Here is a 72089-nt window from a genome sequence, read left to right as displayed (position 1 = left end):
CTTCTATTTTCCCTTATCCGCATAACACTCATAAGCGTAATGCCTATATTTGTGACAATTGAAACATTCGATACTTCTTTTATCCTTCTTCTGATAACTCTTCTCTGTTCTTCCATACTTCTCCACTGATACATACTTATCATCATGATCATCCTTAGTATTATCAGCTTTCCAACTTCCTTTTGTACATTTTCCTTTCCACTTTTGTTTCTTCTTCTCGCCATTTCTTGAATGGTGCACCTTCAGGGCCTGTTCATCATTCTTGACAGAATTCCTATCAATCATTCTCATTTCATGGGTTTCTAGCGAACTCTAAAGTTCTTCAATCTTCATCTTGAAAAGATCTTTAGACTCTTCTATCGCAACCACTATATAGTCAAACTTTTGTGGTAGAGATCTCATAATTTTCTCTATGATCATAAGATCGTTGATGGATTCCCCACACCCTTTCATTTGATTCGTTATGGTCAGTATTTTGTTGAAATACTCACCAACCCAATCGCTGTCCTCCATTTGCAGTAACTCATACTGCCTTCTAAGGATTTGAAGCTTCACCTTCTTGATCTTCTCCCCTCCTACATGACAACGAACCAGTATACTCCAGGCTTCTCTGGCAATAACCGCGTTCTGAATCTTCTCAAAGTGGACATCATCAACGCATTAATGAATGATGAATAATGCCTTGTTGTCCTTCTTCTTGATTGCAGCTTTCTAATCTTATGTAGCACCAAGATCAAGCTCTTGGCCGTCTCCTTCAATAACTTCACACACATCTTGAAACTTGAATAGCACTCTCATTTGTGTGCTCCATCTATTCTAGTTTTTCTCTATGAGTATTGGAAGATTAGCTGTTGAAATGTCACTTCCCGGTCTTCTTCAAACACGTAGGCTTCAAGAACCTCCCTCTGCTTCAACCACTTACCACCCGCACTGTATTTGTGATTTCTAAAGCACCACAGGTCTCTCCTCTGGATACCAATTCTATTGGAGAATTGGAAGAGAGAATGAATTGAAGAAGTATGTGTATGTTGTATTATTGATATTGCAAATGTTGTAGTTTATATACAGAGCATATATATTGTATCAGGAACAAAAAGCTCATAACCGAAAACTACCAAACTAACAGTTTTGACTTGTTACAACCAATATATTGATGGGTAAACTTATTGCGTAAGAAGAGTTATATTGAAAATTAATAAATTTAAAAATTGTTTGTATATAAGTATTTTATGACAAAGTAACATGTGAATTAAATTAATGTTATATAAGATAATAGAAGAGAAATGATACAAATAGTTGTAAGAATAAAATGACATAAAATGTGTACATGGTACATATGTTTAATTTTATGGCATGAAACATAGAAAATGGGTTTTCAGAAAAGAAGCTAGAAGGCGTTGCTGCAAAAAACAAAGACATCCACAAATTTTGGTCTAACACTTTAAGAACAATTATTGATAGATCGACCTCCACAATCGAACAATGCCCATGTCACTGTATCTAGGTTCTTCTATAGCACAACTCCTAGAATTCTAGAATCATCAATTCACACATGCTTCTTTGACTTAGTTTAAACCTACAAAATCAATTTATAAATTTATAAAGTAAAGTTTATACCTAGTATCTGGTTAGATCACCATCCAACACGTCTTTTTTATTATTTATTATGGTTGAAACACAATAGTCACTTACAGAACATAACGTTACTCAGTTACCTTTACACGCCAGTCGCATGTAATGGTCCATTAGTTTTTGTGTTTGACAATAGTTGCTTTTTATCGCCACCAAGTGCAATTATTAAAATATTCACTCCTCTCTTTTCATAAATCGCCCACTCTATTGTATATCACATTTGATTTTAGATTCTGAAACATCCCATTGCATAAAACCACAACATCGAGTGTTTTATATTCTATCTCCAACTTCTTTAACACCTAGTTCCGAGTAAAATAAAATAATCAGTCATTGCAAAGCACCATCTAATCATGATCATTCAACTTTCTTTTCTTGTTCATTAAAAAATAGTTTATTAATTCGCTCTCAGTTTATCCAAAAATATCGTGAATCGCATTTACAATACTGTAGTTTAATTTATTTCAATACAGTGTGAATAAATACGTGGACCAAAGTCATGGTTGGTCATGTTAAATGGCTAATAAATGTGTCCATGCCCTTGGCATGAACTACATAGTTTGAAATTAAATTGATTTTTTTCACTGCGTTCGTAATTTTTCTAAGAAAAGAAGGGAATAAAAGAAATCCGCAATCCACACCAAATTGAAAGGCATGGTTGAACCAAAGCTTAGAAAGTTTATACGTAGTAGTCGTATTCAGAATGATTATGACATGTGTTGTGAAGTTGGTTTAACAACGTGTCACGTATCTAAAACCTTGACGGTGCCAACAAAACTCCACCACTTAATTTATTGTCCTTCTCTTTCACTGTCTCACACAACCCATGAAATCTTTGAAAATTCTCATCAAATTAGTTCCTATTGTTTAAAACTTAAAGTACATCCTTCTTAAATATAAAGTGTTATAAATTTAACATTTTGTTATTAGAAAATTCTCAATATAAGTAAATATGTGTCATTAGAGTTTGAACACACATATCATAACAAATATAATGTATATTGTTATAATCGGAATTTCTCAAGAGTATCTAAGTGAAGGAAATTCTTAAGAGTTAAATTATTGTATTTTAAGAAAACTTTGAATTCCAATAAAATTATACTTCAATTATTATATTATAATATATTATTCGTAAATATTTTAAAAATATTTTATAATATCTAATTAGTATATACATATATAAAATCATAAATATTGTTATTGTTTAGAAATCAAAGTATAAATTTAAATATATCTTTATCTTTTAATCCGTTTCTTAAAATATTAAATTATAATATTTCAAAACTAATAATTCTATACAATTTTATATATAGTAATTAATCGTAAGAATATTATTTTCATACACTTTATATTAAAGTTGAATTTCTAATATGCATTTTTTAATTAAAACACTTTTTGATATAATTATAATATTTATTATTTCTTTCTCACCGAAAATGTTTACAGCATTCAAGAATTAGGTAACACGAATACATGGTTACTGTTTTTATATTGTTTTTATATTGTCGGTAGGAGTATTTCTAATTCTCAAATAACTTGTTATAATTTTTCATGTACGATTAATCTACAAAATTGTTTATTGGTGTCAAACCACTGTAAAAGATATTTTAATACTTAAGTCAGAACATAATCTCAAACCATTATAAAAGATATTCTAATACTTAAATCAGAATATGTTCGAACGCAAGGATATTAAATGTTGTAATGTATGTATATAAAAAGTCATACCTTAAACCTTTATTTATGATAGTTGTTATGAGTTTTTATCTTTTTTTGAGCTTAATTATGACCTAATTACACATTAATCAATATTAGTTGGTTGATTCATAGTTATCATTGACTAAGTGTTAATCTGACCTTTATTTTACAACTGATCAGCCAAGTCGAGAGATAAATAATGAGAGGTTAAAGCCAATAGGTCGAGGCCGACTGATCGAAACCGAGAGGTTAAGGTCAACAGGATGAGGCTGAGCTGTCAAGATTGAAAAGTCAATAGAGAAATTAAGGCCAATATTGTGAGATCGACTAGTGTCTGAAACGTTGGCCGAGCTGAGATGTCGAAATTGAAAAGTTGGTCGAGAGATTAAGGCCGACTTGTTAAGCCGTCAGCCGAGTCAAGAGATCAAAACCAAGAGAATGTCAAGATTAAAAAAGTCGATAGTGACATTTAAGACGATAGGTCAAGACTTGAGAATTTAAAATTGAAAGGTTAAGGCTGATTGGCCAAGCCACCAAATTGGGCCGTGACATCGAAATCGAAAGGTCGAGGCTAATATGATGAGGCCAAGATGGCAATACTGAAAAGTGAACAAGGCTAACTGGTTGAGCCAAGATGTCAAGACTAAAAAGTCAACCGAAAAATCGAGGCTGATAGGTGGGAATGACTGACCGAGTGAGAGAATGAGGCCAACGAGGTTGAGTTGACAAGATTGAAAATTTGACAAAACTAGCCTAGATAAACTATCATGACTGAAAAGTGGACAAAGAAATCAAGGTCAAGAGATTAGGCTGATGGACAAAGTCAACAGAACGAGGTCGAGCTGTCAAGACTGAAAAGTCGATAGAAAATTGAGATTGGGAGGATGAGGCAAATCGATTGAGCCAATAGGATAAGGTCAGCCGAACTAAGTGGCTGACCTAGAGGTTGAAGCCAATTACCTTTTCTACCATAGTGTTGCTTTTCCTTGGGTTACCATGAGATTAAAATAATGCTCGCTCAACCCCACAGTGAATGCTAAAACGTTTCTATAGGGCTAGTTGGATAGTCCCAACTCCCAAATAACTTGTCCTTTGTTGCTCCTATCTTTTGTTTGGTTGTTCTCCAATATCGTTCATTTGTCCGAAATTGCTTGAAGGGTATCTACAGAAGGCACTCTGATGTTTAAGTCAGAAGGCGTCAAAAGGCATCCGAACGTAAGGGTATTAAATGTTAGGGTTAAATATGTTTTTAGTCCATAAACTATCAAGCGAATTTGTTTTTAGTCCCTCTTTCAAAGTAAGGTACACTTTAGTCCTCCTCCTTAAGGAAACCTTAATTTTTGGCCCTCCAAAACTAATACCGTTAAAAACCAGCTGATGTGACTAACGTCTGGCCACGTGTGTTCACAACTTTCCTTCGTATCTCTTGCCACATTGCATTGCATGTTTGATGACATGTGTTAAGTGATTTTTTTACACGAATGAAATTAGGATTGTTGTACTTAGAAAATTAGGGATTTTTATATGCGAATGAAATTGGGGTTCTTACACTTAAAATTAGTAACAACTCTCTTGCAACTAGTTAGGGTTCATGTTCCTTCCCTCAATTTGCTTTCGCGATTGTTGTGGCTCTAGTTTGTGCATTGTGTGTCAAAGAAAGTGTCAAAGAAAGGCGATTCGAAGAACAAGGTAATTATCTAGTTTTGGTTTACTGTGGCTTGTTTGATGTGCATTGTGTGTGTAAATTTTTCATTTTACCATGTAGGAAGAAATGATTTTTGATGTTTCTCTCTATCACATGGGGAAGTTCATGAAGAATAAGGAAATAAAATATGTGGAAGGAGAAATACATGTTATAAAAGGAATTGATCCCAACATGTGGTCTTACTTTGAAGTAGTGGGATTTGTTAGAGAATTCAAGTATGATGCAGACTTCAAGCTATGGTGGAAGGGGTCGAAACAAAAGGCCATGAACAACCTCAGAATACTCAAAGATGACAGTGAAGCAATGTTGTTGGCTAACTATACAGAGGAAAATAACGATGAGGTTGAAGTCTATGTCCAACATCTCCAACCCAGTCAGCCAGTTGAAATTAACTTTCTTAGTTTTGGTGAAGAAGCACATGATGTACACATACAGGAGATGGAGGAAGAGGTTATTGAGGAAGAACAACATGGTTATGTTGTTGAAGAAGATGACATAGTGGATGAAGAAGATGTATATGTTGGTGGGATGGAGGGGAATGTGGAAGTAGAAGACGTCCTAATGGCTGGCGAAGAGGAAGAGGGGAATGTTGAGGGAGAAAATGTAGAGAGGGGTGAGGAACAACCTTATGTTCATGAGGAAGAGGAAGAGGAAGAGGAAGAGCAAGAGGAAGATGAAGAGGAAGATCAAGAGCAAGAGGAAGAGGGCAATGTGGTTGAGGGAGAAGTGTTGGAAAATGTGGATGACAGTGAAGAGGAAAGAATGGAAAATGATTATGATGGGTTTAGGATGGAGAATGAGAGGGTGGAGGAAGAGAGAAGAAATATTAATCTTGTTTTGGATAGGTGGAGTATAATGAAAAAGAGGAAGAAAACTGTTAGAAGAAGAATCCAAGATAGTGAGGGGTCATTTATGATTAACGAAGAATTTGGAGAGTATGAGATAAATGAAGATTACAATACAGATGAGTTGTCTTCAAATGTGGATAGTGATGAGGCTGTCAGTGAGAATAAGAGGCAGTTTCCAAAGTATAGAGCAGATGATATGACCAAGAGCTTCAAATTTAAATTGGGGATGGAGTTTAAGTCTTTGAAAGATTTTAAAAGTGCGCTACAGGAGCATAACGTTTTAAATTGAAAAGAAGTGAAGTTTGTGAAGAATGATTTGAAGAGAGTGAGGGCAGTTTGTAAAAAGGGATGTGGTTTTGTAATTATGGCTAGTAAGGTAGGAGGTAGCCAACCCGGCCCACCACGGGTTTAACCTGCATGAGCCGGGTTTAAATGAGCCGGGTTGAAATCTAACCCGCATAAAAAAATTCAATTTTTTCAAACCGAACCCGGCCCGAACCCGTGGTGGGCCGGGTTGGCCTGCGGGTTGTGACCCATTTTGACGGCTCTAGGGTAGATGGTTGTCATTTGAAGACAACATATGGAGGTCAGTTATTAGTGGCCGTAGGAAGACACCCTAATGACCAATATTTCCCACTAGCTTTTGCTATGGTAGAAAATGAATGCAAAGAGACATGGAAGTGGTTTTTGACACTACTGCTTGATGATATTGGGGGCATAGATTGTCAACGTTGGATCTTTATTTCGGATCAGCAAAAGGTAACTTGGTGTAATTTACTTTCGTTTCAAATTTCATTTGATCATGTACTAATGGATGATGTCATTTGCTTGCAGGGATTAATGACAATATTTGAAGAGATCTTGAATGGGGTGGAGCACAAGCTGTGTTTAAGGCATTTTTACAACAACTACAAGAAGAAATTTGGTGGAGGCCTGCTCATTAAAGACCTTATGATGAGGGCTGCCAAGGCAACATACTTTCAGGAGTGGGAAAAAAAATGGTTGAGTTAAAGAATGTGAATACTGATGATTATAATTGGTTAATGACAATACCAACTAAATCTTGGTGTAAACATGCTTTTAGTTCTTATCCTAGATGTGATGTGTTGATGAATAACTTGTCGGAGTCATTTAATAGTACCATTTTACTAGAAAGAGACAAACCTATAATTACAATGATGGAATGGATTAGGTCATACATTATGAGTAGGTTTGCAACACTTAGAGAAAAAGTTAACACATATTCTGGTGATGTTATGCCTAAACTGAGAAAAAGGCTGGATAGGGAAGTTGAAAAGACTGGGAATTGGCTTCCAGTTTGGGTAAGAGGTTCACAATTTGAAGTTACTCATGACTTTACAATGGACAAGTTTGTAGTTGATCTAAGTAATCACACTTGTACTTGTTACTTTTGGGATTTGGTAGGAATACCTTGTAGACATGTTGTTGCTGCCATTCATTACAAATTAGAAAAAATCCAAAACATTATGTTCATCCTTATTACAAGAAAGATGCTTATCAAACTTGTTATGCACCTATTATAATTCCTATCAATGGACAACAACTTTGGCCTACATCTGACTCTACACCACTACTACCACCCACTTATAAAACACCTCCTAGGAGGCCAAAAAAATTAAGAAGACGACAAGCTGATGAATATGTTAGCCATTCAAAATTGTCCAAGAAAAATATTGGTATGAAGTGTAGCAGGTGTAATGAATATGGACACAACGTAAGAAGTTATAAAAAGGGGCAAAAAAGCAAGGTAATTATTCATCCTTGTCAACACCCAATTTCGTCCGGGTAAGTAAATATTTAAAAATAATAAAGAATAAGAGAATAATAATTAATGGTGGATAAAAAGGGATAAAATAATAATTTTAATACCAAACACAATATTTTTTGAAATGTTAGTTTAATATGGTAATAATTTGAATTGATATTATGCTAATAATTATACAAAATAATTAAAATAGTATATTAATATAATTTGTTGCGTCAGTCGCTTTTAAAGAGGAAAATATGATTTTCTGACAATAATGATAATTAATGTTTTGAATATTATTTAATTTGTTTTCTGGTAACCAAGACCATTTATTTTCCTATTTTGTTTTATTGTCAATTAATTCACAATTAAGGCAAGATTTCCATAATATTATAATGTGTGTATATAAATATGCACTCTGTCATAGACCAAAAGGGGAACGAAAAAAAGAGAGAGAAATATTTTGAAATAATAGAGATAGCAAGAGTACTGAAGAATATAGAGAAAAGTAAGTTCTCAGGTTAGAGGAACTCTGCCAAAAGAGACTACCAAGGGAGAACTGGGGGAATACTGAAAGCTAAAAAGGTATGTCATCTCTACACCATTCTTTTGCTTTTTTATTGTACTCTGAAGTTTTTACTAAAGGTATTATTTTTCCTACACACAAATAATGTTTTTTAAAAATCATAATTTTTTTTATAAGTATGCGTCGGCCTATGGCCGGTTTCTTTCTTTTTCCATCATTCTTAAATAAAAGAATACAAGATCTTTAAAACCAAAAACAATGTCAATCTTGTTAAACCAAATCTTTGTCGGGTTCGCTTTTCAAAAATCTAAATCAATCCATAATAATTTTTAAACAAACTCACAAACCTTTTTCTAGATAAAGAACTACGTGATCCTGATTGTCCATCATAAATGGATATACGTAGGAGCAAGGTCAATCCTTGTCGGGTTCATAAAACAAAAAATATTTTTTTGTTTCTTAATAGTTTCTTTATATTATTTTTTTAGGGAAAATTAAACATTTAAAAAAAAACCACGTCAACTTTTTACATTTAATTAAAGGTACTGCCTTTGGGCAGACGCGATAGGGTACTAACACCTTCCTTACGCGTAACCGATTCCCGAACTTAAAATCTAGTTTCGCAGACCATGTCTTTATTTTTTGGTTTTTCATAGTTTTTCCATAATAAATTATGGTGGCGACTCCACAAATCTATTTCTCAAACCCGTTTGTTTTTCGGGTCGCCGTCCCGTCGCGATCTCGGTTGCGACAATCCTGATGTTATTTATATTTTCATTAATTGAAAACTATTTAAATTCTAACTACCTTCTTTCACAGAACACAAAGGGAGCATCTGGAAGAACATCTGCAACAACTTGAAAATCATCTGGAGGAACATCAACAAGACAAACATCAACTGCTAGACCATCAGGGAAGGTAGCTGCAACACATGGAGAGGCTCAATCAAGCTCACAAGGTTGAAGAACACCAGGAAGGGGAGCTGGCACAGATGCAAGGGCTGCATCAACATCACAAACTGGAGGAGGAAGAAGATCATCTACAAGACTGGCTACACAAATTGTAGGGTCTCAAGCTAGTAGCAATTGGAATTGTAGTGTAGCCATGTGACTTTTTGTAAAGAAGTATTGAATGTACTGAATGTGACCCACTTAGACAGACCATTTGTAGTGGGCAAAATATTTTGGACCACTTTTTTGTCTTGTAGTAGCACATGCAGTGTTAATTGAAGTAGGTTGGGACCACTTTTTGTACCACTTTATATTATTGCATGAAATGTTCAATTTTAATGTTCAGGGACCACTACAATGACCACTACGATTACTTTTTTGTTGCTGAGTTTTTATACATCACAGTCCACACACCTCTCTTCAACTTAAATACATCACAGTCCAACACCTCTCTACTGCACCATGTTCATTCTGTGTGATTCCAGAATCAGTCTTTCATTGTTGTGTTTTCAGTTTGGTGATGGTAAGCCTTATAATTGTAGGTTATTTCTGTGCATTCAAACTTCTTGAGTCATTTTTAATAGTGCTTAATCCTTTCATTCATTGAGACCTCATTTTCCTACTGTCATGAACTATTTTATTGCATAATTTCCCATACCAAGGTCTAATCTGGGTTGATGATGTTTTTGTGCTATTTGAAACCTTTAACAACTTTAAAATGATGTTTAAAAGTTGCAATCATTGTTCATTTAGTCATATCTTGGCCTATTCTGAAGTTGAATTCTCAAGTTCATTTCTCAACTTTAAAACATCTTTTCTCATATAGTTCATCATTGTTGAACATCTTATATCTGTGGTTCTATTGTATTTCTCATATTTCAAATATTGTCCTACACTTAATTTCAGTGATCAAAGTCTATTTCAATCTGTATGCTTAAAATTGGGTGGTACAGTTGGCTAATTTGAAGGAATAAGAGGTTTGACAAGTCAAATTTTGAGATACTGTGATCCTATCAAACAAATCATTGCAAAAAAGTTTATTTTCATGAATTAAACATGTTAAGATAAAGACAATTTGACCTATAATCATCCTCTGCATTTTGACTACCTAGACCACCAAATTTTAAGCCTATTGTTTTATGAAAAAGCTGCAAAATCAGTGTTTTTTGGTGTTAATTCTGGTTTGGTGCATTCTTGGTACAATGTGTTTGAGCTACTGTGACATCTGTTTTGGTGCATCCACAACCACAAACCTATACCTACTAAGCTAGGCTCATACGAAGTGAAAAGGGGTTGCAGTTGGAACAAGAAGAAGACTTTATACCAGTTTCATTTTCTGCTATTCCAGCAACTTAAAACTCTTGTTTTAGAAATCATTTGATAGCTTCCATATTTATTTCGCTAAGTGGCTTGGGAAAATTATCTTGAAGAAATTCCAAGTTCACATTTCAAATTTCAAAATCCTCTTTACTAATATACCACCAATTATATGTTTAAACTCATTTATTTCAAATCACAACAATAATCTTGATACAAATGCACATAACACAAACAAAATGTCATAATTGAATTCAACTTCAAAGTTCTGCTACATCACAACATTACCAATCTAATTACAATTTATCTTGAACACAAACATAATACATAACATCACTGTCAATGTCCATGACAATACAAAGAACACCAACATCATTTTGAATTTTTTCCTCTCTTGCTCTAATTTCCTCTTCAACTTATCCTTCTTCTTCCTTAGATCCAATACAACCTTTCCATACAGACTTCAACTTCTTCACTCTTCCTTTGTAAGCTTCCTTCAGTTTCATAATGTCCTTCATCAACCCATTCAAAGTAGTTACAGCTTGCATTACTCTCTAAAAGAAATTACAAATCAGTAATACAAACTTCATCACAATAAGTTAAGCATTTTTTGTCACTTACTACCCAATTTCTACATCTATAAAATAGTCTCCCTTTGTTCTTCAATGTAGTTTCCTTCAACACCAACAATCTTTCCCCACAACCACACATTTTTGAAGCTAAGTGAGAGGAGGATCCACATGTTTGGGACATTCCTGAACCAATGCTCCTTCGCTGCAACCAATTCCTCCATTGTCAGCTTTCATTTTCCTTCAAAAGTGATTTTGAAAGTAAATCAAGAAAGATACCTTTAGTCCCAACAAAAACCCTATATCCCAGATCCATCCATTTATTCAGACGAAAGAGAAATATGAACTTACGTGACCAACTACACCAATGCTCAAGAAGATGAAATCCAACCTTTTGCTCTTCAACCTCCTTTCCACCTTAAATGATGATCTCGTCTTTGCTCTTCACCCGTCACAATATACTTTGAAGCTAACTTTACCAATCAACCTAATAAACCAATATTCTCACTTTGCATTAAAAAATACCAACGTGGCAAGAGATACGAAGGAAAACTGTGAACACACGTGGCCAGACGTTAGCCACATCAGTTGGTTTTTAACGATGTTAGTTTTGGAGGACCAAAAGTTAAGGTTTCCTTAAGGAGGAGGACTAAAATGTACCTTACTTTGAAAGAGGGACTAAAAACAAATTCACTTGATAGTTTAGGGACTAAAAACATATTTAACCCTAAATGTTATGATGCATTACACTTTTATTTATAATAGTTGTTATGAGTTTTTATTTTTTTCTACCTTAATCAATATTAATTAGTTAATTCATAATTATTATTGACTAAATATTAATATGACTTTATTTTTCAACCCATCAATCTTACCGGTTAATCAAGATGATTGGTTTGCCAATATGTCAGAATAATTGACAAATATATATATATATATATATATATATATATATATATATATATATATATATATATATATATATATATATATATATATATAATAGAATTAGTAATAATGTGTGGAAGTTTTAAACAAAAATAGATGAACAAAACCAAAATTGTTTTAAAGAAGAACATCAGTATTGAGACAATGATATATAGTGTTAACAAAATCGATATATGGTGGAAATAAGGTCACGTTTTCGAATCTTCCAGTCTCCGTTTGTTGCTTTCCTTCACTTTCTTGAAGTCCTTGTTGATGTTCTCTTACTTCTCTTTGCACTTTTTCGTGTTTCGATTGTACCCGAGCTTCCTCATCAAGGATGAGATCTCCTCCCATAGAGGACCCTTTGGTCTGTTCTCCTGATACTTTGCATCCAGGTTCGTTTGGAGCAGTAGAAGGCGGCCAACTCGATGAGGAATGGGGGCCAACTTTCCTTATTCTGATTTGAAGAAGAAACCCTAAGAAGGGATCCTTATTCTGATTTGAAAAAAAAAAACTCTAAAAGGAATTTGGGCTAGGCCCAGTAGATTGAACAGAAAAATAAACCTAATTGAAAAGTTAGAAAAACAAAATTAAAAGATAAAATTGTAATTTCATTTTTCTAACAGATAGTAGATATTCGTAGATACGGATAATGTGATACCCAAACCTGATCCGTTAACAAGCAGATATTAAAATATCCGCTACCTGCTATCCGCAGATACTTCTTACCCACGAATACTAAATATCCGTAACGAATTTTATCTGCAGATATACATGCGGATACAGGTTTTTTTACCATCTAGTGTGCATGATATATTATCACGCATTGATTCTGAATGAAAATGAACCACAAATGGAAGCGGTCGTGTTCACAGACACTGCTCATGCATAGTTTTTATTAATTATTTGTCTTTACGTGCACTTTCTGTCTTTCATTATTTGTTGATATCTTCTTCGTTCATCATCACATTTTCAATTTCAGATAACAATATCTGACTTTGGTGCATTGGAAAAGAAAACTTCACAGCCATCAGTCATTCGATCATGGTCTCGTACTCCCATTTTATTATGATACGCAAAACAAAACCAAATTTCTAACTATTTGGTTGAGGTTGGTGCATGCATGATATCACATATATAAATATATATATATATATATATATATATATATATATATATATATATATATATATATATATATATATATATATATATATATATATATATATATATATATTGTCCATAAATGCGTCGTATTGGATCAAGTTATTGATTATTCTGTGTGGTTATGGGGTGAAGTGGTAGCTAACAAGGGACATTGGTGAGGCATGCATATAATTATTTTTTGTATTGTAGGCAATTAGGGAAGATTATTATCGACCACTTACGAAACACAATGCGTATATGTCGTGTTTTGACCGTAAAAGTATATCATGCATGCTAGTTCCTCTCAACTTCATCTATGTATAAGCAATTATAGGGAAAAAAGCTTCCCACCTTACACCATATAAAATTATACCTAAATGAAAACAAACCTAACTTTGAAAATGTAGATACTTTAATTAATATATATAATCATCAAAGTAATCTTTATTATGAATTCTTGATAAGTAACGAAGTCAATTAAATGTTCCTATCTTTTACAAAGTGTGAATATGTTAGAAAATTAGAATGATTAGTACTCTTAATTAAAACTTCATTATATTTTTAGCAATATGTAAAATGAATGTATGAATTGCAAATTTTACTCTTCACACAATTTTAGTAATTATAAAAAAGTCTAGTGTTATACTGACAATCAAAATTATTAATAATAACAAAAATATAATTATAAAGTAAAACTATCGATAATTAAAAATTCATTATTAAAAATGTTCATTAACAAATTTTATTGATAGATATAAAGATTTCTTGATAATTAAAATTCCGTCAGCTAATATCGTAGTTTGTTTTTTTTTCATTTTTTCTTTTTCCTTCTATTCTTCCTTTTCCTTTTCTTCTTTCTCCTCTACTTCCTCCTCCTCATTTCCTTCTTTCCCCTTCTTTTTCCCTTTTTTTCTCTTTTTTTTCTCATTATCTCTATTTAATTTATAATAAGTATTTTGTCACAGATTAATTTTATATCTATTGGAATTATTGATGAATTTTAAGAAATATAATTATCAACAGAATTAAAAAAATATTATCAACAGATTAATGAATTTTATCACCACATGATCAAAGCTAACCGAATATTTTGATATCTATTTTATTGACATAAGTATCTGTTAGTAATAAAAATTTTGAATTATCAATAAATTTTACTAATAGATACTTTCATTAGTAATTTTCTAAATTTTGTCGATAATTACAATTTTTTTATAATTTTTTTATCGATAAATTCTATTTTACCAACAATTTTTGTTGATAATATGAGATTTTCTTGATTCAACTTGTTACCAAATATTACCTACATTATTTGGTGTGTTTTATTTTGTTATATTTCTCGGTTACGTTAGACATGTTACATCAATTAGAATCATAATAAATGTTTCTCAACATGATATGTTTTAATAGTTTTCATTTTTAGTTTGATGGAGTCCATAACTCTTATATTTTATGTATATTACGACTTAACTAATGTAAAATAAAGAAAATAATATCTATAATATTTTTGTTGTTGTAGTGTTCACCTATAGACACAATTTGATCTTAGATAACGTATCATAAATTAAGATAATCATAAATATGTATGCATGCTTGATTTAATTCTTAAAAATTTAATTAAGAGGCTAACGAGTTGTTGGTTTGAATAATAACAAGTTTGAATCTCTTAAACGAGTAGTTAGAAGTTCTGAGCAAGTCCTCTTTAAGTTTTTTTTCCTTTTCCCAAAAAAATACATTATATTAAGAATACACTAGTGCAAAAACAGTCTATAACGTCACGCGTTCAACGTCCAACCACTGAAATAGTCAATGTTAAAAATGTCCAGTGACATTTTTGTAAATAAATGCAATTGTAGAACGTCGAAGTCCCATTCAATTCGACGTTATATGATGATAATTATTTAAACCAGCATGTCATTTTCTTTCTTCTTTCTTTTAAAGCACTAATAGTACGTCCAATCTTGTAGGGGTTCGACAAGCAAAAGAGTCACCCTTTTTAATTCTTTTTTCTTTTTTCTTTTAAACAACAAATAATACGTCGAATTCTGTAAGGGCTTCGACGTATTATTTGTCAGCTAAAAGCCAAAAAGTAACCCTTTTTAATTCTTTTTTTTCTTTTTTCTTTTAAACCACATAATACATCGAATTTTGGATGTATTATCTGTCAGCAAAAAGTTTTCCCTTTTAATTTAAGAAAGAGATTGAAAATTCATTAACTTTATCTTAGCGCGCGAGACCCTCTTCTCTTCTCAAACTTTTCTCGAATGAAGTTTGACAATCATCACATGTAATCTTTCTTTCATTTGATACAAATGCATGTTAATTAACTACTTTATGCATAATTTTCGTTTGTTTTGACCGATTATTTTCTTGTTATTGTCCTTCATAGGCGCATTCTGCTTTCTCTCTCACTGGTGGAAACACTTTATTCCGACGAACCCACCTTTTGAAGGTTAGTTTTCGTTTTCGTTTTCGTTTTAAAGAACTTATTTGTTGAACTTGTTTGTTGTTTTTTGTTGAACTTGTTTGTTGTCGTTATTTGGTTGAACTTGTTTGTTGTTGTTTGATTGAACTTGTTTGTTGTTTGTTATTGTTGTTTGTTGTTGATATCATACTATACGTTCATAATTCATGCTTTATAAAATACCAAAAACTGAAATTTTTTGTTTTTCTGCTTTTTAGGTGTCGTAGAGTTGTAAAAAAGTATTACAATTAATTAAAAAACAAAAAAATTGTTTAACGTCGAATATTAACAAAATTCGATGTCAATTTGATTAATGTCGAATTTTTTAAATTTGACGTCAATTTAACGTCTCCCGATATGATGTCGACCTAGAATTCGACGTGAAAGGCCAAAAAATAACAAAGATATACAATATTTTTGTATTAGTGATATAAAAATAAGGGTTTTAAATAAAATTGTTAGACAAATTTTACTATTTTTAAAAAGGTTTAATACATCATTTGGTCCCTACTTTTTGGGGTTTGGTTCAAAATGGTCCTACCTTTTGAAAAGGTTTAGTAAGGTCCCATATTTTGTCTAAAAATGTTCAACTCGTCCTTTTCGTGGACGCCGTTAAAAACATAACGGTGTTGATGCCACTGTGGCCAAATCTGAGTGAGGTGTTTTGTTGGATGATTACGTGGCACTATAAAGTGAAGTGTGAGTTTTTTTATTAAAATCAAAGAAAATTTCAATCTAAAACCCTAACGTTTTAAGAACCCTAAAGTGGAAATTAGAATCAGAAACCCTAAATTGGGGAAAAATCCCCAATCTTTTTATGCATTTTTGCCTTCCTTCCTTCTTCACCAACAGTGCGTCGTACATCGAACATGGCTAATCCTTTCACACTTTTAACCTAGTGATCCATGGGTTTTTCCTCTCTCTATCGTGGGTTTCATAAAACCCCAATCTTGATCCCTTTTCTGGTGCGTCGCCATGTTTTCTATCGTGGAGCTCTCGCCAGCAGTGGTGATCATTGGAAACATAATGATTTTTGGTTGCGTTCGAAGTGATGGTGGTTTTGATTCTGGTTTTCTTAGAGGTCTGGCGAGACACTTTATTTCTTCTTTTCCCTAACAGAAGCTCCCTTATACATTCACAGCGAAGCTCTGTTTCAAGCAGTGACGTTCCCTTGTTAGTGGTCTATGATGGAGTCGTGGTGGCTGTCTTCGAAAAGCACTTGCGACGATGACACCTTCGTAATGAAGGGTGGTCGTTCTTTCAACAACAATCACTCCGAACAACTTCGGGATGATTTACGATAGAGTCGCGATAGTGAAGCTCGTGAGCGACAACGACTCAAACGCATCTTTCTTCTCAAGATTTAGTGGATTTGCACAAGTGGGGTTGCTTGCAACAAAGTGATGGAGATCCTGATGAACAAATCTAGTTTTGGGTATAGTGGCCTTCGTTGTTCTGATTTGGCCACGTAATCATCCAAATTCGGTGAGTGTCACGTAATCATCCAATATAACACCTCACTCAGATTTGGCCACAGTGGCATCAATACCGTTATGTTTTTAACGACATTCACAGAAATGATCGAATTGAACATTTTTAAACAAAATATGAAGTTTTACTGAACTTTTTCAAAAAGTAGGAGCATTTTGAACTAAACCCCAAAAATAGGAATAAATGATAAACCTTTTAAAAATGACTTGGAAGAGAGCGTGAAAGAAGGACAAGGCAGGGCAGGAAAAACTAGACAACCCGATAGATCGTATATGAAAAACTATTTTTCTATATGTTTTCTCGTTAAATTTATTTAAAAAGATATCTCCTAGTTTGATAGTTGAATATTAATATAAAGATCATTCAAACAAAAGTTTGTTCTATATACATATATCTAAAAATAAAAAAATGCTAGCAATATGTCTTAAAATACTCGGTGGAACTTTTTCTTATAGCAAATTTGTCTAATTATTTCTTATACCTATAACGTAGAGTTATATTTTAACTCAATTTTTTTGAAAAGCTTTTAAAATGAAAAATAACTTTTTGCCTATTTTATTTTAGTCAAAGTAGTCATAATTTCAAGAGGTTATATAATTAGTCTTGAAATAAATTTTATCACAATTTTTAAAATAATATGAAAAATAGTTTGAAACTATCATTAATTCACATATCATAAATTTGTTGAACTTTGCAATAATTATTATATGGAAAAGTGAAAATAAGTGTTAGTTTTTTATTAGTTTATTTGATGATCTCAATTCCTCTAATATTTATTAAAATCTATATTTAAACCGTTCTTAATTATTAATATATTTTATATTCTTTTAACTAAGTTCGTCATTTTAGATTAATTTTATCAAATACTAAACTTGCACACATATTTTTTTTTCATTTATTTTGCAAACTACTTTGAACTAGTTGAATTTTGGTTTTTTATACATGTGTAGTGCTGTCAAAATATATTAGAACTCGCTAGTCAATATATCCTGAGGGACTTGCACAATACACAGTCCTTAAAATTGTTGTAAAAAGTTGACAGAATCACGAACAAAATTTTCTGAAGCGTGTAGAGTCACTATCCTTAAGGACTTATCCGCGGTGTATTGTCCCCCAGGATACAACAAGAACTTCTCAGAATATCTCTGGGGATCTCAGAACTAGCAAGGATCTCTAAAAAGAGTATAAAATAATTTTAGAAAAGGAAAGAGACAAAGGATGAAACTTAAAAGAGAAGAGAATGAGAGAAGATTGCTTTTGGTGTGTTTTGGATAGGAGGAACAACTCTCTATTTATAGAGCTAGGGAAGAATAAAATCAATAAAAGACAATAAAAGTCATTAAATATTTTGCAATTAAAGTTTTGATTTTGCAATAATCTAACATTATTACAACAATGGTCCACTTAGAACTCGGCTTGCTTGAGGTGAACCCATGGTAAGTTAACTTACTAATTCACCTAATTTAACTTAATTATTTATTATTTTGTGTTTCAATATTATTAGTTAACATTTTTTTTATTATGTTATAGATGAGGATAAAGAAAAAAATGTTTAAGGAGAGAAAAATAATATGAATTTATTCATTCAAGACTCTAATATTATAAATGGATAAGTGGTAAAAACTGATCAATTTTAAAAAATTATTTGTTCGCTTTTTATGTTTGCTTTTGGATTACATTTGTTTTTATTTTTGAATTGTCTTTAGAGTTTAACATTATTTTAGAGTGAAATTTATTTAGATTTGAGTTACAAAAAAATTATAATTTTTTTTAAATTTGAAAAAGAAATTATAATTGAGTAAGTCAATAAATCAATCCGTTTAACCCACTAACTTGTGGTGAACCGGACCGGATCAAATGTTTTTAATTCACTAATAAGTAAGATGTATTAGATTAGTTTATTAAGTAACCAACCTATAAGGAATAAGTTATGTTATTTGTTTTGACAATATATATATATAGAAATATTTTGTCCAAATACATGCAAAGAAAAATGATTGATCATGAGATAATTCATAAAAACTTTAAAAATCATAACAAATTCAATGTTAATATTATTTTATTGAATAGTCATAAATCATAATAACTTTAATACAAAATATTAAGTCATTATGACTTAGAACTTCACTATTTCATATAAAAAAATCACAATGTTAATATTTTGTATTAAAATCATTAGAAGTTATGAAAATTTAATAAAAAATATTAATATTGAAGTAGACATAATTTTTGTCAACTTTACTTTTTTAAATATTTATGAATAAGTTGTGTGAAATTTTAAAGTAATCATAAATCCATATAACTTCCTCTATAACCAATAATTTTTCTTTAACTTATTTATTTTTGTAATATCTAAACAAACTTATCCGCTTAAACTTTTAGTTTGTCATTTTTTATATTAGAAGATTGAACAATGGGGCAACTATTTTTGCTACTTCCAATAACTATTTTAAAAAGTTATATTATTTATAATTTATTATTAGATAAGGATGCAAAGTTATTTGCTCCATATTTATACGATGTTGCAGTTAAAGTTTATTTTGTAATTAATATTTAATAGCCAATAAAGATTTCAAAGATTTTAAGGAGTCAAAATTGATGATTTGGAGATTTTGATGATCTATATCCAACTTATTGCTATACATTTCTCCACTCTCAATTATCTAAAGAAATTTATTATGTTTCAGAATACATGCAGTCGCATATATCATCAATATACACATCTTTTGAATTTCAAGTATGATGAGAGTAAAGGCTTATTAACACAGGATACCATAGTGGTCCACATCAAACCTACTTGTGGTGTATATAATCGAGTTGAAATAAAATTAAATGTACTATAAAATTTGTTTTTGTTGTTAAAGTTATCATAAAATTTTATACTACAAGTGTTAAGGAAGAATTATGTTTATATTGTTTGATTTGATTTATTGAGAAAATTTAATAAGGCATGTCTGTTATAGTAACGTTGTAAAAGCATCATTAATTTTGTTTCGTTATAAATTGCAGGATGTGTTGTCAGTGGTGTGCATTGGTGGTCAAAATAGTTCCCATTAGTGGTTGGTATGGCGGTGGAGCTTTGCGCAGCGCATGTGGGAATGCTTCGCTTGCCATCTCCTACCGCTCCCTCTTCTGTAACGGTCATATTCTTTTAGCCGTTGGGTTCCTTTTTAAATTATTATATCTCAAATAATAAAACCCTTTTTTGTTACTTCTATTCATTGGTCACTTTTGAAACTACTTATTATACAAATTTTCTTTATCATCAAAACTAAACTACATTAATTAACTAAATCATAATGTAAATTATTAAAAATAGAGGATTAATAATAAAAAGAGACCTTTGTTCTGTAGGGTCCAAAAGCAACACCAGCGTTTTCCCACAATTTCATCTGACGGTTCAAATCGCATCACAGAATTGCAATCAAACAGTCTTATAAATACCTTCCTTTCTCCCTTTTACCAAAGTTCCCAGCACTCACAGACAGTAAGGTAGAGGCGAAGAAGGTAAGTTCAGAAAAAGAAAAAAAGAAGAATGGGTTATGTGTCTGTGAAAGCCGTTCTAGTCTCCACCGGGGTTTTATCAATGGCAATGGGTTTGAAACTCACACTCCCTTTGCTCTCGCATTTCTTCCTCACCCAAGCTCCACACGTGTGGACCTTCTTTCTCACCTGCTTCACTCCTCCCTACCTCTACATCCTCCTCAACTTCATCATCCTCACCATTCTCGCCTCTTCTAAGCTCAACAACCACCTCCACCACCACTCCCCGCCGGAAACCGCCCTCCTCCTCCCCTCCGACCCGCCTATTTACGACCGTCCTCTCCTCGCTGCCCAGCTACCCGCTCCTGACGCCGTCCACCTATCCCCCACCGCACAAACTGACTACACCGTATCTTCTGACGAATACCTTTACCAGACGAAACCGACGCTGAATCACGATGCGGTCAGCGAAGGCAACGCTTCTGCCGGTTGTGTTCGCGACGAGAACACGCCGGCGAAAGCGACGGTTCATGACGACGATGCTGCTGCCGTTCTTTCCCCCAGCCTGCTGAGAAAAGATTCATCGGACTTTTCCTTCGCAGATGAGAATGAGAAACCGCCTGTTTCTGCCAGATTCAGCCACCGGAAAGCGGTTAGATCCAGTCCAGAAGGTATCGTAATCCTTACTGCAAAGTGTTACTGTTTATCTCTGTTTTTTTTATTGAAATTGAAAAATAATGAGAAAAGGAAGAGTGAAATGAAGTGGTTTTGAAAGACTTTAAACAAAGCATGAAAGTTCGTTATATAGATTCTCTAATCGCATAATTAAGGTATATATTGGAGAACTATTACCTAAAGTGTGAGATGAAAATTCAATTCTAATTTGGAAATAGTTTGTATAGCTTGTTTGTTACAACAAGCTTATGATTAGAATTGAAATATTGTTGTATGATGACGTGTCTGAATTGGTTTTGGTTATGGTGTGGTGGTTCAGGGGGGAAGGTTGTGTCGTTGGGAGTAGCGAAGACGAAGAAGCAGGAGACGTTGGAGAGCACGTGGAGGACGATAACGGAGGGGCGAGCGATGCCGTTAACTAGGCATTTGAAGAAGGCAGAGACGTGGGAGACGCAGGGGACGCCGTTGAGGGATTTGAACGGTGGACCTGTGATGAAGAAATCAGAGACGTTTGCCGGGAGGGAGAAGAACGCGTCGACGAGGCTGCGGAAGGAGCCATCGTTGAGTCAGGACGAATTGAACCGGCGAGTGGAAGCGTTCATCAACAAGTTCAACGCGGAGATGAGGTTGCAGAGGCAGGAGTCGCTGAGGCAGTACAGGGAGATGATGAATCGAGAAGCTCACTGACACACAACACCGCATTTTGCTTTTCTTCACTCACTACTCCAATGATCCAATTTGGGGGAAAACGAAGAGAACAACATTACCTCAAAGAGCTTTTCAAACCAGAAACGATGATTGAGTTCGATGAATATAAAGCAGGGTGTGAATCATGGAAAATGTTTTGGGGATATTTTTCAATTTCCATGAATTGGATTATTATTTTTTTGGTTCTTTATTAGGTTAATAGTAAGGTTTCATCTTCTGCTTTTACTTGTGAGGTGATAATATAACCCAAAGGTTTTTAATTATTTTTAGCAGAACTGAAAGGTTTAATGAATGTTTTGTTTAACTATTTTCGTGTTATTTTATTTTCTGTTTAGTGTATTAAAACTCTATTATTATGCTTTAATGCTGTAAAAATATCTCATTCATTTTTAAGATTAAAATATTTAAAAAAAAACTACTAGTATAACAACTAAAAAATGTAGTATTTTTGGTATAAAAATTTGAAACGAGGAAAGAACTATTGGAGGTATTAGCCATCCATTTTCAGAATTTGGTTGCTGAGGATTATTATTTGAATTGAAATGGATGGATAATTATTTGAATTGGAAATTATGCTAATTTTGGAATTTACAAATATAATCAAATATCTCTTAATGTAAAATTGGTTATATATAAAAAACTGAAAATAGTTCTTACGTGAAATTTTGAATTATTTTAATATTCATTTTTTCAATGGTTTTAAATATATGTTAAATTTCATCAGCGTGGAAACTACGCTTCACTTAGAGTATGAAGTAGACACATGCATGCTGCCACGTATTTAATTTTATTTTTTTGAATTGAAATTAACTTCTTTTTTTATAAAATCCAGCATTTTTTTTTTATAAAATTCAACACTGCTTTTTAACACCATTACATTTGAAGGATTAAATTATTATTTTTGAAAAAAAAATCAAAATACTTTAAGATTTCACGTAACAGTTCAATAATAAAACCATATCTAGCCCAAAATATAATTAAATTTTTGCTTTCAAACCATTGTTTGACTTTAAGCAATGAAACGCAGGTTTGGACAGTTGTGTTGATGAGTAAAGAACAAACACATATTTATTAGTTTTTATTAAACGTGAAAAACTAAGATTATATGGATCACAATACACTTTTATATATCACATTAATGAATACAATTAATTCTCATCATTAATTCCTTTCAAGATTATCTTTTAATTAATAAGATAAGAAAAAATATATAATTATATAATATCTTACAAAAATAATCCTACAATTCTTTTTTAAATGTATCTTATACTTAAAAACCGAAGATAATGTTATGTATATAGACTACATATTATTGCATACATAAAATAAAACACATTGAAAACTAGTTTTATACGAAAAGCATAATTTATAAAAGGAAAATATCAATTTTTCTCTTTAGAGACAATCGTTTAATTAAAAAAACACACGCCTATAATAAAACATACATAAATAAGGTGTAAACAGTTATAAGTCATAACAAAGCAACATAACCTTCCATCAACTTGTTATAACCTATGTTACCTTCAATTATATAATTTTTTATCCATTCACAGTAAAAACAACGTTTACGTTAATAAAAACAACGTTTATATTAAGAAAAACGAAAAAAAATAAAAAAAAAATCAAATATTAGACTTCTCCTTAATAACTTAAATATTAGTTGTTAATTTATTATTGAGAAAGTCGAATCTACAATTTCCCACAATTAATCTCTTTCTCAAACATTTGAAACCAATCTCATATTATAAATGTTAGTGCAAAATTTGAATCTACGACATCTTTTATCCTCTTCGACTGTTTACCTATCAAACAAGAGAATGCTCTAAAAATATAAAATAAAAGCCTAAATCATTGAAAAAAACATAATCAAATTACTTTACAAATAAATGAAGAATTATATAAAAGGTAAATAACTAAACCATTTAGATATTGATATATATAATTATTATGGTAAAAGGAAAAAAAGATTTCTATAATGTAATTTTTCATGGGTAAGAGTAAGGAAGCGTATCAGAAATATGGTTTAGTACGATGCAATGAATGGTTGATGAGACAAGCTCTGTTTTTCAAAAGGCATGTCGCCATAATAGGAAGATCTAACAATGAGGTGTTGGCATATTGGATAAAGCATGGTTTTTGAAGAATGTTGAGATAAACTTGTAAATATTATTTTACCTTTGTCATTCACTAATTTCTTCAATATGATATAGAAAAGAAAAAAAGAAAAAAAGAAAAAATGAAAGCACAAGCAGAAAAAAACAAGGTTTGCCTCTTGGGTAGATGATAAAGCAGTAGCACACAAACACAAGCAGCCACATTATTGCTTACTTTGTTGGAAACTGGGAATTCTCCACATTGTTCTACTATGATGAAACTAGTTCTCATATTCAAAATTCACATCACATTATGGATTTACCCAATAAAACAAAGAAGAAAGAAAAGTTATGTCATGACATTGGTGTATGCAATTTGAACCTAACATGCTTCTACATTGTGTGACACTCAGGGCACTGATGAAGGGCGGGAGTCATCACCGGTGTAAGAGGTACGAAATGCAAGGGACACTGATAAGGAGCGGTTCCCGACAGGCTTCCAATAGAAGGGACACATAGATGAATCAAACATATACCGGAATGAGAGAGATCTAGAGACTGTATAGGTATGGAACTATACAATTGAAGGATAGCTTAAAGGAATTGATTCGGCTACTCATATCACCAAAATGCATTTATTTTTCGATAGCCTAATCCATAAAAACTTCATGGTTAAGCGTGTCTGCGAGTGAGAACAAAGCACGTTGAAAAGCCTAAACCTAAGCTGAGACACTTAGAAATTCTTGCATTTATTTCAGCGGTTTGGAAACCACTAAATGAATGGACTTGCATTTATTTCACAACAATTTACTTGTAAATGGATTTGAAAACCCTTTTATGATTAAGAAAAAATAATTAATTAAGTTTATACTTGAACTTTGAATCTTTATTAAATTTCTTTGTATATTAAATATTTATAATTTTTATATTTTTTAATTGAGTTCTTATAATTTAACTCATCTGTTAATTAAGTGGTGTGACTACTGTCTTGGGTTATTTTGTTTATGTAAATACGAGATTTTGTGATTAATATAATGTTTTAAAATAATAAGTAATTTTAATTGAAAATATATTGAAAACGAGAGTTTTATGTTCTCCGTGTTAGCATAAACTATTAAGGAAATTTCTTCATTATCATTTTAATAATATTGAATTTGTTGTTTAATATGTTTTTTTAATAAAAATAATAAAAATTATTCGTTTTATATTAACAACATAACTTCATATTTTTCATCACATTAGTAAGTATATAAGATAATTGGGACAAAACAAATAGCCATATGTAATTAGTGAAAAAAATTAAATGTCAAAATATAAATTTTTTAAATAATTTAACATATCAAATAAATTTAATATGATTTGAGTTAAAAATGTTTAAATTATAAAAAATTTAAAACTTAATTATTTTATTTTTGTTTTTTATATTTTCTGTTTTTACAAGAACGAAAACATATAATAAAAACTTTACAAGAATTTTTCCCCCTCATTTTTTAGTGTTCTAATATGAAATATTTCCAAGCTTATGTATAATCTCAAATAGAGAGAAGATGTGTTCGTAAAAGACACTCTGATACTCAAATGAAAAGTGTGGGTCAAATAACAATAAATGCTATAATAATGAATATGTTATTAATTACCTCGTGAATAATGTCATTTATATTAGAGTTTATGTGTTATTACATAGTTGAGCCTTGACCACATAGATGATTATCTTAATTAACTTGTTTAATGTTATGTTAATACGTTTTAACTCTTAACCTCTTCTGATTACAATTTATTCTTGCTAACCTTAAGTGTCATATCCATGTTGACATGATGTGGTGTTGTCGAGGAGATGTTGGTCATCCGCAATACAATTTGCGATAATATCATATGGTGGTAAGAAAGAAAGGAAAACAATTTTCACTAGTGCAGAAAAGGCTTTTTACGTCCGATATTTTGGCCTTATGACGTCCGGCGTACGCCAGACGTCTATGCGGTAGACGTCCCTCAGACGTCCGTCCTGCCACGACGGACGTTTATACGAACGTCCGCTCTTCCTGAGGACGGACGTCTATGTGAACGTCCGCTCTGCCTGAGGATGGACGTTTATATAAACGTCCGCTGCATCAGGACGGACGTTTATAGAAACGTCCGTGGCCTGAGGACGGACGTTTATATAAACGTCCGCTGCATCAGGACGGACGTCCACATAAACGTCCGCTGCTGTCTGAAGACGGACGTCATCCTCGCTGAGTTATTTTGGTGTAGCGCTGGGGGTGGGACGTCCGTATGTGCACAGACGGACGTCTATAGACGTCCGACTGTACACTAACAGACGTCTAGTGGGCGTTTTTTTTTTAAAAATTTGTTTGTTTTCTCAATAGAACCACACCTGAAAAACAGAAAAATGTCCCAGAACAATTCTCCAATAACATAAATATGCGTTTTATATAAACAAAATTCTACTTAATGTTCAATCCACTACCAAACTATTAACATAAAAATAAAACTAAAACCAAACAATGTTCAATCAAGAAGAAATATAACTATTCCTAACTCCATCTTTGTAAAAGATAAGCGGTCCACTCCTGCCTTATCTGGTTAATTGTGTCCTCTGCAATAGGCGATGTAGTCTTGAAGCGCTGCAAAATTCAACAAAGATTCATTATTGTTTCATATATAGTTGAAGATGATTTTAATTTGTAATGTATTGAAGGTATACATCATTACCTCATTCCAGTCATCTGTAATGACAGCTCGAATGATGGTCTTAATCCAACACATCACATAGAAGCCACATTCCCATGAATCTACCTGCTGGTTACACTAAAATAACAAACTAAATAGTTAAAAATTTAGATCATTCAATAACATAAATGAATTAGAAACTATAAATGACTTACAACCTTTGGATACAAAATTTGAACCAATTGACCACGAGATTTACCAATAACTCTGTACAGATTGAAAACACAAAGTATAATTAATATGACTATTTTATCATAAAAGTTGAAGGTTAACATCAAATTGAAGTCATTTTTTGGAGAAACACTTACCCTTGAAGCATGGTTCTCAAGTCATTTTTCATCTTCCTGTGCAACGAACAAAACCATATAATTTTACATTGTTTGGGAATGATAACCATCAGCTGCCAGTGAGACCTATCACGAAGGACAAATAGTTATTCAACTAATTAAGGAAACTATAATAATAAACTGACCACATATAAAAACACGTACCCGTCAATGTATGGCACAAGGTATATGTCTCTTTTGGACTCATCCATCCATGTTTGCAAATAATGTTGTCTGTTTTGAAGTGTGTTACCAGACGGTTGAATGGTCTGAGGTTCAACAAATCCGTACATGGAAGACCGACCTTGGTCTACAACGATTGTGTCCATGTACCTAAAACAACAAAGTTAAGTCGTTAGAAACTATATAAGAATGTAAATAAAAGTAATATCAAAGACCAAATTGACTAACTTACATGCACCACAACTGAATGATGGAAATATTCAACATCCTGTCTCCCTCAATCACCTCCAATGCATCAGAAAATGTGATATAAACTGGCACATGTGGGGGAAGACCAAATACCCTCAAATCCCAGTATAGTTGTAATGATGCTTTCTTCAATCTGGGTAATTTTGTCACTAACTTTGATATAGGATCATCCTCTGCTTCAGCCATGTCATCATCTTCATGTATGATTGTATCATGAATTGGCTGCTTCTGAGGACGTGTGAACTGAAGATAAGAATTTACGTCAAAGCTTTATAAACAATTATGTGAAGACAATTAACATAGAAATACTAAGGAAAAAGACATTATACCTGTGGAGTCGCGATGTGGGACATGATCAATGCTCTAGGCCAGGCAATAAATGTTCCTATGGCCTCCCCCACAAAGTTAATTTCTGGAGTGGGTACAGGCACCTGAGCCTGGGGATCCCGAACCTCGTCAATGGTCACACGCACGTGCTGGGGTAATATGGCAACACCATGAATGGTCTCCCCTCCCTCAAGCACTCGTCCGACAGCCACAATGCGTGGGGGATCCCCATCAACCAACAGCTCATATTGACCGCTATACTCATTGGGTTCTACAGCAGAGCATGATCCTCTAGTGCTGACACGAGGTGCTGTGGGAGTTTCATCGGCCCCCATGTGGCCTTGCGTCATGGAATGCAGCTTTTCTTCAAGCGCTCTTTGTATTTGTTTTTGTTCTTGTAGCTGCTCCATGAATCGTTGCTCCATTGATCTCATGCTTTGGTTGAGTCTTTCCTCCCACTGAAGATCCATCTGCCTCAGTGTCTCCTGACTCATTGATTGGGGGGTTTTCTGTGTAGGGCCAAAATAGTCACGAAGACCAATCGCCCCTGGAACTCCACGTACACGTCCTGGGTGCTCGGGCCTTCCAATGGCCGTTGTCAGAATGTCGTCCCTACCTTGGCCAACAAATGTCCCCTGAGTCTGCTGCTCAACCAACTCATCCTGCACATAAAAAAACCAAGTTACTTAGAAGACATGCTGTGATAGATACACAATCAAATAACTGCTTATAATTTGAACTTACAATTCTCTGTGAGATCAAGGCAGCTGAGGAAGATGTCATGTTCCCATCAGATTTAGTCCGAGCAGCCTTCCACAGCTCGTACCTAGCAGGTGCAGGTGCTAGGTCAGGCGACTCAAGTACTGAACCGAAATTTCATCAATCTTATCCTTAAACTCCAGTTGTCATGGTATTGCAAATTATGAAAATTAATTTTCTCAAACTGTCCAATCGGACAATTCAAAATTTAACACAAACGATTAAAAGATTAATCGTTTGTCTTAAATTTCAAACGGGAACTAAGTGTCACTCAATGTATGGCAATAACTAATACACAATAACACATACATGCATACACAAAATTTAACAGTCAAAAACATCCATACACTAATACACATTTCGCATTAATCGTTTAACACAATAACATAACTAATACACATTATAGTAAAAAACGTCCATACACAAAATCCACATACATGCATACACAAAATTTTCAACCAACAAGCTAACCTGAAAAGTAGATTCCAAATGAGAAGGAGGGAAGTGGAGGAGTAAACGGCCTAACACGCAGTCCAAAAAGAGTCAAGGAAGTCGCCCAAGAACACGCAAGAATCTGCAAAAAAACGGACCCAAAACAATTTTTAATCGGTTCAAATCAAAGACATTTCATCACAGAGCAATGTAATCGGATTAAATGTAATTTTAAACGGTCCAAAAGTGAGAAAACCAACCTCGAATATCAATGGCGCAGCAGCAGAGTCGCGAACGGCGGGGAAGAAGACGAACAGTGAATGGTCTCGGTTCGCGCTTCCCATTTTAATGATCATAGACGTCCGTCCCACGTGGGCCGGACGTCTATAATATTATAGACGTCCGGCCCACCACTAATATGACGTTGTAATGAATTTAAAATTGAATTTCGCGGGGCTTTACACGTCCGTTCAGATGGCGCTGACGTCTATAATTTTATCAACGTCCGTCTCAAGACGGACGTCTATAATTCTGATGAAAACCTAAACGATTCAACTACCCATGTCAGTCCTCTGAACGTCCGTTCTGAGGGGCGCGGACGTCTAAAATATTATAGACGTCCGCGCCCCTCAGAACGGACGTTCCGAGGACTGACAGAGTGGCTGGGGTAATAATTACTTAAAGTCCACTAAACGTCCGTTCTGGGTGGCGCGGACGTCTATAATATTATAGCCGTCCGCGCCCCTCAAAACGGACGTCTATAATGTTATAAACGTCCAGCTCGACCCAGGACGGACGTTCAGAGATTGACAACGGCAGCCTTTAAAACGTCCGTCCCTGTGACGGACGTCTATAATGTTATAAACGTCCAGCTCGACCCAGGACGGACGTTCAGTGATTGCCAACGGCAGCCTTTAAAACGTCCGTCCCTGTGACGGACGTCTATAATGTTATAAACGTCCAGCTCGACCCAGGACGGACGTTCAGTGATTGCCAACGGCAGCCTTTAAAACGTCCGTCCCTGTGACGGACGTCTATAATGTTATAAACGTCCAGCTCGACCCAGGACGGACGTTCAGAGATTGACAACGGCAGCCTTTAAAACGTCCGTCCTTGTGACGGACGTCTATAATGTTATAAACGTCCGTCTCGACCTAGGACGGACGTCTATAGTTCCACTTATTTACTATTATGCCACCGGTCAATTATATACGTTGGGGATTCGTTGGACGGACGTCTATTCGGGGACGTGAAAAACCGTTTCTGCACTAGTGTTTGTATTAAGTTGTAAAATGATTTTATTACAAAGATAAGAAAAAAAGGTTAAATTTATACACATGAAGAAAATGCAAAAAAGAAAAGAAAAACTAAAATAACATAATGTGAATTGCAGAATCTAGGAAGCCAATACATGACATATACATGAGTGCATCCACGTAATATCGTTCCTTAAACTAATGGTAGTTGAAGGAGTGACCATTAGTTAATCATGTAAAGGAGCAAAGGAGGAGTCAGATATAGATTTTGTCAAGATATCAACGACTTGTGAAGTATGTAAGACCCAAGAAAATTTAATGTTTGAAAGTAATGTTGTAACATGACTTATGTTTTTTTAATAAGAAAAGCACATGTTGTTCACAAGTGTGATGATTGGTGAGAGCTCTTTCTTGGCTAGAAGGAAAGGGGTTTGAACCTATACTATGGTGGACCTAGGAGGGTTTTAATGAAGTTTCGTTTCGTCGGTTTTTTTAATGCACAAGATTATTTAGATAGGAATAAGGGTCATAATCTTTTTTTTTTACATATCTCAATAGGATGGGAGCGAGGGTCCAAATATATAGGATTATAAGGAGATTTTATAGGGATCTTTTAGGAGGAGTGAACGGACGAGAAAATGGAGGTTACATGTAGCTATATATGGATATGTGAGGAAAACCTAGGAGGAAAAAAGGAAAAGAGAAAAAAGTGTCGTGAGAGAGAGTTGTGGTGAAAAGAAAGGGTTGGTGTGTGAGCTATTCTGTGCAAGGAAAAAAGGGCTAGGAGAAATCATCTAGTGCTTTGGATTGTCCGTGAACGGAGCTAGGATAAACCAAGGTAAAGGGGAGGCTAGACTAGTTTAATTATGGAAATTTGAGAATGCTTATTCTATACTTACTTTGCTAATTTATTTTACTGCACAATTATGTAATTATTCACGTTTAGTAGTGATTTGGATGGACACCTAATTCTTCTATTGTTGGTGTGAAATTGGTGGTCATATGTTGGTTTGGTCGAATGTGAATGTTTTCTTGTGTATGTGAATTTTCCTTGTGCATGTATTACTTGATGTTGCATGAAGCATAACATATAATTGTGTTGGAATGTACACTGTGAGTGTAGGGGAAATAGCCAGGTCTTGTTTTCTTTTTCTTAGTTTAACACGATCTGGGTTCCTATATGCAAGAGGTTTGGTTTGTAATTTAGGTATATGATGATTGAGTATATTGTGATTGTTGTTTTTTATGCTGGAAATTGGGTGATTGACTACCTTAGTGGAGAATTAACTGTGTCTTGGTGAAGTATGCATCAGTTTTATGTGTACAAAAGTAAGATGTCTAGGCTACTCAATTTCAATGTTGTAGGCTTACCATTGCATGATCAAGTCACTATTTTATTGAAATACAATTTGATTTGATGGGTATAGATCCCAAACTGGTTGAAGTGTTATTGTCTTTGAAAATAAATATTTTCAAATAGGCCTAAATAATACATCCTTACTGATTTTTGTCCATGAATCTATGTAACTTGAAATAAGCTTAAGAGAAAAGAGATAAGACAAGATAATAACTCATATATAATATTTTTAATGTGGAAAGCCTACTCAAATATGAGAAGGAAAACCCATGAAACCAAGCTAGTATAAGAACTATACTATAAAAGTAGGATTACAAAAAAAATATTTCTTATCAAAAAGATAACACACAAACTCACCATTTGGATCACTTATAAGTATCTCACCAAGAAATGGTAAAAACTCTCTTTTCTCTCTCAAATCATATTCAACTCACTACTACTATTTAACTTACTAGTTGGATCACTCAACTATTCTTGTGCATTTCCAATTATCTCAAGACCATATTTATAGTGAAGGTTTGAGATTTATAGATCAAAAGGAATATTGAATATTAAATATTAGATGTCTTTCAAAAGTCAAGTAAATCATTCCAAGACATTGGAATAAACCATATATTAGTTTCAATGCATGGGAATTGCATCACTTAATTAAGTAGGGATGTATTTCCAATATTTACTACCAATATTTTTAGCTTTTAAACGAGAAAACAATAAAAAAAAATTTATTATTAGTATTTCTCTTAATAAACGCACAAATTTTAAAATAATTTTTCTCACATTAAATTTGAGAATATCTTGCCATCCAAACTACAAAATTTATAAAAGGCAAAGATATAATTGCATTTACTGTTTTTTTATAACTCCACTTACTCGCATAACATTATGACTTATGTGGCTATTCACTTGACATAGAAGATATACTCAGTTGACATGCAAGATATAATAAGGGTCCAAAATATTCTTTACATATTAATTTCTCATTGCAGTCATGTAATAGCATCGAATATGCTTTCATTAATAAGATATCTTCCAATGATATAAATTACTAAAAATATACATTTTACATCGATTTTTTGTTAGTATTTACAACGGTTTAAGAATTGATATTGATGTTAACGATGCAACAGGTTTAATATTATTTATATTGGTTATTAAAATGATATAAAATAGAAAAATATTATATTTCTTTTAACAAAAATCCGATATTTGTTACAAAACATATTACTTCAGTTCTTTATAAAAATTATATCACTTACTCTAACGAAAAGATACAATATGTTGTTTTTCTTTCAAATAACAACAATTGTATTACTATAATGAGAATAAAAACAATTTACAACAAAGTGTTACAACAAACACTACGTTAAAATCTTCAAATAATAACCAATTTTACTAATAAAAGATATATTTAAAAACTAATTTAAAGATTAATTTCTTAATTAGAAAATTTAGAGACTAGTTCATTTCGTAGTTAAAACTTTAATAGTTAATAGTGATCAATTTAAAAACCAACTAATAATAGAATCTATTTTAATTACTAATTTAGAGGTTAATTATAATTTTTTTATTCATAACAAAAACTATTTTAGTTTCTAATAATTTTTAGTTTAAAAATTGATGCATAAATTGGTCAACAAGAATTCAATATTCAATAACAAAACATTCCCAAATTTATAAGAAATTTATTTATCTATGTATTATTACATTCGATTTTTTAGGTTTAAACAGTGTCTGAATAGTTATGTCAAACTATCTTTAAACTTATAAGTGATATATAGACTTTAACAATCACGGTATATTTCTTTATTTGAAACATAATTTTAGTTCTTTCTAAAAATATATATAAAATAGTTAATTTTACAAAAAAAAATATTTACTTCTTTTCATGACAGAGTTATAAATTTATATTTAGATTTCATTTTTTTTTACTGAATTGCCCCTAGACCAATTATTTTTTTATTAGGAAATTTGTAATACATCTAGCTCAAGTATTTATATATAAAAATAAAGATTAATTAGTTTTTGTTATTAAAATTAATCATTATTTGTAAATTTTATTGTATGAAAGTGATGAAAAGTTTCAAAAAGATTTGGAGGAAAGAGACGCACACACGGAAAGTTAAACAAATACAAACACTGTAGAAGTACAAAATAAAGTGAAGCACGAAAATGTGAATTAAGGTTTTAATTGGATTTACATTAATTGTTTATAACAACCAATGTAAAATGTCAATGAAAATAAAATCACATCAATTGAAAGAAAAAGTCAATATAATATCTCAAACTTTACATAAATTATATCGATTACTTATTAACCGATGTTATGTCCACTTCACTAATTACTTAATATTATAATAAATTGGTTTATAATAGTTTGCTTAAATTAATTTTATTTGCAATAGTCATTTTGCACCTGTAAGAATCATATTATTTTATGATTTTTGGACCCATAAAAGATTGTCAACTTTTGAGATTTATTTCTATCAAATAAAATAATAGAATAGATAAACATTACAACTTTAAGTTTTAATTTGGCAAAAATAAACTTAAAAAACACTATATCAGAAAAAATAAACTTACATACTTATTGTCTTAAAATTTTATATCTCTATAAATTTTGGATTCTTTATATATATATATATATATAAGTTATTAAAATATACTTTTTAGGAGTTTCATATACTAAATTAGTTTCTGCATCAACACCAAAAACTCAATTGATGTACATTTAATGAAAGCTAGTATGAAATCATATTTTATTCTTAATACACTACTTGATAAAAATTATGAGGCAAGGTAGATACTTTATCTAATGGGTATGAGGATTTAAGGTACTTTAGAGTCTCATCACAACGTCAATCTCATTCATCCTTTAATGCATATATGAAAAAGTGTTTACAAAAAAAAAAAACTAACTTGGCACAACAGTTATAGGAAGATATAAAAGAAGAATGGGTGTAGATAAGACAAAAGCGGCAAGAGATGAGACAAGTGACAAACAATGATGGAAGCATTTGACAAGAAGCTAGAGTACTTACTTACTAGTCTTCAAAATCTTCCCACTATAGTATAGTTTGACCTTTCTCCTAGTGTCAAAGTCAGCACTAAATGAAGTTATTTAGTTATAGGTGAAATAGGGGGTGACATTGGCTTCGGTTGTCGATATGAGTTGATTATGTATCCCTCCCCCAATTGGTGACCCATGGGAAGTGCTTTTAAGGTTCCACCATATTATGTGGCCAATGTTTCTCGTCTCATTTGGTAAAGGTTATGATGGACATTATATGTTATGGTGATGTTATAATTCCTATATCGACATTGAAGGCTGGTATTGTATCGCAAGCATTGCAAACCTTCATTGCCTACCTGAAACATCTCATGAGAATGACACCACACAATCAATTGGCTTGTATCTCTACTAATATTGTTATATATGTAGCATATAGTATCCTAACTAATATTATGTTTATTTTGTGTGAAACAACATGAAACAGAGTTGCATGTGGCTAAAGATCTCAAGGATCCACTAGCTACCTTGACGGATGTTGTTGCAAGTAGAGTTGTCAAAACGGGTAACTCGGTTCGATCCGGCTCAGCTCATCACGGGTTGGTCACTGAGTGAGCCAACCCAACCCGACTCACTTATTAGCGAGCTGAAAAAATTCAAACTTGGTCCGACCCACCACAGGTTGGTGGGTTAAACGGGTTGGCTCACTGATTCACTTAATTATAAGTTTTTTTTTAAATACAAAAATTATAATTTTTTTAATTCAAATCTAAATAAATTTCACTCTAAAATGATGTTAAACTCCAAAAACAATTAAAAAAATCATACAATCCAAGTGTAATCCAAAAACAAGCACAAAAGGCAAACAAATAAGTTTTTAATATTGATAATTTTGTATCACTTGTCCATTTATAATATTAGAGTCTTGAATAGATAAATCTATAATATTTTTCTCTCTTAAAACATCTTTTTTTATCTCCATCTACAATATAATAAAAAAAACGCTAAATAATAATATTCAAACACAAAATAATAAATAATTAAATTAAATTAGGTGGATTGGTGAGCCAACCCGGCTCACCATGGGTTTAACACGGATGTGCCGTGTTCTAAGTGAGTTGGGTTGAAAACTAACCCGCATAAAAAAATTCAATTTTTTTCAAACTCAACCCGACTCAAACCCGTGGTGGACCGAGTTGACTCGCAGGTTACAGCCTATTTTGACAGCACTAGTTGCAAGTATAGGGACATAACCATCAAAGATTCCTTGGGATGCCACTACTTTTGGCAAGGATAATGAGCTTCCACTGTACATATATAAATATGATTTGATGGAGATCTTAACAGGCAATGAGTGTTGTAGAAAAACTGACAAAACAGTTTTTCCTGATACATGTAGTTTCATTGTCTTTAAAGACTTATCCACGGTGTATTGCGCAAGTTTCCCAAGATACAACGTGAACTTCTCAGAATTTATGAAAATTTCAGAACTAGCAAGAATCTCTAAAAAGAGTATAAAATAAGCCAGAATATTTTTAGAGGAGGTAAAAATGATAAAACTAAGAAGAAAGGAGAATAAGAGAATATTGATTTTGGTGTGTTTTGGAATGGAAGAAGAACTCTCTATTTATAGAACTAGGGGAAAATAAAATCAATAAAAAAAATAAAAAAACATTAAATTTTTTAAGGTTGGAACACTTAAAGAAAAAGGAATTGAACGTTGCTCAATAAATTATTCTTTTACCGTTGCCAATATCAACGTTCTAAACGTTCCAAATCAAGGTTTTAACTTTTGTAATATTAATATATTATAACGAGGAGTTAAACATATATGTTGTATAGTTATGGATCCGTAAGTTAACTTTTAAAATCTTTTTTATTTGTTACCTTATTACATGTGTTATTAATGTATCAAATTCAGATATTTGCATGGTTTATGTTTGGAAGAGGGAAAATATCACACATATGGGTAACATGAATAAAAAAAACTATAGATAAGTTTATCCTTATTTTTTATTTCATCACATATACTTGTATGGTTTTGCTCTTTGCATAGAAAGTCTTCTCCTTATTTTAAAAATATAGTAGACACATAAGTTTATGTTAAGAAATGCTTACTGTAACATTCCATAATCTCACGCTTGATAATTCATAGTTGATAAATAAGTATGTCATCTATAAAGACTACGACAAACTTATCTAAGAAAGGTCGAAAGATTCTGTTCATGTAATCCATGAACAAAGCTGGAGCATTAGTTACCCCGAACGGCATAACTACATACTCGTAATGCTCGTATCTCGATCTAAAAGCAGTCTTCTGTACATCTTCAGCTTTAACCAAAATTTGATAATATCCAGACCTTAGATCTATCTTTGAAAATACTTGAGCTCTGTGCAACTGATCCATCAAATCATCAATCCTAGGCAAAGGGTACTTGTTCTTGACAGTTAGCTTGTTCAACTGCCTATAGTCGACACACAATCTAGAGCTACCATCTTTCTTCTTCACCAGCAGTACCGGTGCCCCCATGGTGATACGCTTGGTCAGATGAATTGTTTTTCTATCAGCTCTTCAATTTGCTTCTTTAGCTCTGCCAACTCTGTCGGGCCATTCGATATGGAACTATCAATACTAGTCCAGCTCCAGGTATTAAATCGATGGAGAATTCTACTTCTCGTTGAGGTGGCAATCCTGGTACTTCTTTTGGGAACACATCACTAAACTCATTAACTATGGGAATATCAAGATTTTGTTCATTTTTCTCAACTTCCACATGAGTCAAGATAATGAAACGCGAAGATCCTTCTTTTACTTCCTTTAACACTTGTTGTAATGACAACAACTCCGCTTCTTCAGGATCAAGGAAAATCAACTCCTTCTTGCTACAGTCTATAAGGATATGATTGGCAGATAACCAATCTATTCCTAATATTACATCTAAACCTTGTAGAGGTAAAGATATAAGATGTACTTCGAACCTATGTCCTTCTACAACTATTGGACATTGAGGACACATCCTCGATGTTTTTATCAATTTAGAGGCTGGTGTAGATACCATAAGATCATACTACAGCTCTTTCACGGGTAGGTTCAACTCTTGAATAAGAGTTTCAGACAAAAAGGAGTGTGTCGCTCCAGAATCAAACAACACATTCAAGTCTCTACCAGTTATAATACAACATCCAATGATGAGATTATCTGATTTGACAGCTTCTGCTCCCTTCAAAGCATAGACTCTTCCAGTCGCTTGTGGCCTATTGTCAATCCTTCTCTGTTGAGGCGGTTGTTGAGGTTGAGTTGTTTCTCTTCTGCTAGGGGACAATCTCTAGCAAAATGTCCTTCTGCTCCTCAAAGAAAACATTTGTTGTGCACAGTAACTTGTGGACAAACGCTCTTCAGATGAGGTCCTCCGCAGATGTAACATCGAATTATTTTCTGTTGGGGTTGTTGCTGGTGAGAATTCCTCTGAGGCTGCGGTCTTTCATAAGGTCGGATCCTTACATTTTGTCCAACTCGTGACCCAGATGGTCCTCCCACCCTTTGTGACTTCTACTGAACTTCAATCTCACTTGTTAACATTTCCACAACTTTGGCATGTTCCACTAAAGCAAAAAACTCCTTAATAGCTAAAGGGTTCACGGCTAATTGTATGTTTGCTCTCAATCCATTTTTAAATTTTCTACACCTTCATTCTTCATTTGCTGGTTGGGTGTAGAAACGTCCGAAATGTTTAAACTTGTCTGCATACTCAGCTACCGACTTGTTACCTTGCACGAGCTGCAAGAACTCCACCTCTTTTGCATATCTTACAATGTCCAAAAAGTACTCAGCATAAAACTTATTCTTAAAATGTTCCCAGATAATAATCTCACCACTTTCCTTTAATACTAGCTTCATGTTGTCCCACCAATGTACTGCTTCTCCAAACAGCTGATACTCGGAGTATGCCAACCTAGTTTCTGATGAACGATTTTTCGCATAAAAAACATTTTCCATATTTCTTATCCATAGATCAGCCTCGTCCGGACTTGTCCTTCCATTAAAAGTAGTTGGACGGTGTTGTAGAAAGTTTTCTAAGGTCCATTCCTGAACCCTATGAGGTTGAGCTTCCATAGACGTGTCGTTCTTAGATAGTTGTCTTAAGGCTTCCACATGTTGTCTTTGGCTGGCTTCAGAATTCAGCCTGACCGTTGCAGATCCGTTTCATGTTGTTGCACTAAAGTAACGCCCTGTTGTTGAAGAGCAGATGCGATAGCCTCCAAAGCCCTTGCCAAGCTAGGCATATTAGAGGTTTCACAGTTGGGTTGTGTGCGTGTCATTTCTTTGTTCACACAGAGAATTATTGTCATTATGATTCATAATATGAGTTCGTAGGATAAATCCACAACTCTTAGGTCGTCTTAAGGACGAACCACTCTGATACCATTAATGTAACATCACATAATCTCACACTTGATAATTCATAGTTGATATATTGTAGCATTGCATTTAATGTAACATCCCATAATCTCACACTTGATAATTCATAGTTGATATATTGTAGCATTACACCACCATTCACAATGAATATAAAAGATTTCATACATGATATATATATATATATATATATATATATATATATATATATATATATATATATATATGTTTTAAACTCAGATTTCAACTACAAACTCATAAATATAACTCAAACTATTCGAATTTATTCTTCTATCTCTTTCTTCATTGGCACTGAATCGGACGACATTCCTTCATCTGCTCCTGTATAACGAATTATACAATCATCGCACAAACACAAACACAAACACAAACACAAACAGGTAGGGTAAGCTAACATGCAACAAATCATTTATAAAACATGCATAATTATTTTTATACACTCAACAAACATCATATAATAATTATGCCAGACACCCTTATACCATCATATAACAATCGCACCATAGACATTCATCCCATCATACCACAATCCCTAATAGACACTCATCCTATCATACCATAATCCCTAATAGACACTCATCCCATCATACCACAATCCCTAATAGACACTCATCCCATCATACCACAATCCCTAATAGACACTCATCCCATCATACCACAATCCCTAATAGACACTCATCCCATCATACCACAATCCCTAATAGACACTCATCCCATCATACAACAATCGCACCATAGACACCCATCCCATCATACCACAATCCCTAATAGACACTCATCCCATCATACCACAATCCCTAATAGACACTCATCCCATCACACCACAATCCCTAATAGACACTCATCCGGATGATACGTTGATGAGCGGTCACGGGAAGTTATGCACTTGTGATGACCTCTACTTCTCCTTACAAATACACTTCCAAAATACTCCATATCATCCACAAGGTTAGTCCTCAACACTATGTCCAAAAATCGGCACATAGACCAGGACCTCTTGCCTCTCTCACCACATAATTCATCCTTCTCTACTTGAGATCGGATGATTATTAGAGTATCAGGATAACCTCCAACAACAGGACCATCAACATCAACATATACAATAATACCATGTCATTACATAATCTCTCCACAAGACTCATATCATGTTCATATTCCTCAACTCATACTATACCATTATAAAATATTCCCATAATACTCATATCATGTTCAGATGCATAAATTCAAATCCAATATAATAAAATACAATTATCACAGAAATCATACAAAATGAATATATCACAAAATAAATTAACAATAATGATCACCAGAGACGTTCCAAAAAGTGTTCCTCAACTAGTTTTGAAAGAGTTTGGCTTTGCACCACCAAAAGTTGTTTTGTCCTTTGTTTTGATATATATATATATATATATATATATATATATTTAATTTATTTATTTTAGAAAAATATATTTTTGGAGAAATGTATTTTACTAATTTTGAACCCATGTCCCTAGTATTAGTATTAGGAGGTGTTTACCATTTGAGTTGTGTAAATTTTTGTTTAGCTTATCACATTTTATTTTGTATATAAACTTATTAGTTATATTTTTCATTCACAAATAAATTTATTACTAAAAAAAATACTACTATTTATTAAAATAGATAATTTTAATGGACTTTACACTTACTCACCTTGAATAAATGTCATATTTTTTAACATTGAATGTTTAATTTTAGTGCTTTTAATGAACATAATACATTGAGTAGTAAATCAACTGTCAACACGAAGGTCACATGAATTTCCCTTAAAATATTTATATTGTATCATTTATTTACTTTTTATATTATAATTTAATTTATCTAAATAGTTTTACTATGGATAAACAAGGAGCTGAGTTTGGCTATTACATCACTAATTAATTGTTTTGTACAAGCCGGTTATCAAAATGATAATAATAAGATTATATATATATATATATATATATATATATATATATATATATATATATAAATATATATATATATATATATATATATATATATATATATATAACCCACTTTTAACTTTCATATATATTAATTTTCACTTCAATTCACTTTTAAAATTTTAAAAAGCAACAATCATTGTATCTAAAAGCATTAAGTTATTTTTTATAATTTTGAAATATTTAAATATTTTGAATTGTCTCGAAATATTTTTGAACTGTCTATATTTTTAACGATGATCGTTTAAATAACAGATTAAAATCATGATAAAAAAAATCTGTTTTAATCGTTATCAAAACTCGTATATACATATATACTAATTTAGAATTAAACTAAAGCTAAAAAGAATTATATTCTTTTGTCGGGAAAACATATTAATTTATTTTTCTAACAATAAGTCGAAAACAGTTTTGGATTTTTTCTTATTTTTTACTTCACCAAATTTCAACTTTTACTATAACATTATTGTATGTTTATCTATATCTTTGACAGACACCGTTTAAAAAATCAGAATGATTGTTCATTGTGATTATTTATATTTGGTAAGTATAAATTATATTAGCATACGTGAATAAATCAATTTACTTATATAGAATATAAGCGAGCTGTATCATATCATATCATGAAAGAATATATGATATCATATCATGTCTGTTACTGAAGCAAGTAGTGAGGAATGATAAGATTGACAACAACATCTGTATCATAGATTTGAGCTTATAGAAAGCATAGCAACAGAAAGGCAATATTCATCTTCGTATGAGTTTCGTTGCACAAACGTTGCAACAAAGTCTTCCAAACAACTTGAAGTGAACTTCTGACCTTGACGCAATGCAATTAGTATGCAACTTCTGAAAAATCAACTCAACACTTCTTACTTCAACATACACTTTCAAAATAAAGACTTTCAAAATGGACCAACCTTACCTTCAGGCAAACTGCACACTCTAACCATCCCGTACAGTTCCTGTGAAATGTCTCACAAAAGGTTCCTTCTTGATAGAATATGCTACATTTTCAATAGTAAATTTTATTGAATTTTTTTCTATACATATCACGGTTTTCAGTTTTCATACATTTTATTGAGAATTAAATACAAAAAAATATCATTTTTGTTATTTTCAGAAGAAAAACATTTGTCTTGAGACTCACATCTTGTGTCTCACCCATTTACTTGAATCTATCATGAACGCTTTCATTGTGAAACTTTTCATATCTTAATTATAAAGATAAAGCTTTTAGATGGCTAAACTAGAGAACTTGATGAATGTTATGATAAAGCTTTTAAATGTCGTAACAATGCATGAATACTAGGCCATGATGGGAATGTGAAATACCCTTTTCACACTTATATCTGAAGTTTTTTTGTGATTGAATAACACCCAATAACAAAATGATCTCCAAGATTTATATGTAGAGTGGCTAGGTCTCATAAACCCATCAAGAACTCATAAAGATCAAACATAATCAATTAGAAAATGTACATGTATTGAAGAAACAAGTGAAAGAAAGAAAGAAGAAAAGATTATTTACTATAAGTAAAGAAAAAGAAGGTACCCGCATCGGTGGCAGAGTTGAGCTACAGTACCATCACCAAGAGGCCACCCGTTAACCAAGGTTGTAATGTTGGAGTTGCAGTGCATGCAGCTGCTGGGGTTGTTCACTGTAGAAGAAGATGAAGCAGAGGAAGAAGAGAAGGATGAAGAAGGGGATGAAGAACCCATTGAAGCTCTCAGCGAGAAACCCAAAGAGAATTGTGAAAAAAACAACAGGTATCAGAGTCTAACAAATGAAAAACAAGCGACCCATGCAGCATATAACCGCTTCTTAAGGAGACGCCAAATATAACGCACGAAAGAAACTAGGCAAGTGATCAAAGAAAAAAAAAGGTGAAAATAGAAATCTTTTAGTAAAAAAAATAGATAGAAATTTAATTAATCCATTGCTAAAAGAATAGAAATAACTTTTTATTCAAACTGTGTTCATATAAATTATAGGAGGGTTACTGCCTACACCACCCCAATTTCCCTGAACCACCACATTTTTAAAAAATTACAAAATTATCTTTTCTATTTTAAAAAATTCTACACATTCACTTCTTTTCTTCAATAGATGTCGATTTTGTTGAAGAAAAAATTCTTCAACGGATATGTCACATCCGCTAACAGATTTGGCCACATCCGTTCAAGATTTATGCTTATCTTTTAACTTGTTTTAGTTTTTAATTTATTAATTTATTATATTTTAAATTAATATAGATATTATTTAAAAAAATTTAATATTTATCACATAATTATATATAAATTAATTTTATTTAATAAAATAATTATTATTAATTTAATTAAATTATTATATTTTTTAATTAATTATAATAAACGAATATGTCATATTCGTTAACGATATGTCATATCTGTTAACGGATTGGCCACATCAGTTTAAGCGGTGTACTTTTTCTTTTAGTTTTTACTTTAAATTGATTAAATAAAATAAAAATCAATTTAATTAAATTAATAATTATTATTTCATTAAATAAAATAAAATTTATGTACATAATATATTATAAAAAAAATTAAATAACCTATAAATTAATTTAAAATATAATATTTTAATAAACTAAAAAAAAAAATTGAACAAGGTCACCACATCCGTTAACGGACGTGGTATATCCGTTTATTATAATTAATTAAAAAATAATATGATTTAATTAAATTAATAATAATTATTTCATTAAATAAAATAAAATTATTTTATATATAATTACGTAAAAAATTTTAAAAAAAATTAAATAATATTTATATATTAATTTAAAATACAATAAATTAATAAACTAAAAACTAAAAAAAAATTAAAAAAAAAGTATAAATCTTGAACGAATGTGGCTACATTCGTTGAAGAATTTTTTTCTTCAATAAATATCGACATTCGTTGAAGAAAAAAAGTGGGGGTGTAAGATTTTTTAAAATATAAAAGATAGGTTTTGAATTTTTTAAAAATATAGTGATACAACGAGCAATATAGGGTAGTAATCTAGGATGGTGTAGAGAGTAACCCTCAAATTATAGTTATATATATATATATATATATATATATATATATATATATATATATATGAACAATGTGTTAACGCAAATGAAGATGGCATTTGTTTACACGCACTTTATTTTTCTCCATCAAAACATTGTATCTTGTATATCTTTAAAGGGGCCTATTTTTATTTATCTTATTTCAATTATACCTCATCGTTTTCTTAAGATGTAATCATTTATGAACTAAAATATAGTACAAGTTTTTCTCATAATTACTTTTAAGACAGAAAAGTAAAAAAAGAATAATAATTTTCATTGTCTACTAAATTTAAGTTATTGGAACCTTGAAAAATAAATTTCAAAAACCATATAATTTATTCTGGTTTGCTTCACTTGGATTATTGGGCTGTGAATGAACTCAAATGCTTAATAGTAGAAACGGAGCTATGACTTTACCTTAACATCATTTAGACAGCAGAAAGAAAGTACATAAAACTATAAATCATAATTACCATAAGGATGCAACAAGAAAGGAACTTCATTCTTAAAAAGAACTCTTAAACTAATAATTAATTATATCTAGCTACATTAAATTTAAAAGGCATGTATCTTGATATATCAAACTTTCTTCAAGTGATATGAGGCACTTGATCGTTCATTCATAGAGTGATTTTGCAGATTTAACTCTACTTCTTTTGTTTTCATTCTTCGACACCTTCTCAATGGACTTCTCGTTAGAGGATACAGCTTTGGCTATTGCTTTCATCTTTCGGACATTTTTTGATCTCTTCATTGGCCTTCCTTTCTGCTTCATCTTCCTGTTTTATAAGAGATCAATAGTTAAAGGCAGTTTAGAAGAAGAAAATATTAAGAGAGCGGCCACGTCATATCTTTTTGCAAATATATGGAAAACATGAAGCAGGTGATCCTTATTTGAGGTGCCAGAGTTAAATAGACTCAAAGGGATGAAACTCTTTAGCCGGCACAAGACCTCTGCCCATACTTGAGGGGCAAACAGAGCAAAAGTATCAAAGGAGAAACAATTTAATAAGCGTTTTAGTGACAATAGTTAATGAAACAAAAAGTATAATTTATACTCGAAAGTATAAACCAATGCTTATTGGTGCTTTTGATGACACTGGTTAAGGAGTAACCATGTTAGTGATTTTATGATATTGGTTAATGAGAAATGATCATAAGTTCTTTTATTCTTAAAAGTAAAAACGTAAATAACTGAATATTTTTAGTAATTGAAAGCAATTAATAAAATCTATTACATGAACCTTAAGCAACACTCAAAGAAAATCTGTCATGTTTTGTTCAACAACATAGACAATCCATCAACTCAGCAAACTGGCATTAAGAATAGAACTTACTTTATGTTTGTTGGCCCCGAACAATCTAATACACATAATCTCTTACATAGTAAGGCAATCCCTACTATTAATTATCATGTATTACTAGTAATTGCAAAGACTTAAAGCTGAACAAAAACACGCAAGCCATATTCAAACATCTATTAGGTCATATACGTCAAGCCATCTACCATCTAAGAGCTCACAAGAAACTTCTACATATAGACAAAGCCTTGTAGCACAAGACGTGTAAGCTCAAAGCACTGGCAGACTGTCTATAAACAATACAGGTTGACCATCCTGAATTTGAGGTTTATTTTGATAAAAAGTAACATGTTCTATGTCAACAAATGACTTCCTACAACCCTCTACACACAAAAGCATGTTATCTCGTGTCATGAGACTTACATGCTTCGCCATGCAACTAACTTTCTGGAAAAAACATGAAAAAGGTCAAACACACATCTTGTTGGAAGTCCCACATCGACTAAAAATAAGGTTAATTTAGAGTATATAAATGGGTGCAAACCTTACTTTACAAGCCAATTTTGTGGGGTTGAATTAGGCTTAAAGTACACTTTTTAACATGATATCATAGCTATAGTTAGAGCCTATCCTAGTGATATTTGTTGTTTGTTGGACATGTTGTTCCATCCGCTATCGAGCCACTAGCGGACCACCCATTAATGTCTAGTCTCACGCTCGAGATGTATATACCTCGGCGTGAGGGAAATGTGTTGAAAGTCCCACATCGACAGATATAAAGCCAATTTAGAGTATATAAGTGGGTGCAAACCTCACTTTGGAAAGCTCAAAACCTTATGAAGAAACACATGCAAGCTCCACCAGTCATATCTAAGATGCCTATACAAGGAGATGCTCAAACTCATGCAAGGACCACTGGAATATTACCAAAAAAATAAAAGAGAATCACGTCCAATTCATGCAAAAAGATTGCACACAAAAATCTTGACATAAAAAAGTGAACACTAAACAGTCTACCTACGTCTTCTAGTTTAAGAAAGAGCTTTTACCAGTAAATTATCCACTTACTGAAGTTGGTGTCTTTTCAGGAGTAGTCTTATTTGTAAATCCTCTCTTCTAAGAGTTGATCTTGTTTCCATCAAACTCTTGTTTGTAAGTCAAGAGTGACAAAGAAAACAATACTCATGACACTTTGGAGTGACTTTGTGTGAAAGAATACTCAATTTCATAATTTCAGGAAGAGATTGAGAAAGTTAGTCAGCAGGAGTGACTTGATGAACTCGTGAACCAGAAGAAGTTGAAATAATTGTTGTAATAAGTTTAGACAGGAATCCTTTATAAGTTACTTGAAGTAAAACTAGATGTAGCTCAATTTGAGTTAGTAAATTAGTATAAAAGTGTCTATGATTACTTTTCGGTTATACAAATAGCTTATCAAACAAATATTGGCTTAACCTCTTTGTGAAATTCATTTAATCCAAACATTGTAAGAGTTATATTCGAAATTATAATTAAAGTTTTGGAAACTATTGTGTCCAGTTCATGAAACCCAACCATGGTGACATCTTTATACCCTTTTAATCAGTTTTTATAAGCTTGCAAGTCCTTTAGAAAAACTATATAAATCTTATTCAATTTGTTGTTTCAATTGTAGGATAGTATTTATTGTCTTTGCTTCAATATTGATTTAAAGTTTTTTAAGTCTTAATTAATGAATATCTAAATTGTCCAACTAGTGCAAATCGCTATAAAGATGACTTGATTTATCAATAAGCAACATCAATTGGTAAGTTTGCTGAGAAGTTAAAATCTACTCAACCATATCGCAACAGCAATTGCAAACCACTACTATGATATTCCCAATATAATCATAACCACAATCTAAAACCATGCATTTGAGTGAGTGAGAATAAAGGCCAAAAGGAAAGGCAATATTCATACCCTTCTATTGCACAGAAAAAAGGTTATGCCAGGACTCAATTGCAATAATCTGTAAGGCATTCATCGGACATGACACTATCACAGACACCGGAACATTGCTAACATCCAAAATATAGGATAAGGCAACACCGCTAATATATATAATCAATGAGACAAAAATCTCAATTCAGAATTTTCAAACTATAAAAACAAATGTGTTACAGTTTCCCGTAATAAAATCTTTCACAAAGTAACTCTAAATAAGAAACATGCATCTTAATAGTTAAAATAACTAGTTAAGTTTTATAAAGACAAGCTTGAAAAAAAGAGTCATGCATTATTTATAATATAAATTGTCAGAACCCTTAAATTTCGTGTGAGTGGAAGCCAGGTGTCAATGGAAGGGTATCAGAGCTTCAGATAGTGGAAGATAGGTGTGCAGCGCTAAGTGGCCGATCGGTTTTAGTGACGGTAGTATTTAAGGCGAAATTTCAAACTTCGTGCCACTTTTCTACATGCACCCTTCATCTTCAACCTTCTGAAACCTTCCATTTTCTCCTCCTTCTCTCTACAATCTCCATCTTCTCTCTACGATTTCTCATCCTTTTCTTCTTCCGATCATCATTCAGGCAACGCCTGAGTATTTCTGGTGCCAAGAGCTACACTTTGCACCGATCAAGTTGTGGTTTAAGTTGGTGAGTACTTCTCTTCTTAGAACGTTCATTTTTCTGTCACATGCAAACCCAAATTCTGGTTGCATGAGTGTATTATCTCATTCTGATAGCAATTCTGGTCTTGTATTTGGTTTAGTTTTAAAATCGGTGAGCTCTAAGTGTATAAGAGTGGTAGTGGTGATCAACATACTTCAACTGTGAGCGTTCAGCTATATTTAGAGGTAAGGGAAGCTTATATAATTTGATTATGATTCTTTGTTATGAATGGTTGTATGTTTGTTTGATCATTTGATGAATATGAAATATAGGTGTTACTGCATGGTTGTTTATATGAGTGGATGATTTATGAATAATGTGAAGTGAGTTGGTGTAGGGTTTGATCTCAAATCTGTAGTTTTCTGAGTAATCCTGTATTTGTCACCGAGAGTCATTATTGACCATTCAGTTTTCCTTCGAACGTTCGGTCTAAACTGAATTCTTCTTCTGTGGAGAATTTCAGTTAATGACCGATCGGTTTTATCTTAGTATATTTGTAAGTAAGCGTTCGGTCATAGACCAGGTACTCGGTCTCAGTAGTGCTCGGTCACAGACCAGGTACTCAGTCTCAGTAGTGTTCGGTCATAGACCAGGTACTCGGTCTCAATAGTGCTCGGTCATAAACCAAGTACTCGATCTCAGTAGTGCTTGGCTTCAAATTAAGTGCTCGATCTTATAATATTCTGTAATATATCTGCATTAGGTATTAAGAGTGTTCGGCCCTAGTTGGTAGTGTTCGGTTTAAAACTTAGTTCAAATAAAAACTTTCATCATCGTCAGTTAGGTTTAAATATAAGTATTATAAAGTATTACCCAACTTCCATGAGTTCTGTCTAGTAAAGACTCTTCGGCCAAAATTGTTGTGTATCCAGTAAACGTTTCTTATTATTATTACAATTGTTAGGCTTATGATGAGTCTTGCCTCGTATGGACCGTTCGGTCCTATTCTGTGGATAAGTGAAAGACCGCTCGGTCTTACACTAAGTGTTCGGTTAGATAAGTTTAAGAGGTATTCTCTCGTTTGATCTTGTCTCTAAGATGGGTTATTATTTTCTTGGGTCAGTTTGAATGTATTGATGATGAAGTATGATGGTATTTAAATTGTGAAATGAATGAAATAGTATAGTTATGAAAGAGTATTCCAGGGAGGAATATCTCAGAATTTGGTTATTGAATGATAAAGTATGAATGTGGTCATGCTAAGGTGGCATTTATCGTGATATTCTATGATTACTCATTCTCAAGTAGAGAGGAGTAAATCATGTGTGAGAATGGCAGGAGGTCCTAGTCCATAAGTTAAGATGGACGAATTTTACCGGACTAACCTCGAGTGGCAGCTGTTAAGTGCATCCCAGCTACTACATCACCCGGGTGCAAAAACGTCCTAACTACACAAAATTCATACAGTCCGGATAGTCTGATAGTGGTCGGTTTTTGCTTATATTGATGTATGGTTATGATTGAAAATGTATAATTGGTTGTTGTATGATTGACCTATTGAATCATATCAGATTTATGTGAAATACATGTTTACTGAATTAATTAAATTACATAAGCTTATCTTATTTTCCTGTCTTATCTATATAGCCGTTCGGTTGTAATCTTCCTGTTGCAATGATCATCCTGTGGATGTGAGAAGAAGGAGAAGAGTTGTTGGAAGAAACTTTAGAAGTGGAGGTTGAGGCTAAACCTTGAGACCGTTCGGCAGTGAGAGTTATTTTTGTTTTGTATAACCGTTCGGTTAAAAGTTTAGTTTTGGAACCGTTCGGCATAGTAGCTCGTTTTTGTAAATTCAAAAACTCTGTAGTATTTTAGTAAGGCCGTTCAGCCATAACTGTACTCTTTCCCCTCTTAACTACATTGTAGTTTTATTAAGTGTAAGTATTCTATAATATGGTTTTACACTGTATTTTTGGAATGTTACATAAATTGTTTCATTTGAATTTCTTTACTACTTTTCTATTACAGTATTGTCTAGGAAGTGTTTTAGCCAAGAATAAGTATCAACTTCATTTCCTTACTCATGTTCAAGTTGTGTCAAGATGTCTAAAGAAGTGTCAAAGAGGTGTCTGAGTTAAGAAAGAATTATAATTGTGAAAGTGCATGTCCAAAAACGTCTCGGACATGACAGATGCAACACACTATTCTACAGAGTTCGGTACTCCCAGGCAATAATTTCGGAAAAATGCAGACAACATTCACAAGTACCCATGACCAAAGCATTAAGGTTCGCATGTATAACAAATCATAAGGTGTTGATATTAACAACTGATTATCTCGTCAATAATCAAGATTACTTAATTTATCTCTGCTTACTCTAGAGAAATAAATCCATAAATCAGATCATTATAAAACCTCTCTACAGTAAAGTAAAATTAACCATCTATCTCTCATCACCTAGAGAGCAATTAGTTACTTACATATTGGTAGCACCGGAAACCGCATTTTGAACTCTTGACTCTGACGTATCCATTGCTGCAAGTAAACAAATCTCAATTTTAAATCACAACAAGAAAGTAGAAGCCAAAATTTAAAATTAAAGCAAAACAATGGTTTAAAAGGGATAAGATTTGTAAGACAGGAGTTAAGTTCCAGTGAAAGATTAAAAGAATTAAAATCTCAACTATTTTCAATGTTTATTTGAACCAAAAGCATAGAAAGTAAAAGAGGAAGAGAAACGGATGAATCGGGTACCTTGAGGTTGTTCCGAAACGGATGCGTCGGTGGTATCCATTGAAACGACGCCGTTCCTCTTCTTATTATTCCTATTTTTTGCCATGATTGCTGGGAAGAGGAGGCGACGGCGAAGCAGAGAAAGTGCAGTGCGGTTGGTTTTGGCAAAAGCAAATACCCTTTTCTATTATGTATTAAAACGTATTTCTGAAAGAAAATAAAATTATATTTGTTATCTATATATAATCTATAAAAGTATGAATAATATCTCATTATTAGATCGGTTTTATCTTTCAATAAATATCTATATTATAAATATAAAATTTTAACTACTGAAAAAATCCAAGTCTCAAAATTATTCCATATTTATTTCTAGATGTAAGCTTTTCAAAATATTTTATATCTATTTTCATCATGATATTTTAATCATTTGATTCCCTTTAATATTTAAAAATTGTAAAAAATCAATTGAGGGCTAATTTATACCACATCCTACGTTTTAAAATAGATGCACCATTAGAATAAAAATAATAATCATGATTTTAGTTTTAAATCAATACTTGATACATCCTTCATTCTTAGTCGTATTTGATGCTTGAAAAAACTCCTTTTTAGATATATTTTTAAGTAGAAATAAAAAATAAAACTTTCAATTCTTAAAATTCTTTTCAAGTGTGTTAAGATTAGAGTTAAGAGTGTTAAGATTAGAGTTGAAGTGAATTTGGTTCTACAGTAAAAAATTTAATTAATTATTAAAAATAATATCATTTATATTTATATATATATATATATATAATTATATATTTTATTAGATAATCTAATATATTATAATTTTATTATATTTAAATTAATATTTTTATATCATATTTTTTATTATGTTATTAAATAAAAGTAAATAATTAATCGAATTTATGTACAAATTCAAGTCATACATTAATAATAATAAATATTATTCATAAACTTATTATTTTAAACTTTCAAATTGAGATGTTTTATTTAGTTTTGATTTAAATACAAATGGATTTTTTACACAGGAAAATTAAAGGTTTAATATCCAATTTTGTCCCCAGTTTGGTTCAGATATCTCAATTTAGTCCTTCGTTAGAAAAGTAATTGTAATGGATCCTTACTTGTACATTTGTGAGTCAAGTTAGTCCCTTCCGTTAAATATAAGCAAACGGAGTTAATGGAATGATGATGTGGCAGTAGTTAGTGGTTAGGTGTCAAAATGCAATTGTCTGCGTGGCAGCTCCCTCTCAGATCAGAAACCAGGTTTCTTCCTTCTTCTAGATTCACAACAGCGTCTCTACTTCAAACAAAAGAAGCTAAGAAAGCTGCCCTTACCCCTAATTCATCTCCTCTTCTTCAACACAAAACAGAAACCCCCACTTTCTCATGGACAAACAAACACCAGGTCATGGTTTCGCCGACGCTCCCTTCCCACCGGTCGAAGCCACCGCCGATACTGCGTCGTTTCGACCTCAGGCCCCACCGGAACCACTGCCGACCGCGGCGCCGCTGCCTTCTCTTCTTCGCGCGCGAGGCCGACACACTCTCCTTCTGTCTACCGCGAAAAGCCCTCCGCCAAACCGGCCACCGCGCCTCTTTCGCGTCACTACTTCGTCAACTCCAGCCACCGTGCCACTGCTTCTCCGATCCCGTCTGCTCTCTCCGACACCGGCAACCCAGGGAGGGGTTCGTCTTCATCGCACGTCCAAACCTCCACCCGACTGGCAGCCGCGAGCCATCGGAGCCGTCGCCAATCGAGGCGAAATCTCTCCTCCTCCGTCGCTCGTCGCACGCGGGAAGTTCTCTCCCTTCTCCGTCCATAGTCGCTGCCACCACAGAGGCGGAAACTGCCGCCACCGAGGCTGCCGCGATGGGCTCTCCTATTTCTCTTTCAAGGGTTCTTTCGTCTCCAGCATCACCACCGGACCGAAGCATTCTTCCCTCTCTTTTTCTCATTTTTTTAATTTATTTACTGATTAATTTGGCATTGATTGATTCAATGTTTTACTGGGATTGAAAATGACGAGTATGTGTTGTGTACATCTGAGTGTGAGGGGTGAATGCTGGATCTGTTCTTTCCTGTGTGTTGATTGGGTTATGTTTGTTGGGGGTGGTTACGGTCGAAGAGCAATTCGGTCGAAATGATTTCGCGGGCGACAATTCGGACGAAAAAGAAGGTGTGATTGAAACGAAGGTGACGAAGACGAGACGAAGAAGAAGAGTAAGAGAGTGAGAATGAGCGTGAGTGAGTAGTGAGTGAGGTGAAGGTGGGTGTGTAAGGGTGTACGGTAACGGCTGGGGATGCGGTTTTTTAGGAGCCAGGAACCTCGGGTTTTCACCATTTCATATATAAATTTAGGTTTAATACCACGTAAGCACGCACACAATTGCGTTTTGACACCTAAGCACTAATTACTGTCACATCATAATCCCATTAACTCCGTTTGTTTATATTTAACGGAAGGGACTAACTTGACTCACAAATCTATAAGTAAGGATCCATTACAATTACTTTTCTAACGAGGGACTAAATTGAGATTTCCGAATCAAATTGGAGACAAAATTGGATATTAAACCAAAATTAAATTAATATCTTATATGTTTTAAAAATATGTTTAGTTATTAAGGATTTCAATGTCCTATGTTGTTGCATAACTTTTATATAAGTAAGCAACAAGTTTATTAAAACCTTTTACAAGATTTAGGTTAATCTAATTAAAATGTTTGTATATACTTATTTAACAAATTAGAAATATTTTGTAATAAATTAAAAGTTAATTACATTTTTTATATTCAAAATAAATATTTTTTTCTAAAAAGAAAGTTCATGGAGAGGGTTTTTGTGAATATTTTAGTACGTGAAATTTTTTTAATGAAATTCTTTTTAGTCATGTGAGTTTTTTTTAATCTCCATACGAAGAAGGTCAAATCGATAGTTTTATATATATACCAGGATTGCACCTAATATTGGAAACTTACTAAATTTATCTCAACTTTATTCCAGGTTAAAATGAGTCATTCAATTGGTTTAATTTTATTAATATACCTAATTAAATTATGTTAGCTAAAAGGTTTAAAAGACCTGATGAATTTGATTAAATCCAATAATGAAATAAACATAATATTAACTGTTTAACAAAAAAATTTAATTATATTTTATTATATAAGTATTGTTTATATATCGTATTATAGTTATATCATTTTAAGAATGAAATATCTAATCCAATCAAATGGAACTAATTGGGTTAAAATTATTCATCTTTTATATATATATATATATGGCAATCATACTGTCTATATTCGTGAGTATTCATTACCTTAAAAAAAGTAAAACTAAATTTAATTTATATTCTATTAAATTAAATTCAATTAAAATTAAAATGAATTTATATTTTTTAAATTAAATTTAATTAAAATTAAATTTCAATTTATATTATATTTTATATATTTTTTATAATTTTATTTAAGTTTTATTTTAAAAATTTATAAAATAAATTAATATCCATAATATTTATAGATTTTAAAATATTTACAAATATTTTTAAAAAATATCTGATAAATAACAAGACTAATAATAAATAGTTTTTTTATTACAATCGAATAGTGGACCTGTTATCCATTTATATCGATCATAAGGGAGGACATATGACGGGCCAGGGATTGGTTTGTAAAAATTTAACCCTTTTACTTCCTTTTTTTTTTTGTCTATTTGTCATATTCTTTTTATTATTATTATTATTCACGCACCTATTATTTTATTTTTTCTTCAAAATAAAAATAGAAGAAGTATTAATAATAAAATGGTAATAATATTAATAATAAAAAGATGTGTTAATAATAATAAAAGATTTATAAAAAGAAGTAGTAATACTGATAATATTTGTAATAAAATAATATCAAAAATACTTTTTTCCCAACTAAGCAACTTACATTCTCTCTATTTCTTACATGTTCATCTTTACTTTTCTTAACCAAACAACTTTCATTTTTAATTCATCTATCCTCTTAATTACTTTTTTATAATTTTCTTTTTCTCATCTATCCTTTCCTTTTTACCAAATGGAAATTGAGTGTTGAGAGACAAGTGATAGTTAAGATGAAATTATGGAGTGGAACCTAAAGCATAGGAGGTATACTAGTAAAATAAAAAATCTGACAACACTATCGTATGTGAAAAATTTTTTGAATTAAGGTGTTGAGGTATCTGAAGAAAAATAGGTTCATAAATTTAAAAAGAATAAATCCGAATGCAGCATAAATTAATAGAGAAAATAAATATTTGGTGATTGAGGTTGATAATTAGTCATTCCAAAAATTGTTTAGACGGTAGTTTTGATTTTATGGTATAAAATACTACCATATTCCAAAATATATCTTTACGTGACAGTCATCACATATTTAATATAATATATCAGTCGTCGACAAACGAAAATATAAAGTTATTATAATTATCTAATAACTATAAAAGAGACTTCATATATATACAATCATGTATAATCAAAACTATCTATAAGAATGAAACTAAAATGAAAATAGCCATCCACAACATCTCTGTCCAAGGCCTGCTCCAAAAAGATCTTTCTGTTCATCCACCGGATGATCATAGCAAAGAGAAGAAACAAAGAACATACAAACACAATCACAAGAAAAATTGTAAGCTAGATTCAAAAACAATACATCATATATGTTAAAACAATTCACATAATAATCATATATATATAATATAGATCAACTCAAGCATCTTAGCATACAACAATAGTGCAAAAATGACGTATAACGTCATGCGTTCAACGTTCAACCACTGAATAACCATCGTTAAGAATGACCGGTGGCAATTTTGTAAATAAATGCAATTATTAGACGTCGTTTAGAATTGTAATTCGACATCAAATTTGTTATATTAGGTAAATTTTGCGAAAATGTTTGGCGCGAAGGTGAAAATGTATTTACGTATGATGTCAAATTTCCTAGAATTAGACGTCGAAAGGATATAAAACATCAAATGTACTAGCGTTAGACGTTAAAAGGTTAGCGAATTCAATAAAAATTTGAACAGGAGATTGAAAATTCATTCACTTTATCTTAGTACGAGATACCCTCTTCTCTGCTCAAGCTTTTCTAAAACGAAGTTTGACAACCATCACATGTAATCTTTCTTTCATTTGTTACAAATGCATGTTAATTAACTACTTTAGGTATGATTTTCGTTTGTTTTGACCGGTTATTTTCGTGTTCTTGTCCTTCATAGGCGCATTCTGTTTTCTCTCTCACTGGTGGCAACATTTTATTCAGACGAACCCACCTTTTGGAGGTTAGTTTTCGTTTTCGTTTTGAAGAACTTATTTGTTGAACTTGTTTATTGTTGTTGTTGTTGTTTGATTGAACTTGTTTGTTGTTGTTGTTTGATTGAACTTGTTTGTTGTTTGTTATTGTTGTTTGTTGTTGATATTACGCTACACATTCATAGTTCATGCTTTATAAAATACAAAAAACTGAAATTTGTTCTTTTTCTGCTTTTCAGTAGAGTTATAAAAAAAGATCACAATTAATTAAAAAAAATGATTAATTTCAAATATTGACAAAATTTGACGTTAATTTACTTTACATCGAATTGTTCTATGTTCGACGTCAATTTAACGCCTCATGATATGATGTCGACCTCAAATTTGATGTGAAAGGCCGAAAAACACCATACGATGTTTTTACTAGTGCAAAGACCTAAACCAACTGTCCGGACTTAGAATGAATGTCTAATTATGGCGGGTTGTGCACTTGTAGTGGCCTCTACTGCTTTGCAAAGTCATTGTCAATGAGTTTCACCCTACCACACACTCATAATGTTAGTGTGTTCCATGCCTTAGATCATACTGGAAGCACTCAAGACTAAGAGTTTCTGCTACTGTCACAATGTCAAACCTCTTTATTTGATAATGTATGACCATTAAAGTGTTAGGAAACCCCCCAAGACTGAGCTATTTGCATTCATTCTAACACACTTGAACCAAACCAAGAAGTTTCACCTTGGAATCAACTTTCCAAACATTGAAATCATTTAAAACCATTGAGATCACTTCACATTCACATAATATACCACATGAGACTGCTGATCATACATTAAAGGATTAGAAACACACTTACAAGTCATCAGAAATCACAAAATAACACAATTTCTTCATGCCATCTTGATACTCACATTTAGGTAAGGAAAATAGTTTTGAAACCCTCAATAACAGTTCCGGAGGGGTCAAAACCCTCTCCCCCCCTAAAACGACCTAAAGAACGTCCAAAACCGATATCCAAAACCCCAAATTTGAGACCCCGAAAACTAAAAAAAAAAACAAGCTGCAGAGTGGCACTCAGCTCCCCCAAAAGGGGTGCTTGGGTGTCATACCCTTGGAACAAGGGCGCTCAGGAGGCACCCAAGCCCCATGACAACACCCAGAACACTTCAAAAATGGATTTTTATGCTCTCATAACTTGTTCTATTGATCAAGTTGGTTCCTTAAACATTAGAATTGATATAGGAAACACATTGATAAGTGAAAATAAGTATCCATTTGATCATTAGACTCAATATTAGTTGTATCAAACCGTTTTTGACACTCTGAAGCACCTAAACTCATATTTACACCTTATACACCAAATTTCTGCAACCTAACCACTTGAACAAGTCCTAATAGATCCAATAACAGATTACAAATAATCACCTATAGCCCATATCTTCTAATTTGCAATCTCATTATTCAAAACTCCTAAAAATTGAACTTAAAACCATACAAAACTTAACATTTCAATTACTAATTCATTTTACCTCATATTTCTCTTAACCAAGAGTTTAGACAAGTCATAATAGTTCTCCTAATAAATTCCCAAATGTCCAAAGCAATACACACCTCTTACTCTTAAATACCACTACTCTAAACCTCCTTTTGCACACTAAAAACACTTCGAAACCTGAACAAGGAACCACTTAAGTGCTACATATCAATTCTTAATCAAAACACATCTGTCACAAGTCCTAAATAACCTCATAATAGTACTAAACAATTTTTCTTCTCACTCTAATACCTATTTCTCAAACTCACTCATCAAACCTCACTTTTTAAGCTTAAAACCCAAGTAATTGACTCTTACTTACTTCAAATGCTTTAAAATCATATTAAAACCACAATAACACTCCCAAACACACAATCATAAAAGTGGAAACATCACAATCACACTGTTCCAATTATACTTCATATCATATTATCAAAATCATCAATTAAACATACATAGTATACACCAAATCATACCAATTTCTCAAAATCATCCATAATTCATACAAATACCACTAAATTTATGATACAAACACAACCTTAAAGAAAGAATTCTAACTTCCCTTACCTCACAAGAAAACTTCTCAACTCAAAGAACATCTCGCCGATTGCTTGAAACGCAAGGAATCTCTAGACGAACCAACAAAACACCAAATTGAAACACAGATAGAGTCCTTATAACTCTAGATTAATTGAGAATGACTAGGAGAAGCATGACCACACATGTAATGACCATTCTTTCTTCTAAAAATAGATTAGGAACAAGAAAGGAAAAATGAGTCAAAACTTACTTGCTCTATGATAGAAATTGATTGGCTATAAATGTAGAACTCTTAGAGAGAAGGTAGAAAACTCTAGAAAAAAATTTTATAGAGAGATGATACGTTTTAAAATAATGAAACTTGTTTATAACAAAATTATTTACAAATAAATCATTTAATATTAAAATAATCGAGTCTTACTATTTTTAAACTATCATCATTTTTAAAATATCATTTTCTTAGAGTTTTATAAATTATATCAATAGAGTGAATATAATAAATTATATATCGTTGACTTTATTAAGATTTATTTTTTATTCGATTTGAAACCAAGTGATGTATTTTGAGTAAACTTATCACTAGTGCAGTAAAGTGAAACGATAACGGTTATTTTTGCCTATCCGCAGCGGTTCCGCAACCGAGGTATATACAGACGAGGTAAAAAGTCTACCACTTTTTACCTCGGTTCTGAACCGAGGTGATACGCGAAGGCCAAACACCATGACACATCAAGGTCCCCTCACTCGAGGCATGGTAAAAAACCTCCAACAAAACCTTGAAGATTCCCCTCCAAAAGGTCAAGTGCTCTTTGCATGCTTTGAGTGGAAGCCAAGAGCCCAATCAGATGATCCAGAATGGCCCAAACCAGCACAAGGGGAAGGATACAAGAAGTCCAAGCAAAGAGAAATAAGCAACAATGTGTTTGCTTTTACTTTTCCGCACATGTATTTCGTGCATCTTCTAGAATATGACACATTTTCCATTCTTTGCCACGTGGATTGGGATCCACATATTATGGCTTTCATCAGCACCGTACAAGGCTAGGTGAATCTCCTATAAATTCACCTTAGCCTCATTTGTAAATCACTTTTGGAATATATGAGAATTTCTGCTGATGCAATTTCTAGCCATGTTCTCTACAACCGAGAGTCATTCCTTTTCTTATTCATTTACCCTTATAGCTTCCTTCCTTGAATGGAAGGTCTTCTGAGCTGTAGCCATCTCACTAAAGCACTACCTCCATTCCAAACAGCCACCAAATCACACCTACTCCGCTGTCAGGTGCCGTTTTCTTCCACTGATTCAGTTTTCACGATGGTCTTTGTTGTTTCCACATCTGGACGAAGCTATCAAGTGGTATTCAGACCCATGACGTTCTTCCGTCCAAGCTAAGTCCAATTGCTTTCATTCCTCCACTATCATCGTTTTCCTTTTCATGTTTCTGATTTGAATGCAAACGATTTCATTAATTTTGCCACCACTGGATGTGTTTTTAGGTTCTTTGAATCTGTGTTTCTGTCCAGCTTTTCTTTGTTTTGTTGGTATTATCATTTTCATTCGGTTCAATTTGATACTTGACTCATTTTATTTTGAAAATCTATCCAATTTTGTCAAGTCATGGGTTATGGTTTATTGTTAAATATTTCATTGTATTCTGCTGAGTGAAAAGTTCTCTGGTGCATCTCACTGAATGATCCATGTTGAGCACACCAAATGAGCAATGATATGTCCAAAAAAAAAGAGCTCGGGTGCTAGCTAGTATCATCAGATGTATGTTAATGAATTTCAAAGTGGCTATGAATTTTTTTCTCTGTTTCAAAACAGTAATGTTAGTGTAGAAGTAAAATTTTTTGTTTGGTCGAGTGATTGTTAGGTGTAGACTAGTTAAGCTATGAATTGCCAATGCAAGAGCTTGGCTGCACCTTAAGAAAACACTCCAAGCTTAATGTAGCAGTTGACCGATCTATTTGTCCTTGTTTAAGCTGCATTTTGAGTTTAAATTTTGGTTTTAGCACCTAGATCATTGTTGACCATCCATTACAATGTTCTGCTACTTTGAGGAACTTTTAATTGCTGCCTTGGAGTCATTTTCATTGCCCAAAAGCTGTTTGAAACTCTCCTTTAAAATTTGGATACTAGAGTTGCTTATTTTGCAATGCACATGAACTGGATATGCCAAATTGTGTTGTAAGTTGAATCTGCCAAGAAAAACCATTCAAACAAGTTTATATTCATCAATTAAACATGTTTGTGCAAAACTAATTCGAACGTAAACAGTTCTATGCATTTTCACTATCTCACTCATCCAATTTTAAGCACATTTTTGGCCAAAACTAGTTGCTGCAGCAGATTTTATCAACACTGAATTGGTGAATTAGTTATTGTTTGAGGGTTGTAGCAAAAGCTTAGGTCCATATAAAAGAATTCAAAACATTCAAAAGAGTTTGGAATTAAATTAAGAAGCTAACTGGATCAGGGCAACCAATTTTGAAAACTGAAATATCAAAGTCAGATTTCTGCACCAAACTCAAATGTCTTTGTGGCATTTTCACAAACAGTTTGTAACATCTGCATTGCACCCCTGATTTAAGCTCCTTTTCAACTTGTGGTCTTTTCTTGCTTTCTTAATCCACTCTAGAACTAATCATAGGATCATCTTGAGGTGCCTCCTTGTTTGCTACCCGATTAATTGCTTGATTTTGGAATTCTTGGCCATCCTGCACACAACCTGTTTGATAAAAGGACTTGTGTTACTGTCACTTTGATTGCAAACTCTGGCAGCATTACAGTGTTGTACTGGCTTTAAATTGTGTTGTTGTGATCTGTGTAAGGTGCTTTGTGTAGGTGTAATATAGCTCAGACTCCTATACATCCAAGGTAGCATCATAGAAAGTGGAGTGGGTGAAGAATCAAGCATCGCATTTAACTCTGGTGCAGTTTTTGTTCACGACTAGAATTGTCAAATCTGCGACCTTGGTGCAGCAGAAGAATTCACCAGTGGCAGCTGCGAGATTAGTTTAAATTAGCTTAGTTTCTTTGTTTTGAGAAGCGAAAGCTGCATTCTTACTTTTTCCCTTCCATTTTATGTACCTTGTAATTGTTCCATCATTTCAATTCCTTGTAATTGGCCATTAAGCAAGTGATTTGGAAGAATTCACAAGTGTTCTTCCATCACTTGCAACACTTTGTTCTCATTGTTCAATTAAAATTGGTAGATAGTGAGTGTGTCTTGGATCTAAAGTTCCAAGCCTCACTTAGGAGCTCTCACATAGGAGTAGTCTTTCTTTTGCCTAGATTGTTTCACGTTTTAGGGTGATTTAAGCTAGAAGAGATTAAACTCTAAGCCTTATCACATTAGAGTCCGAATTTAGAGTCTAAAGTGCTTTCTTTGCTTAAGTGCTTCCAATTCTTGTGATTTTAGAAGTAATTTTAAGTTAAAATAACTAAGTAAGTAACCTAGAACACTTTTGGCAAGGCAAGACTTGGTATTTAAGCAACCCTAGTGGTTCACCTCTCTTACCTAGAAATTGTTCTTTGGTGAAAGCTAAGATTCTTTTAACACAAGAAAACTTTTACAATCACAAGATGTCTATACGTCATTCCCTAAGAATTAGTGACTCTGAGGAACAAACTACTCTCAATGAAATTGTAAAACAACTCAGAGAGCTAACTCAGTGGATAATTGATACTGATAAAAAAATTGAACATGCTCAAAAAGATAGAGAAAGACAAATTACCATCCTTCAAGATGAGTTGAGAGTCATGAGAGATGAGCAAAGTCGAGCTAGAGGAAGTAGGAGTGGGGAGTCCCACCATGAGAGAGAAGGTTTTCGGGTAGGAGACTACTATGAAGAACATTCTTCTTCAAGAAGGCATAGGCGAGAACCTCACAAACCCCCTCCTCCTAGGGAAGTCAACATTAATTTGTCTCATTTTTATGGAAAAGATCATGTAGAAGCGTTTCTAGATTGGGAAATGAAGGTGGAGCAACTTTTTGCTTGCCACCAAATTAGTGAAGAAAGAAAAGTTCCTTTGGCTACCCTCAGCTTTCAAGGGTATGCCATGTATTGGTGGACTGCCATAGTTGAGGAGAGACGGCGCCACAATAATCCTCCAATACAATATTGGAATGATCTGATAAATGCCCTTAGGAGGAGACATATTCCCTCCTATTACCATAGAGAACTCATGGATAAGCTCCAAAGATTACAACAAAAATCAATGTCTGTGGAACAATATAGACAAAAGATGGAGCTATACATGTTACGGGCAAAAATTGAAGAAACATATGAACTCACAATGGCCAAATTTTTGAGTGGGCTCAATTTTGAAATTAGAGATCGAGTTGAACTACTACCTTAAATAAATTTGGATAGTCTTGTCCAAATATGTATAAAGGTAGAACAATAAAATTTTGAGAAAAGCTTCTGCTAAAGGTTTCAATCCCCCTTTGAACAGAAAATTATTAAAGACAAAGAGCCCCTCAAACCTCTAGCCAAGATAGTTGAAAAACCCAAACAAGAATCCTCTTCACACACTCACACTAGTGAGATCAAGTGTTTTAAATGTTTGGGTAGGGGTCATATCGCTGCTCAATGTCCTACCAAAAGAACAATCATTTTAAGAGGTAGTGACATCTATAGCAGTGAAAGTGAATCCCCTACCAGTGAGAGTGAGAATGAGCAAGGGGAAAAAGAGGAAGCATTTGCTGAAGAGGGTCAACTTCTCATGGTGAGAAGGGTGCTTAATAGTCAACCAAGCCCAAAACACTTATCACAAAGAGAGAACATCTTTCATACAAGATGTCTAATTCAAAAAAATCACTTGTTCTCTCATTATTGATAGTGGATCTTGCTGCAATTGTTGTAGTACAAGGCTGGTTGAAAAACTGAATCTTGCAGTGATACCCCATCCAAAACCTTACAAACTTCATTGGCTAAATGAAGATGGGGATATAATAGTCAAGAATCAAGTTAAATTGGCAATTTTCAAAGATGAAGTTATTTGTGATATAGTTCCCATGGAATCTTGCCATGTGCTATTGGGGATACCATGGCAATTTGATCATAACACTACCCATCATGGTCTCACCAATACCATAACTGTGCACAAGGATGACAAGAAATTTGTGCTTCATTCTTTGTCACCTGCCCAGGTGGCAAAAGATCAAGCACAAATGAAGCTCAATAGGGAGCAAGACAAAAAAAAAGAGAATCAAAACAAAGAGACAAGAGTGATCCTTAGGGATGAACAAGAGGTGTGGGAGCAAAGTATTCCCTCCCACAAGGTCACCCAACATGAAGTCCTTTTAAATAAAAAGACTTTAGAAAATACTCTTTATGTTGAGCAACCTTCATACCTCCTCTTGTGTCAAGGAACACTTACTTGCACATCTAGTGAGTCTCAGGCTTCTCCTCTTTCTCTTTCAATAAAAAAACTTTTAAAGGATTTTGATGATATATTTCCCAAAGAAATTCCAATTGGGATTCCACCATTAAGGGGAATAGAACATCGAATTGACTTTGTACCTATGGCAACTCTTCCTAATAGGCCTGCCTATAGGACTAACCCCCAAGAGACAAAAGAGATTGAGTCACAAGTCCAAGACTTATTGGATAAGGGCTGGGTTCAAAAACGCTTAAGCCCATGTGTTGTACCTGTGTTGTTGGTGCCCAAGAAAGATGGAAAATGGCGCATGTGTTGTGACTGTAAGGCTATCAACAACATCACAATAAAGTACAGATTTCCCATTCCTAGACTTGATGATATGTTAGATGAATCGCATGGGGCTCAAGTATTTTCCAAAATAGACCTTAAGAGCGGTTATCACCAAACTCTAATCAAAGAGGGTGATAAGTGGAAAACTGCTTTTAAGACTAAGTTTGAACTATATGAATGGCTAGTGATGCCTTTTGGCCTTACTAATGCTCTAAGCACATTCATGCGACTTATGAACCATGTCTTAAGGGATTGCATTGGGAAGTTTGTAGTTGTTTATTTTGATGACATTCTAGTGTATAGCCAAAATTTGCAAAACCATGAAAAATATTGAGAGTTGTCTTGACAATTCTTAGAACCAATCAATTGTTTGCAAATATTGACAAATGCACCATTTTTGTTGACAATGTCATCTTTCTAGGTTTTGTAGTCAATAAAAATAGGGTCCATGTTGACCTTGAGAAAATAAAGGTCATCCAAGATTGGTCATCCCCAAAGAATGTAGGAGAAGTACGAAGCTTCCATGGTTTGACAAGCTTTTATAAAAAGTTTGTTCCTAACTTCTCTAGTCTTGCATCACCTCTCAATCCTAGAGGAGATGGTCCTTTTAAAGTTTTGTGGAGGATTAATAATAATGCCTATCAGATAGATCTTTCGTCCGAATATGGCGTCCACTCTACCTTTAATGTATCTGACCTTAAACCTTTTGCAGAATATGCCACATATGATGAAGACCCTCTGGATTTGAGGACAAATCCTTTCCAAAGGGGAGGAGATGATTAAGGGGGGCTAAACACCATGACACACCAAGGTCCCCTCACTCGAGGCATGGTAAAAACACTCCAACAAAACCTTGAAGATTCCCCTCTAGAAGGTCAAGTGCTCTTTGCATGCTTTGAGTGGAAGCCAGGAGCCCAATCAGATGATCCAGAATGGCCCAAACCAGTAGAAGGGGAAGGATAGAAGAAGTCCAAGCAAAGAGAAATAAGCAGCAACGTATTTGCTTTTACTTTTCCGCACATGTATTTCGTGCATATTCTAGAATATGACACATTTTCCATTCTTTGCCATGTGGATTTGGATCCACATATTATGGCTTTCATCAGCACCGTACAAGGCTAGGTGAATCTCCTATAAATTCACCTTAGCCTCATTTGTAAATCACTTTTGGAATATATGAGAATTTCTGCTAATGCAATTTCCAGCCATGTTCTTTGCAACCGAGAGTCATTCCTTTCTTTATTCATTCACCCTTATAGCTTTCTTCTTTGAATGGAAGGTCGTCTAAGCTGTAGCCATCTCACCAAAGCAAAACCTCCACTCCAAACCGCCACCAAATCACACCTACTCCGTTGCCAGTTGCCATTTTCTTCCACTGATTCAGTTTTCACGATGGTCTTTGTTATTTCCAGATCTGGACGAAGCTATCACGAGGTAAAAAGGTGTATGGTTTTGCCTCGGTTACTGGTGAACCGAGTCAGTACAGGGGGTCTTATGCCTCAGTTTGGAGTTGAACCGAGGCAGTAGAAGGGTTTTTTTTTTCTATTTTACGAAAGAATACATTCTTGTGTAGCGGGATATTAGTTTGTATTAATAGATGCATTTGGTGGTCCCATTACACATGTAAAGTTGTAACTAGGTATCAATACATACTTCTTCAATGGCCACAAGTTTGGAAATCCGGAAAAAAAACTAGTATGCAGTCCTTTGGATAATTGTGCAAGGATGCATGACTCCTGCAAAAGTGATTTGTGGAGTAAAACATCAGAAGGTAAAAATTGAGAAGTACTAAACTAGCTAGTAATGTAGCACAAAACTGAAATAAATTCTTCTGCAGGTTGAGTATAATATTTTGCAACCAAAACAATTTCTCACCATTTGCATTTGCATATTCAGCTGCAAGATCAATAGCATATTTATGTGAGCCTATTACTATGACTCTTTTCCTTTGATCAATTCAGCAGCATAACTTTGCCATAAAAAATCATCCAGAATAACGTATAAAGTAAATAAAAGAAGTGGAAATATCAGCAACGTCTTGAAAATCAGAAAAAAAATTACCTTTTTAGCTTTTGTAAGAATCAAAGGCTTATGGGTTTTGATGCAATGAGCATTGCGGAGGTTGTCATCCCAAAAAATCAATTTCTTCCCCACTGTCGACGCCAGCAACAAATGAGCATCAGCCACCAGCTCCTCTATAATAATCAACCATTCCACCCTCTCTTCCAGCAAACCTTGTAAGCAGCGACTCTTGCGTGCGTCGCCATCCCTTGCGCCGTCCCAGATGCGTAACCAAAAAGACTTGCGCCGGAAACCACCGATCCCACGGTTGTGCTGGCTGTGTGGGTTCTGTGACCGTAATCGTCGCGAGGGGATCTAGACTCCTCAATCTCGTTAATACGACCCAACATGGCCTCACAACCCTTGGCAAAGAACCTGACTCCGGTCAACTTTCTGGTCCAGTTGGAAGCACTAAAGTTCGTTCCTGTTAAAGGGACCGCCAAAACGATTGGGTCGTTGTCGCCCGTCGGAGGTCTCGTCGATGGAGCGGGACTGGAGGACGAGGTCGCACTTGGAGGAAACGATGCCGTCGATGGAGTGGTCAAGGATGAGGCCTACTCGGAATAGACGATATCGTTGGTAGAGTGGTCGGGGACGAGGCCCACTCGGAGCAGACAATGTAGCCGATGGAGTGGTCGGGGACGAGGCCGCACTCAGAGCAGACGACGCGAGAAAGAAGGCACCGCACTAGGTTTTCCTTGCTTAAATGAGCCATTTGGGGAAAATTTTCATCTTTCACATATTAGAAAGGCTTATATGTCTCGATCCTTCCTGCCCCCGAGGCAGTAAAGGCTTATATGTCTTGGTCCTTCCTGCCAACCGAGGCAGTATCTCTGCCACCACAAACGTACCACGTGAAAGGTCTAATTAATATAATATATGTGGGGTTTATGTCTCGGTTAACCCTGCTAACCGAGACAGTATTCTCTTTAGACATCGATTGCTTGACAACCAAGACATATAGTGTTCTAAATATTATGAAATTGTCACCACGTTTTGATATGCTTCGGTTTTGCTGGAATCGAAGCATAATATGCAAGTTAAAAATATGATTTTTTACTAGTGTATTATATGGTTTGGGATAGAAAAAATGGAATAAGAAATGAAAAGTAAAAAGATATGTTAATGGGATGGTTTGAAAAGGAAATTATTGGTAGGATATGCAATAACTTTGATCAATATATGATTTAATTATTATTTTCATTTTTTTGCAATAAATTATTTACGTTGTTGGATTTTGAATTAGGAAATTATGTATAGTTAATTTTAAGAAAAAAAAATAGTTATATTATATATTTCATTTTTTTGTATTTATTTTGTATGGTAAAACTAAAATTATTTCTTATTTATTATATTTATTTTTTATTGGTTGTGTTTTATTACTGAGGTTGGTTATACAAATTAAATTTGTGGTTAATACGTTATATATAGAATTTTATGAATTGGTAATTTAAGTTTGAAATTGTTATTATTAAAGAGACTTCATGATTTTTAAATTGATATGCTGCTGATTCAAAAAAATTTATACATAATTATTTTTATATAGATAGTTATATTTATTATGCTCGACTGTTTATACGTATCCTTATTTTCCTTGTTAATGGTGGTAACTGTTTTACAATTTGGAAGACATATATATTAATTTTTTTTTCTAAAGAGTTTTATATAATAAGACATTATATTAATCTATTTAATGAAAATCGCTCATAAGATTTTCATTTTAAAAATATTTGGATTTAAATAATTTTAAAGAATATATGGTTTCCGGATGCTTTTTTTTAAGCATTTATTCCAAAAGGGAAAAAGAATTTTCAAATGTTAAAAGGGTAAAATAGGAAATATAATATTCATGAGGGTGAATATAGGTGCGGAAAGCAATATCCAAACTTAATATTTGAGATTCAGATTCCAGATTCCGAAGGTTATTTCCTAACCCACCCCAAATTGCTTCCTGCATCACCATATTTTTTTAAAATTTTAAAATTATCATTTATATTTTCAAAAATCTTATACTTCCACTTATTTTCTTCAACAAATATCGATATCTGTTGAACAAAAAAATTTTAACAGATATATTATATCCGTTAACGAAGTCCACGTCCATTTAAGTTTTATATTTTTTTTTAGTTTTTAGTTAATTAATTTATTGTATTAATAATTATTATTTAATTAAATAAAATAAAATTAATTTACGTAATATATTATAATAATCTGTAAATTAATTAAAATATAATATTTAAATAAACTAAAAATTAAAAAACTTAAATGGATGTGGCACATCCGTGGATTATAATTAATTAAAAAAATTTATAATTTAATTAAATTAATAATTATTATTTAATTAAATAAAATAAATTAATTTATTACGTAATTATATATAAATTAATTTAATTTATGTATTATTATTTAATTATTTATTTAAATATTTTTTATATAATTACTTAAATGGATGTGGCATAGTTAAGATTTTTTTTTATTCTTTTTTAGTTTTAAATTTATTAGTTTATTTTATTTTAAATTAATATATAAATATTATTTAATTTTTTTAAAATTTATTACGTAATTATATATAAATTAATTTTATTTTATTTAATAAAATAATTATTACTAATTTAATTTATGTATTATTGAATTAATTATTTAAATATTTTTTATATAATTATTTAAACGGATGTGCCACATTTGTTTTTTAGTTTTTAATTTATTAATTTATTGTATTTTAAATTAACATCTAAATATTATTTAAATTTTTATATATTTTAAATTAATTTATAAAGTATTTAATTTTTTTGTTTTTTATAATATATTATATAAATAAAAAATATTCTTAAAATAAAATCTAAAATAAAAATAATAAACTAAAATATATAAAAAGTTAAAATATGTATACGGATGTCAACATTCATTCACGGATGTCAACATTCGTTCACGGATGTCAACATCTATTGAAGGTGAAACAGATATTGACATGGCAAGGGTAAATTGAGTATGAGGTGGTGTAGGAAGCATTTGATGGGGTGGAGCAGCATTTGGTGGTGTTTAGAATTGAAATTATTGAAAAATTTCGTGCAAACTCCAAGAGAGAGAAAGTATCATATTGCATAAGTGCACTCATAAATTAACATATTATTGACAAATTAATCACCAAACTATTATTATTATTATTGATGTAATAATAATCTTCTCATAATCATGAATTTGTCATTAATAAAGAAGAAGATGGCTTATTGCTTTGTTTTAAAGATGTTAAAACGGGTCATCTACTCTAACTCATTACGAATTAATCTTAATTAATCGTCTTACTTATTTATCAGCAAGTTCAAAAAGTCCGAGTTCGGTTTGATCCACCAAGTTGTGGATTAAATGGGTTGACACACATAATTAAAAAAAATTAGAATTATCTTTTTAATTTAACACTTTTTTTAATATGTAACCAAAATTCAAAAAGTCTAAATCTATTTTTTTTTTCATTTTAGACAATAAATAAATCATTCATTCTAAAATTTAAATCATAATTCTAAATAAAATCTAAATAATCTAATATATATATATATATATATATATATATATATATATATATATATATATATATATATATATATATATATATATATATATATATATATATATATATATATATCCGACTTGACTCACAAACTCAGCTCACTACGGGTTCAACTCAAGTAGATCAGGTTCTTAGTGGGACATGTTAATTTTTGGCCCGTATTGAAATTTATAAATTTTTTTAACCCAATCCTTCTCTAATTTGTGGTGAACGAGGTTAATTCACGAATTTTAATCTATTTTGACAGTTCTATTTTGTTTAGTTGTTGTAGATAATGCTAATTATATAGTCAATGACATGGAATATATATCTTCTTCTTCAAATCATACTAGTGTTGTCCTACCTTGTTGATCGTCTTAAATAAAATATAATGTTCAAATATAAAATTAACTTTATTAAAAATATTTGGTCAGATTTTTTGATTAAAAATGTAACACCCCGAATAATAGTGATATACTACCAGTTAAGACATTATATAGTTGTTATTCATCAAGCATAAACAAGCTATATAATTACTTCATTACAGTCATCCCATAAAGGTACTATTGAAACCACAATAAATCATATACAAACCAAAGGCAAACATAAAAACCATATCAGAACTACAAAGTGTTTTTAAAATTTAAAAGGTCTATAATTCGTCAAACCAAGAACTAAACAATTGCACCATCATTTCCTTCTTGAGATGGATCAACACCTATTTCCTTATTTTCTCACAACAATTAATGGTGATTATTGCAAAAATGAGAAGAAAACCATAAGGACATAATCACAAGGAAAGGTAAGCTAGTTTATAAAAGGAAAATGAATAAAGCAATCAAAAAGATTTCAAACATAAGCATATAATTCAAATAGTCATTAAGGAATAAAACATATAGAACAAACACTCTAACTTAATTATCCAGATACATGCATTGATATCAGACTCATTGGAGACATGAATTTGTAGTGACCTCTATTACTCTGTAGAGTTATTGCAATGAGTTTCACCTTACTATACACAAGGTTAATCCCCTTCGCCTCTTACGTTAAGGAAAAACCCCTATATTAGGATTCTTGCTACTCTCACCACATATCCAATTCTACTCTATGTGAGTGTAATGATTATTAGAGTGTCAAGACAACACAACAGTAGGATTTTCCCCATAGAATCCCATAAGTCATAACAACTCATATTATTACTACAACCATTAGAAATTAACTCATATAAGCAATTAAATCCAACAACTTATCGAAATCAGGGTCTCATAACAAACAAATCACTACATTTACTGGCGTTGAACGATGCAAATCACTACTCAACACCATGTCAGCGATAAAAAGCCATTGCTTAACACTTTATCAGTAAGTTATGTGAAATCAAATTTTTAGTTATGCATAATTGCTCCAATTGGCACCATCTGTTATCTCTCTTCCACTAGTACAAAAATAGCGTATAACGTCACGCGTTCAACGTTCCACCATTGAATAACCAACGTTATATTTATTATGTTGGACTGTTATACTTATCCTTATCTTCCTTGTTGATGGTGGTAACTGTTTTACAATTTGGAAGACATATATCTTAATTTTTTTTCTAAAGAATTTTATATAATAAGACATTATATTAATTTATTTAATGAAAATCGCTCATAAGATTTTCATTTTAAAAATATTTGGATTTAAATAATTCTAAAGAACATATAGTTTTCGGATGCTTTTTTTAAGGATTTATTCCAAAAGGGAAAAGAACTTTCAAATGTAAAAAGGGTAAACTACGAAGTATAATATTCATGAGGGTGTATAGAGGTGTAGAAAGAAATATCCAAACTTAATATTTGAGATTTAGATTCCACTAATGAACGAGGAGTGTGTCATCCTACACCTCCAATATTTCATTTTACACCACCAAAAATTATAATTTTAACCCTTTTAACATCTCAACCTACATTTCCAACTTTTTCAAAAAATTTCATTTTTAACTTTTAATAAATATTTCTTTTATTATTAAAGTAATTTAATAAATATCTTTTCACTTTCTTCTCTTTCTACACTCTCTACCATGATAATTTAATTTAAAATTTAAATATTATTTAATATAATTTCATATTTTAATAATTATTAAAATATGATTTATATTATAATAATAGTTATATTAAAAAAATAAAAATAAAATAATTTAAATAAAATAAAAATAAAAAATGAAATCATAATAATAATAATATAATATTTGATTTGATATATTAAAATATATTAAAATATTACAATAAATTAAACAATTATTAAATTTTAAATAAAAACAAAAATTTTAAATACGCTAACAGTTTTGTTTTATATTTAAAATTTAATAAACATTTCATTTAATTGAAAATTATAAGATTATTAATTATATTTTATATTTTAATAAATATTAAAATAGAATTTATATTTTTATAATAGTTTTATTTAAAAAATAAAAATAATAATAACTAAAATAAGAATAATAATAGTGAAAATAAAAATAATATTTAAAATTACATTTAATATATTTGAATATATTAAATTAAAATATAAATTAAATTAAATAATTATTAAAATAAATGAAAACAAAAGTTTGGAAAAATTTATTAATCGGATATCCATATCCGTATCATATATTATCGGATCTCTATATCCGATTAACTAATATTTATAAAAAAATTTATTTAAATTTTAATAAT

At 32.4% G+C, this 72089-nt stretch overlaps 5 protein-coding genes across 5 annotated transcripts; 1 reads left to right on the top strand and 4 right to left on the bottom strand.

The window, feature by feature from the left end:
- The first annotated feature begins 20484 nt into the window (after nucleotides 1–20484).
- On the top strand, nucleotides 20485–22214 carry LOC108333086 (uncharacterized). The gene is made up of 2 exons (XM_017568418.2): nucleotides 20485–21195; nucleotides 21519–22214. Exons 1-2 carry the CDS (start codon nucleotides 20577–20579, stop codon nucleotides 21884–21886), a joined length of 987 nt encoding a protein of 328 aa, XP_017423907.1. The 5' UTR covers nucleotides 20485–20576; the 3' UTR covers nucleotides 21887–22214.
- Nucleotides 22215–26381: 4167 nt separating this feature from the next.
- Nucleotides 26382–29456, bottom strand: LOC128194698 (uncharacterized). The gene is made up of 6 exons (XM_052870319.1): nucleotides 29267–29456; nucleotides 29046–29148; nucleotides 27039–27143; nucleotides 26889–26937; nucleotides 26713–26808; nucleotides 26382–26624 (listed from the first exon to the last, which is right to left on the bottom strand). Exons 3-6 carry the CDS (start codon nucleotides 27125–27127, stop codon nucleotides 26535–26537), a joined length of 324 nt encoding a protein of 107 aa, XP_052726279.1. The 5' UTR covers nucleotides 27128–27143; nucleotides 29046–29148; nucleotides 29267–29456; the 3' UTR covers nucleotides 26382–26534.
- LOC128194697 (uncharacterized) lies at nucleotides 27150–27675 on the bottom strand. Its single transcript, XM_052870318.1, has 2 exons — nucleotides 27472–27675; nucleotides 27150–27389 (listed from the first exon to the last, which is right to left on the bottom strand). The coding sequence occupies exons 1-2, from the start codon at nucleotides 27672–27674 to the stop codon at nucleotides 27185–27187; spliced, it is 408 nt and encodes a 135-aa protein (XP_052726278.1). The 5' UTR covers nucleotide 27675; the 3' UTR covers nucleotides 27150–27184.
- A 7755-nt stretch (nucleotides 29457–37211) lies between the features above and the next one.
- On the bottom strand, nucleotides 37212–37643 carry LOC108332800 (uncharacterized). Its single transcript, XM_017568103.1, has one exon. It carries the CDS (start codon nucleotides 37641–37643, stop codon nucleotides 37212–37214), a length of 432 nt encoding a protein of 143 aa, XP_017423592.1.
- Nucleotides 37644–44544: 6901 nt separating this feature from the next.
- On the bottom strand, nucleotides 44545–50897 carry LOC108332532 (uncharacterized). Its single transcript, XM_017567838.2, has 3 exons — nucleotides 50723–50897; nucleotides 50449–50503; nucleotides 44545–44876 (listed from the first exon to the last, which is right to left on the bottom strand). Exons 1-3 carry the CDS (start codon nucleotides 50805–50807, stop codon nucleotides 44714–44716), a joined length of 303 nt encoding a protein of 100 aa, XP_017423327.1. The 5' UTR covers nucleotides 50808–50897; the 3' UTR covers nucleotides 44545–44713.
- Nucleotides 50898–72089: the final 21192 nt, after the last annotated feature.

Source organism: Vigna angularis, chromosome 11 (assembly GCF_016808095.1).
Source record: "Vigna angularis cultivar LongXiaoDou No.4 chromosome 11, ASM1680809v1, whole genome shotgun sequence".
NCBI lineage: Eukaryota > Viridiplantae > Streptophyta > Magnoliopsida > Fabales > Fabaceae > Vigna > Vigna angularis.
Note: the sequence above shows the minus strand (reverse complement) of the source record. Positions and strands in the feature narration are given on the sequence as shown.

Bases quoted from the DNA above. Each gene is read 5' to 3' on its own strand.
- LOC128194698 (XM_052870319.1), bottom strand. From the start codon at position 27,127: ATGGTTATCATTCCCAAACAATGTAAAATTATATGGTTTTGTTCGTTG. The intron at 26,938-27,038 runs GTAAGTGTTTCT...CAATCTGTACAG, and splicing joins TTGAGAACCATGCTTCAAGG to AGTTATTGGTAAATCTCGTG. The intron at 26,809-26,888 runs GTTGTAAGTCAT...TTGTTATTTTAG, and splicing joins TTCAAATTTTGTATCCAAAG to TGTAACCAGCAGGTAGATTC.
- LOC108332800 (XM_017568103.1), bottom strand. From the start codon at position 37,643: ATGTGTCCTCAATGTCCAATAGTTGTAGAAGGACATAGGTTCGAAGTA.
- LOC128194697 (XM_052870318.1), bottom strand. From the start codon at position 27,674: ATGGCTGAAGCAGAGGATGATCCTATATCAAAGTTAGTGACAAAATTA. The intron at 27,390-27,471 runs GTAAGTTAGTCA...TTGTTGTTTTAG, and splicing joins ATCATTCAGTTGTGGTGCAT to GTACATGGACACAATCGTTG.
- LOC108333086 (XM_017568418.2), top strand. From the start codon at position 20,577: ATGGGTTATGTGTCTGTGAAAGCCGTTCTAGTCTCCACCGGGGTTTTA. The intron at 21,196-21,518 runs GTATCGTAATCC...GTGGTGGTTCAG, and splicing joins GGTTAGATCCAGTCCAGAAG to GGGGGAAGGTTGTGTCGTTG.
- LOC108332532 (XM_017567838.2), bottom strand. From the start codon at position 50,807: ATGGCAAAAAATAGGAATAATAAGAAGAGGAACGGCGTCGTTTCAATG. The intron at 50,504-50,722 runs GTACCCGATTCA...GTTTACTTGCAG, and splicing joins CGTTTCGGAACAACCTCAAG to CAATGGATACGTCAGAGTCA. The intron at 44,877-50,448 runs GTAAGTAACTAA...CTTATAAAACAG, and splicing joins GTTTCCGGTGCTACCAATAT to GAAGATGAAGCAGAAAGGAA.